Source organism: Nyctereutes procyonoides, unplaced genomic scaffold (genome assembly GCF_905146905.1).
Source record: "Nyctereutes procyonoides isolate TBG_1078 unplaced genomic scaffold, NYPRO_anot_genome, whole genome shotgun sequence".
NCBI classification, from domain to species: Eukaryota; Metazoa; Chordata; class Mammalia; order Carnivora; family Canidae; genus Nyctereutes; species Nyctereutes procyonoides.
The window spans coordinates 1,368,785-1,440,873 of record NW_026575036.1 but is presented as its reverse complement, the minus strand read 5'-3'; the positions used below and the strand labels follow the sequence as shown (position 1 = coordinate 1,440,873).

Below are 72,089 nucleotides of genomic sequence, written 5' to 3'. Positions count from 1 at the left end.
TGAGGCACTTCCACAGTGAATAATAAATCCAGATGGCCTCAAACGGAATTACTCCCAACTTTTAAATGTCCTAATACTATACTATCCCAGAGTAGGAAGCAGGAAAATTTCCAATTCATTTTATAAAGCAAGTATAATAGTATTTCAAAATCTGAATGCTTAGAGAAAAGAAGAAAAGAAAAGAAAAAAAGAAGAAGAGAAAAAATAAATTAAGGACAAATCTCACCTATAAATAATGAAAACAAAATCTTAAAATACTAGCAAAGAGAATTCAATAATATATTCTTAAAAATAGTACCAGTTGGGTAACATCAGCAAGATGGTAGAATGGGAGTTTTCCACTGTCATCCCCTGACAGAATACTGATTTGACAACCACCCAAAGACAAGAATACTTTTTCAGGAGTCTGGGAGTCAAGCAGTGAAGTTCCAGAACATCAGTGGAACAGGAAAACCCAAAAATAGATGCATTGAAGAAGGCAAGAACAGTTTTACTTTATCTGTGTCATTCATCTCCCAAAGGCAGCACAAGAGAGTTCCCCTCAGCCAATGATTTCTCCCACGTAGATAAGTGAGAACTCAGTGAGGGAGAGCCTATCTTTTCCAGCCAGGCAGGATGCTACCCAAGAAACTGCTTCCTTCTTTCTCATCCTACCTAAAACTGGCATGACCAGGTGATTGAGAGAGCCTGGGAACAAGGAAGATATGTTCTGGGAGCAGGGACTTTGGTTCTAAATAACCAGGGCTCAGAATTCATCAAAGGGCCATAGATTCTACTAATTACTGTGTAGATTCCATCAGGAAATCCATCCATGAGCTTCATGGGACACGTCACCATGGACACCTGACTGGCCATGGACAACCCCAATGCTCTGCATGCCTTATTGTGCCAGATTCCAGTGTGGCAGTTTCCCCATATGTGCCCCCACAGAAGATGAGCATGCTTCTTTGCAGATGGCTCATGAGCATATGCAGAAAGCCAGCCCAACTCTCCAGGATTGGGAGGAGGCACACAAATTTGAGCGTTTCTGGATATCACTTGAAAGAAAACAAACAAAAGGCCCTCAACACTTAGCCTGTCTTTGAGAGATAAAGAAAAGGCACGTCATATAAGAATTCCCTTCCTCCAATGCAAACATATCTGTTTATTTCTTTCTTTGGTATATATATGTATATATATATATATATATATATATATATATATATATATACACACACACACACACACACACACACACACACATATAGTATGAAGAGAGGTAAAGAAGATACTTTATTTTGGGGAAATGTGACTCATGTAGACTTAATCTATATGAATAGGGTAATAAAATAGAGGCTATATTTCCCTTTCTAAATCTGAGGGCTGATGGTAGTTTTAATGATGGTGGGAAAAATGACAAGGTGACAGTTTAAAAGGTGAGAAGTTCAATTTGTGCCAGATTTAGCTTTGATGGGTGGCAGTATATGCATATGCCCATGTCACTCAGTCAGGAGCAGATATAAAACTGGAGCACAGCTGAGAAATTATGCTTTGGGATAAAGATTTGGAAACCATCTTCCTACTTCATACATATGAAGTATAAGAGCAAATAAGTAGAGAAGTAACAGAGCACAGATTTCAATCCTGGGCCTCAGTGGAATAAACAATTAACTAGAAGAAAAGATCAAAATATAAAAATAGCACCTCAAATGCCTCAACTTGAAAAGGTGTCCATGAGAGAGGAGAGTTGGATGTTATCAAAAGCAACTTACAGATTCAGAAAGTTTTGGATCACTAGAATTTGCAGAGAAGTTTGAAGATTTTTTGCTAAGTGGTACATGAAGGGCTTTACTTCATTTCATTCCTGTATACGTTTAGGTAGGAAATCCTGTCTATTTCTTCCAAAAGTTCTCTCAGAAAGGCTTAAGTCAAAGTGAAGTTGATTCTGACTGTTCTTTTGGACTTAGACTGTGACATGCTCATGTAAGTAAACAACATAGCCTTCACAAGAAAGGTGCTAAAAACATTTGATGATTGATTAAATTTAATTCAGCATCTATTTAACAACTGCATTTCTTCTTGGCACTACAAAAGACAAGAAGATAAATAAATCGTGGTTCTTGCTCTCTACTGGCTCACAGTCTAGTTGCAAGAAAAATATCTAACAATAAGCAAATTTGTATAGGTCATTTGGATATTAACTTCTGGATATATTATGGGCAAAAGAATACATCAAATAAATTGAGGAGATTCCTGGAATTAATGGGAAGCTGAAGAACCAGACTAGAGCACTGACAGCCACCAAGGCCAGAGAGAAGACTAAGATGCAAGAACCATCACAGAGTAGTGATAGCAAGGTCTGGTGAAGCTGTACCCTCTTAGGTAAAATGACCATTTTCTCTCCAGGGAAGAAGCATAGTATTGGCCTATGATAGATCAAGTGCCTTTAGAAAGAAGAGTGAAATGAAAAAGTCATCATTTTAATAATTGAATTAATCATTCCAATAGAATAAACCATTAGGAAGGGTCAATGGATATTGGGCGGCAAAATAACAAGTCCTCAGGTAATTAGAATCATAATGAATGTACAAACAAAATGCCAGGAGAAAGCCTAGAAGAAAGCACCTGTTCCACAGAAGAAGGATTCAATAAATATTGAAAGAAAGATCCAGTTGGTTGAGGTTAACCAGCCATCCAATGGCCATTACATTGTTGACACAATGGGCACAAGAATCTAAGATGACAGAATGAAGACTATATAGTCATGGGTCCAGAATGGACTCACTCACTAAAGTTGATCTAGCCATTGCTCCCAATGACAAATATCCAAATAGCCAGCCACAGAGATCTAAAGTGATGACAAGAGATGAATGCTGGGTCCGATATGTCACCATCCCTCAGGGAGATTAAAAAAGCCACTTAGTATCAAATTGATTACATCAGACTCTTCTACTCTAGAAGGTGCTGTTATTCATCTTGAACAAAATGGATATACATTCCATGTATGGGTTCGCCTTACTTTTCATGCTAGGACGTATAGAGTGTGTGATCCATCAGCATGAAATTCCTTCTAACGTTTTTCCAGACAAAGAAACCACTTTACAGAAAAGGAATCATGTCAGTGAGTATATCACCATGGACATGACCATGGAACATGTATATACTATACCATCCAGAATCTGTTGGTTTGATAGGGTGATGGAAGAATTGTTTGAAGGCAGAAGTGAGATAACAATTAGGAGATGACTCTTCACATGGATAGGACAATATTTTTCCCATGCAGAATGCATTCTAAATATGCAACACTTACAATATGCTATGCCTTCAATAAATAGAATATATGGACCTAAAAGCCATGAACTAGAAGTAAGAGAGTCCCCACTTGGGAAATTTGTGCTTCTCATTCTTGAAAATCTGGGCTTCATAAGTATAGTGGTCTAGTTCCCCAAAGGGAAATGCTTTCACCAGGGAACAAAACAAGAGTTTCATTAAGCTTTAAGCTAAGACTATAACCTGATCAGACACAGAATCTTCCTGTCAAGACACCTGCAGAGAAGGAAAGGAGTAGCCAGACTGTTAGAAGCATTGGACCTTGATCAGTAAGTGATAAGGCTACTTTTAAACAATGGGGGCATATGTTTGGTACTCAGTTGACCCATTGTTATTCCTTTGCCCAATTTTATTAATAAATGGACATGTGTAACAGCCCTGAGTATAGGGATCAGAGATTCAGACTCCTCAAGACTGAAGTCTGGATCATCTCCAGTCAAGTAATCTAGACCAAAAAAGATGGTATCCATGAGTCAGGGAAATAGGTAATAGAAGTTGGTAGAGGAAGGAGACAAGGAGTATCAATTGCAGTCTTGAGAACAATTATAGAAGTGGGCCAGTAAGTCATCCCGCTAATCTTTCTCAGGCAAATTTCTCCCAGAGAGACCTATCAGAATCCTGGAGAAAGTGTTCCTAGAACTTATCATGAAAAGCAAATGGATCTGAGAAATTCAATGAGTGACCTGTAATAGATGTTGAGACACTCATTCTCTCAATTGCTGGGAGCCTCAGCTAATATTTAAAAGTTCTCAGATGAATCCTCTGGAAACTGACAGAAAAGAGCAATGTCACCCAAGGTTACCTCCCTTTCCTATGGACAGCTCAAATCCCATAGGTCTTTGATGAATAGAAAATAAAGGTCCAACTTTGAAGAACCATTCCAGTTCCAGAGTTTTCTTTAGGATCCTGTGAAGCTTTGTTGTGATGGCATCACAATTGAACTCCTCCCTCTGTCATTCTTCTTCTGTTTTACTCCATCACAGGTGTTGTTCCTGAGAGCATTCCTCAATAAACATCCAACATGGAAGCCTCAGAGTCAAAATTTATTTTCCAGGAAATTCAAGTAAGACAGTTTTCTATTTAGATTAAAAAATAGGTAGTAAATTAAATTCTGGAGAAGTTCATTATGAGACTCCTTCTAATGACAAATGATGCAATATTTCCTTAGATTATGAATATCCTCAAGGTTGCAGAATTAAGATACAATTTACTCCTTAAATCAAAAGACCTAAATCTGCAGTTAGGGTATTTGGCCCCATATGGTAGTAGGCATCTTGATGAGGTGGTCTACAGTATCAAAATACTCCTGAGTGTGATTATTTAAAAAGATCAATTATTTAAAAAGATCAATCTCATGAAAGAAATGAGAAAAAATATTATTTTGCATGATTCTTAAAGCCAATATACAAAGACAAATTTTAAGGGAAAAATTTAGAGCAGAAATAAATTATTAGAATAAATATTTCTCTCTAAATCACACTTAATCCTTACACTGGACTCAAAGTGCTTTCAGCATTAATATACTTTGGTTTTTCACCAAAATCCCTCTAGACAGCCTTCATCAGCTGCCAATATGTCTCCATCACAGACCCAAGTAGTCTGTTCACTCTGATTAGACTGTTGGAGCTAATTTAAAGTATGGCCTTTGTTATGTCTATAGCAGTCTAATCAGTTAGGAAGATTCTCTGACACCCTGGCATCCAACCCATCTCCATGTCATTGAAGCAGAAAGACAAAGATTATGGCCATCAAAGTATATCTTCAGGCAGAGATATAACTCTCCAAAGCCAGTGCTTAGTTAAAATTGTCATGTCTTAAAATCACTACAAAGATATTCAGATTTTTTAAAGAAATTCCAGGAGGATTAGAAGTGTCTCAGTTGTTTTATCTTGGCTAGGTCTCATTTCCCTAACTAGAAGGTAAGCTACTTGAGGGAATAGATAATATTCTTCTGAATATTCCCTATAGTATCTTATAGATAGAATGATTTTATATAAATTTATGAAACAAGGTAATTTATTAGGAAAGTTCCCTGTTAAATCTGATTTTTTTTTCTGATGCTGTCTCACCAGAGTACTCACTTTAAATTAAACACAATATTAGATCCTTTATGTATGTCTCATCTTATTTATTTCCCACAAGCTAAGGAATGAAACATAATTATAATTATTCCCATTGAAACAACCAAAGCACAAAAAGGTGAAATAATTTGTCTATATAGAAAGATAGATAGATAGATAGATAGATAGATAGATAGATAGATAGATAGATCACTTGGTAGCAAAAGTGGTATTTAAACAAAGGGCCTCTGCCTCCAAAGTCCAGAATTTTATTTTCCTACTTCTCAATGGAAGCAGGACTTTCAGAAGATTCTCTGAGTATTAGGGTGTGCTCCTGGGTACATATAACACAAGGAAGGGAACTGAGTTCTTTCTGTCTCTGGCAGCACATGTGGAAAGTGATTTTGATCAGAGAATAACAAGGATTATAAACCTAGCCCTTCTGCTGATATATTTGCTTATTCAACAAAAATATAAATGTTAGCCCTTCTTGATTTTCATCTTCCCTACTTCACCTTTAGGTGATTTTTCCCCCTCTCATTTGAAGCTTGCTCTAAGCCTTGGAGGTGGAATGGTATGCTGCAAAGAACATGAACCTTGGAATTAAACTAGCCTTGTTCCATTTCTGACTTTTCCATTAACTAACTGTCCTTGGACATAGTATTAAAATATTCAAATTCAGTTCTTAGTAAAATTAAGACAATAATGCCTACCACATAAAGTTGTTTTGATGATTAAAGGACATGACAGACATAAAGCTAAGGACCCACAGAGGATACTCAATAATTGTGAATTCCTTTTGTCCTGTTTTGATTGCTTTATTTTCTTGATGAAGGGATACATGTGCAATCAGCCACCAAGTCTTAAAAGTCTTTCCCTACAGCAAAGAGCAAGGAAGAGTTGCTCAAGCTGGAAATTGAAGATTTCCTATCTTATATATGTAGAATTGCTTTAATTGAGTAATTAAGAAAGGACCTCAATTACATTTAAATACTTGTCTTGATACTTTAAGTACTTGCTTTAGTGATTTTGTATTTTAAAACCAATACCTTTGATGTTTTAGGACTTTTGCTTGGGGATTTTTTTTTTAGGTTTAGAATTTGATCCCTATTGTACAGATGTTAAGGTCCATTACCTCAGATACTGTAGGTTTGCTTTTAATAGTTCCAAAATACCTAGGTCTTTATTAACCTATCATGAGTTAGAGGTACTGATTCATTTATGTCACTGCCAAGCATTCTCTGTTTTGGCATTGGTCAGACTTTTAAACTTTAGAAGCACCATGGCCTCACAGAAAGAGCACTAAACCGGGAGTCATGACAACCTGGATTATCACATTGGCTCTGCTACTCTCCATCAGCAACACCTGGGACAAGGAGCTCTCTGAGCTTTCCCAGTATGGGCATCATTTCTCATCCATTCTTATGCTCAGAGTCCAGCAGAGCACCTAGAAGAAGGTAAAAGACTACAAAAAAAAAGTCTTTGTTGAATCAAGAAATATTTTAATCAATTAGACAATCAATCAGTATAGGAATTGTAAGCTAAAGAACCTGGTGCATTTTCAGCTGGCTACCTTGTGGTCATACTTTTGATTGGATGTATTGTGGCAGATGAGATGAGGAATAGTAATTCTACAAATTTCTGAATTCAGTTTTTGACAAAGGACTTTCAAGTTTTCAACAAGTTCTCTTTAGTCTGTAGCAATTCTTTCAACATCTACATCTTCATCTATATTGTTTATTTTCTTGTGAAAGAAATTTCTCCTAGTTTCCAATCTTAAACAATAGCACTTCAATCTAGTCCAATAGCTAGACATTTTTGTCTTTCTTCTCTAGGCTGTATTTGACACTTACTCATTTACAACTTTTGAAACCTATCTTCATTTTCATCATCAAAATGACAAGTTTAGAACATTTATAAACAATACTTTTAAGCAGGAACATATAACAGTTTTTAAAATAAAGATGTAAATTGACTTCATAATCAATGAAATTTATAACTATAAAGCTATTTCTTTCCCATATGCTTTCATTTTATATCTTGTTTCCAAATTAAAAATTAAAACTCTGGAATTAAAATGAGTAGACCCAGCTGACCCAATGTTATAGACAACTATTTAGTTATTATATTCAAATACACATGAAGGTACTACAAATTATGTTTTTTTGTTAAAATATAGAAAATGCAAAAAATCTTAAAGTTATTTTTACACTATAGTTACAACCATCTATAAAAGACACTTCATAGAATTTTGTTTGTGAGTTTTATATTACTGATATTGAAGATAAGCAAGTCATTCCTGCCATTGAGAATTTGGGCTTCCCCTCACTTTTGTGATTAGGCCAAGCAAATATGGTGAATAAATAAGATGATGTCCTCAAACCTGTATAATTCACAATGTGTCCTTCCTTGCTGTGGAAGTTAATTAACTGGCGTTGTGAAATAAACAATATGAACTCTAAATGTTATTGAGAAAAATTCTTGTATTGGTATTCAAACTAGAAAATGGAAAGAAATATGTGAGGGATAGAATATCTAAAACCTTAATGTGTGGGAAGAATAGCAGAATATGCTGCCCCAAAATATGCTGCTTTGGTATAATGATTATTTTGATCTGTAGGCCCTTGGAAATTAGTAAATGCAGATAAGCTTTCTCTGAATTCCCTTATCTGCCTAAAGATAGATCCTCCAAAAAGAACTCAATTGTCATAAGTTCCCTCCCTGAGTTTCATCAATGAGAGAAAATTGACTCTTCTCACAGAAGATAAGAATTAGACATGACACCCACACTTTGTCGCAAACTATCATATCTCCCAAATGGTCTTCTAAGGACCCATTCACCTTTCTTAAAAATCATTAACTCCCCCTCCCCCAAGAGTACATCTACATTCTGTGTCTCCTTTCTATATTAAGATGGTATTTAACCCTGAATTCTAATCAAGTATAGGGAGTTATCCATTTCCCCTGGGTATCTCCCACATGAACATGTGTTCATAAACTTCAGTTTTTCTTTTGTTAATATGTCTTTTATTATAAAGATGTCATCCAAGAACTCAGAAATGCATAAGGAAAAATTTTTCCTCCCTTACATGTAATTCCAGGAAATATATACATCAACTACAAAATGCAAAATTGGCTCTTAATGTTCAGTTCCTTCTAAATGTTTTCACCTATCATAAATGCTAAAACATGTAATAATTTTCAGAAAAAAATAATTTTTGAGGTAATATGGAAGAAGACATGAATCTTTCACTTTTTGTCAATAGCTTGAACTGAATAAATGACTTACCAATTGATGTGAGCCCCTGACGTGTAGAGTCCACATTTTTAGTCTAAAAAAAAATCACAAATCTGTGTACATAAAACTAAAAGATAGTAGCTAGAATAATTGACACCCCAAAGGATAAAGAGAGTATGAAAGCTTAGGAAGTCTAATTGTGTTTTTGGATACCAATATTACTTCTCTTGGTAGAACTAGCAACCCCCTTTCTTCTTGCAGCATATTCTCAAGTTAACCAGCATTTTTTTTTTTTTGGACCAGAAAAGTGCTAGATCTGGTAATTTTCAGAGACTTTGAAATCTAGATAGGGAGAAGAGAAGAAAGGAATATAACAGCAAACAATATAGGACAGAATAATGTGTGTGATTGACATTTGAATGTTAACATAACATTTGAATCATAGTTAGCAATTACAAAGAACTCTCACCATTCCATTTAATAAAGGTATATCCTTAAATGTTCAATTGCATACTATAGGCTTTATGGATGCAAAGGTATGGAGAGAAAAAAGATTAGTATGAGTAGTATTAGTTTAGGAAACCTTCATTCAGAGTACGTTTTTAAGTGGGCCTTGGAATAAAGATGAGAAGATAGTGTTGACCTGGAATGTTTGCAGACCCTGAAATAGCTTAACACTGGAAGAAACATCTTGCAAAACGTTTATTTAGGCACTAATTTCCAGTGTCTGCAATTGGAAGGACTTTTGATTGTACCCCCAATTGGTTTATTTGGTGTACAAAACATCTTTGAAATGAAATACATGATATATAAATGTTACTCCGAGTATTAAGCTTGGATCTCAATAGAATATCAGAATCACTTTGGGAACTTTAAAAAAAAAAAAAAGCACAGGCAACTCTTCAGACCTACTGAAACAAAATCTACAAACAGATGAAGAACTTTTGTTTTTTTACAAGCTCCAGGTAATGCTGGTGGCTGATAAGATTTGATAATTATTATATTTGAGGTTAAATTATATTATTTTACAATTTGCCAAGAAGGTTTTCTAAGAAATGACAACAGACAATGAAATACTGGACAGCAATCCTAATAGGACTTGCTGAACATGGTATCAGCACCCTCACAATTCAACTCACCGTGGTTCTCTCCTCTTTATAAGGCTCCATGCACTCTTTGTAGGCCTTCAGGAGTGTCCAAGATGAATGCAAATTCCAACTTTATTTGATAAGAAGATGGAGATCAAAATGTTTGGAACTGTGTTTGAGAGGGCCATTGAAAAAGTGGTATTTGGTTCTAGGAAGGAGAACATAAATGTATTGACTAGTAGTGTAATGAATAGAACTGACTCTACTTCAATATTACAATTTTACTCAAAACAAAGTACTAGTTTACAACTAGGTCGAACTTATAACTCATTCAAAATTTATGTTGAAATTTGTGGTTCTCCCTCTCCACTTCTCTACCATCTTTATGACACCAAGGCTATCACTTGTGATGTTAATAACTTTGCATCTTGGCATTCTTTAATATTTGAAATGTTGTTATAATAGACCAACTTCCATGTATCCTGGAAGTGAGAGTGAAGAGTATTTGGTTAGAAAGAGAATTCCAGATGCACACAAAAAAATTACACAATATAAGGTAGGAAATACCTTATATTGTTCATATAAGACCATATAGTCACCACTTTTACTAAGCATATACCATACATTTAGCTACTGACCCTACACTTTCAGAAAACATAAGTTCACTATGATTTTTAAAGAAATACTGTACAGAGTAAGCCTTAATATTATGCTTACAAGAAGGGAATAATATGTACATACATTCATTCATTCATTTGGCATTTGCTAAGAGTCTTCTATGTGCCAGGAATTATATGCTAGAGATGCCAAGATTGAATGACACTATTAATTGCATAGTCTAGAAGTGGAAATAAATGTAAACAAATATTGGCGACATACTATGACAGGTGCTAGAACAACAAGATATAGTGGTTTACCCAAAAGGAAGGGATAATCAACACTTCTTTGAGAATGTGTGGGAAGAATTGAGAGTGGGTGAGACATTTAAGATGTATCTACAAAGATAAGTAGATTCTGCTTATATTATCTGGGAAGAGGACAAAAAGGGATTCTAGCATAATGGGCATATCATAAGTCTTTCTCATCCAGATACCAAGACTAGGAGATTTCTCTCTCATTAAATGCTTTACAACTACTTACTTGCTGTTTTCAGTGTTCATAAAATTCCCAAGCCACTAAAAATTGGATGATCTGTTCATAATGAGGCTGCTTTGAATGACAGCAAAATCTTGAGTAATGAACAGATGTCTTTTCTGCTGAAGAATCCATAGACAACATACAGGCACTTGTGAATGCAAGACTCTCTCCTACCAGTTACATGAGCAGCAGCTAACAAAGTTCCTCAGCACAAGTGACACATGGTGGTCACGAAAATGGCAACAAAGCATCACAGGTATCAATTTAGCTCTTTCACAACAAATTGAGCTTGAAAAACCATAGTGATAGTGGTTTTCTTGATGCTAATAAGTTGGCTTCATCCACTCTCTTCCTTCCTTTCTTGTTAGGTGACACTCATTGACTAAAATTAATCATCCCCAAATTAATGACTACTACCACCACCAAGGCTAGAAAGACAGAAGAGTTTGCAACTCTATTTTTAGCTTATTATCATGGCATATACTCTATGCTCTACTTCCTTAAGAGTCTTATTCTTGAATTTTGAGAAACTTTTCTACTTTTCATAAAAATCAGAGTCTTCTAAATATTGCTTAGAAGATTAGAAGACTCTAGAAGTAGTGTCAGGGTTTTGTTTTTTTTTTTTTCTCTAAATGCTTGTTATTTACAGTTCTAACTCTCTTCAAGTAATGAATGCCTCTGACCACTTCCAACTGGAAGAGATTAAGACAAAATTAATATTTCTATATATCTCACTACATTTGTCAGTGTACATTGATAAAAATGAAACCTGATAGATATAGAGCAGTTACTTTATCAATTATATTTCATAAGCTTAAGACAACCCTCCAAGGTAGATATTATCATGTTTTACATGATAGATGTAGTTGTTAAGATTTAGGTTGTACCCATGGTCATAGTTAGTGAATTGAATTCCATATTAAGTTTTCTGACTTCAAGTCTAATGCACTTCAAATTTGATCTGTTAAAAGAAATAACTAGGAATAGTCTAGCTCCAATTCCACATTGCGCATGCATAACTCCTTAATGCAAAAACTCAAACATATCACAGGCCAAATCATAAGAATAGCTAGCATTTATTAATCATAAGAATAGCTAACATATAAATAGTTTATTATTTAGCAGACACTATGCTATGTACTTTATATGGGTTGTTATGTTTATTTTAATTGTTATTTTTATAAAAACCTTATGAGATTATCATTAATTCCATTCAACATCTATGTCAAGTAGGGCTTATAGAACTTATGTAACTTTCTAAAGACCACAGAGCTAAAGGTGCTGGAGCCTGGAGCACCAGCATGACTCAGTTGGTTAAGCATCTGGCCCTTGATTTTAGCACAGGTCATGATCAGCACAGGTCATGATCACAGGGTTGTGAGATCAAGCCACACACTGAGCTCCGTGATAAGCAGGGAATCTGCCTGAGATTCTTTCTTTTGCTCCTTTTCCCTCTGCCCTTCTTCCTACTAATACTCTCTAATAAATAAACAAAATATGTTAAAAAATAAATACAATAATCAAAGTTTTAAAATGAACATATGGAATTTAGAGTGGATGATATGGATTTTAGGGTAGATTAGACTCAACTAAAAAATAGAATTTGTGAATTAGAGAAAGATCAAAAGCAATTATCCAGAATGTGACACAAATTTACAAGAAAATTAGAAAATATGAAAAACAGAGTTATAAAATATGGAACAGAGAGTGAGATGATCTAACATAGTAAATCAGTTTCAGAAGTAGTGAGAAAAGAGAATACAAAAAATAATTGAGGATATATTAGCTAAGAATTTTCCAGGACTAATGGAATATATCACAACACAAGTAAAAGAATCTCAATAAATTCAAAGTAGAATAAAATATTCATAGTAAAACTGCCAAATGCCCAAATAAAAGAGAACATAGTAAAAGTAGTCAGAGGCAAAGATTAACTTTAAAGGAGGAGCATTTAGACTGATGGCTTTCATCTCAACAATACTAAAGGAAGTGAAAAATAAGTAAAATGATAGTTGGAATGTGCTTTTAGAAAAACATTTATCACACTGTAATTCTATACTCATCAAAATATCTTTCAAGAATAAAGGTGGAATAAAGACATTTTTCAAAAAATAAAACTGTCACCAACATATCCAGGACTAAGAACAGGTCTATAGCATGTACCTCAAACCAGAGGAAAGTAAGTAATCCTAGTTCCTAGTTGGAAGTTGGAAGATACACAAAGAAATTAGGAGCCAATAAAGTGGCATATGAAAATGTAAAGCTAGAAGACTGTTGACTGACTACAATGGTAATAATATCTCTAGACTTTAGGGGTACCTGGGTGGCTCAGTGAGTTAAGCATTTGACTCTTGATTTTGACTCAGGTCATGATCTCAGTTCTGCATTGGGCTCTGTATTCAGTGGAGAGTCTGCTTGAGATTCTCTCCTCTCTTTGCCCCTCCACCCACACTCTCTCTCTCTGTAAAATAAATATATCTTTTAAAGAAGATCTCTAGGGACACTTGCATGGCTCAGTCAGCTAAGTATCTGCCTTCAGCTCAGGCCATGATCCCAGGGTCCTGGGACCCAGCCCCATGTCAGGCTCCATCCTCAGCATAGAGCCTGCTTCTCCCTCTGCACCTGACCTCACTCATGTTCTCTCTTTCTCTCAAATAAATAAAATCTTCAAAAAAAAAATCTCTAAAGTTAAAAAAAAAGAGTAAAAAAAAAGAGGACAATAGTATAAGGAAAGAAATAAATCAAGCAAAAGTTTCTATAGTCCCTAAATAATCCCAGAGAAGGTTAAAAGTATTAGCTAAATTTGGACTTTGAGCAGTTAAGGATACCTGTAGTAATTTAAGAATAATATTAAAAGATATAAACAGAATGTATAGCTTCTAAACTCATAGTGAGAAGGGAATAAATGATCAATAATACAAAAAGAAAAATAGAAGATTAGGTGTAAATACAAATATATCAGCAGTTACATGGGCTAAAAAGGAACTAAATGCACTTATAAAAAGATGAAGACTGTCAGGTTAAATTTCTAAAAAGGAATCTAATATATGCTGTCAATTAGAAAAATATCTAACATAATTCAGACAAGTTGAAAGTAAAAGATGGAAAAAATGTACCGCATAAACATTAGCTAAAAGGAAGCTAGTTATTACATAATTTTATATTAATTATCATGCAAAATAGACTTTAAGGCTGGAAGAGTTTCTTGAGAGAAAGAGGGTCATATGACAAGGGCAGAAGTTACAGTTCAAATATATATGTATTTGCATGCATAATTTTGCATCTGCCTAAAACATAATCTCAAAATGCATGATACAAAAACTGAATTATAAGGAGAAATGAATATCTCTGCAATTATAGTAGATTTCAAGTTTTCTTATAATTGATATTAAAAAGTCAGACAAAAATTTTACAGCATAATTAAATTTTGACACATGGAATATCATATCCATCTATTGCAAAATAAGGCTTTTTCAAACACACAGGGGGCATTTACAAAATTGACCATATGATAGGCCATAAAAAAAGTTTTAAGCAAATTTTAAATGACTGAAATCATACATGGCATATCTTCTTGCCTCAGAGTACTTAAGTCAGAAACTAGGAACAACAAAACAAGCAAAAAAAGAGGGAATAAACTCACACATTTAGTATTTAATATAATTTCTGGGTCAAAGAAGTTGGAAAGAAAATTTAGAACATTTTAACTGAATTATAAAAATCCTAAATATCGAATGTGTAGGGTGCAGTTAAAGTTGTACTTTTAGGAAACTTGTAGTCTTAAATATTTATATTAAAAAGTTGAAAATAAAATAATTAAAAATAGATAAATAAAAAGTTTAAAAGGTATGGGGTGCTGGGGTGGTTGGTGCAGTTGGTTAAGCATCTGACTGGGTTTTGGCTCAGGCCATGATCTCAGGGTCATGAGATGGAGCCCCAAGTCAGGCTGCACACTCAGTGTGAAGTTGGCTTGAGTTTCTCTGTTCCACTGCCACTCATCTAAAATAAATAAGTAAATAAATAAATCTTTTTTAAAAATAAGCTGAAAGGACAAAAATCATTGAGTCAAATATCTATCTAAAAAAAATAGAATAATTTTTAAATATATAAAAAAGGAGAAAATAAGTCCAGAGTAGAAGAAAGGAAATAATGTAATTAAAAACAGAAATTAATACGACAAAAAACACAACCACAAAAAAATTAAATAAAACAGAAAACACATATAAAATGGAGAGGATCAACAATAGAGAAAGTTGGAAAAAAAATAGAGAAAGTTGGTACCTTAAAAAACCAAATAAACAAACAACAGCAACAAACACAACACACAAATATCTGGTTAAACTAACCAAGAAAAGCTTAGAAGTCACAAAAAATAGAAAATCCAAAAGAATCTATCATATTTAGAGATTCAAGTAAGTTTACTAGACACAAAATGATGTATAAAACTCCACTGCACTTCTGTATCCCAGCAACAAACAGGAAAAAAAAATAGAAAAAGGTACAATTTAAATAGCATCAACAATATTAAGGGGCACCTAGGTGGCTCAGTGGTTGAGCATCTGCCTTTGCCTCAGGTTATGATCCCGGGGTCCTGCGATCAAGTCTCGCATCTGGTTCTCTCTGCCTATGTCTCTGCCTCTCTGTGTGTGTCTCTCAAGAACAAATAAATAAAATCTTAAAACAATATTAAGAAATTAGTTATAAATGTAATCAAGGATGCCCAAAATCCTATAAAGAAATTAAAATACTTGTGAGAGATGTCATAGTGCATATAAATAGATGGAGAGATATTTATGATCATGAATTAGAAGATTCAATATGTACAGATGTCAAATCTTCCAACAGGTCTTCAAATGATTTATAGATTTCATGTAATCTTACCCCAAATTTTAAGGTAATGTGTGTGTGTGGTGGGGGCATTGTACAGCTATTTTAATTAAAACCCTGTGCTATTGATAATGGAGTAGCAATAGACAATGGAATCAAATATAGAGACGTCAGAAAATGACATGTACATATGAAAACTGCATATATGATGATACAAAAAAATCCAGAAAAATTTATATATGTGTATGTATATATAGTTTTACCTATATATGTGTTTGCATATATAAAAACACCAACTGCAAGAAAAAGAAAAGGCAAGTCTTTTTCAAAGAGAACTCTACAGCAGATGAGTACAAGAGGGTATTCAGAAAGTGGAAAGAGATTTAGGGAAAGACATTTGATTTGCAGGTGATAAGAGGGAGATTTTGAAATGGAGAGGAGACAGAGAATTGTGTTCTCAATTTTTTTCTAGTCAAAATACTTATTTTTTAAATGGGTTAAATGGAAATATAAATATTATGAACCTGCCTTAAGTTTCTAATGTATTTTACTTTAACTGTCCAAAATTTATATAAAATAATTCATGACCCAATTTCTTTTTCAATGTATACTCTAGAATCTCAGATTTATTTGCATATCTGAAATAAATTCTCTCCTTGACTGTGAGTATTACAGATTTGAAAAGAGAGAACTGCAGCGGTCATATCAACCAGGCCCTCAGTTCTAAACACAAATGCATGGGAAGAAAAGAGAGAGGAGACGTTTATTTCATTTAAGTGGGAAATGATGGAATTCTCAATGAATGGTGATGAGAAAATTGTATTTCCTACCTCATACTATATTCTTTTACAATGTTGTACAATCACCACCTTTATTAAATTCTAAAACATTTCACCAGCCCCAAAGAAAACCTCATACTTAATAAGCAGTCATTCTCCATTTGCTCCCCACCTCATCCCCTGGAAACCACCTATCTGCTTGCTATCTCTATGGATTTACTTTTTCTGGTTATTTCATTTTCATGGAATTATGTAGTATGTGACTTTTTGTGCCTGGCTGCTTTGATCTTTTAAGGAACTGCCAAAGTTTTTTCTGAACTGGCTACACCATTGTACATTTCGAACAGTATGTGTGAGGGTTCCAACTTTTCCGCAACTTGTTATCATTATTGTTTTAATCACAGTCTTCCTGGTGGATGTGAAGTGATATCTCATTATGGATTTAATTTGTACTTCCCTAAAGACTAATGGTGTTGAGCATCTTTTCATGCGCTTGGCCATTTGTTTATATCTTTGAGGAAATGGTTCTTCAGATTCTTCATCCATTTTTAAATTGGGTTGTCTTTATGTATGTTGGGTTCTAGATCCTTATCAGTTATATGATTCACAAGTGTTTTCTCCCAATCTGTAGGTTGTCTTTTCACAAGTTTTTAATTCTGATGAAGTTCAGTTTACCTTTTTTTCTTTTGTTGCTTGCATTTTTTGGTGTTACACCCAAGAATCCACTGTCAAAACCAAAGTCATAAAGATTCACCCCTATGTTTTCTCCTTTAGTTTTATCATTTTTGGACTTGCATGTAGCTCGCTCTTTAGATACAGATTTATTAAATTTATTCTGTGGATGACTTGATGTGCTTTATCAATCTGATTCTCTTTTAAGTATTATCTTCTGTTTAACTACTATATTTAGTTTTATTTTAAATGTTAATTCCAGTACAGTAAATATACAATGTTATATTAGTTAAGTTCCAGTTTCAGGATTCAACAATTCTATACAATATTCAGTGCTCATCACAATAAGTGTACTCTCTTTCTTTCTTTCTTTCTTTCTTTCTTTCTTTCTTTCTTTCTTTTTTATTATAAATTAATTTTTATTGGTGTTCAATTTACCAACATACAGAATAACACCCAGTGCTCATCCCGTCAAGTGTCCCCCTCCGTGCCCGTCACCCATTCACCCCCACCCCCCGCCCTCCTCCCCTTTCTTTCGAGAAGGCACGCATGCATGCAAGCAGGGAGGAGGACAGAGGGAAAGGGAGAGAGAATCCTATGCAGGCTTCAAACCCAGCATGGAGCCCCACACAGGGCTCTAACTCATGATCCTGAGATCATGACCTAAGTTAATGAGTGTATTCTTAATCTCCTTCACCTATTTCATGTCCCCCCTCCCACATCCCCTCTGGTAACCAACTGTTCTATATAATTAAGAGTCTGGTTTTTTTGTTTCTTTTCTTTTCTTTTCTTTTCTTTTCTTTTCTTTTCTTTTCTTTTCCTTTCTTTTTTTGTTCATTTGTTTTGTTTCTTAAATTCCACATGAGTGAGATCATGTCATATCTGTCTTCCTTTACTATTTCACTTAACATTTTACCCTCTAGATCATCTATGTTGTTGTGAATGGCAAGATTTCATTCCTTTTTATACCTGAGTAATATTCCATATATATATCCCATATATATATATATATATATATATATATATATATATATATTCTCTCTCTCGATCTCTCATATCCATATATATATATGAGAGATCGAGAGAGAATATCTAAATATATTCTATTATATGTATTCTATAATGGAATATATATCATATATATAAAACCTCTTCTTTATCCATTCATCTATCAATGGACACTGGGTCTGCTTCCATAATTTGTTTATTGTAAATAATGCTACTACAAACATAAAGGTGAATATATCCCTTTGAATTAGTTGCATTTTGTATTTGGGGGTAAATACCAAGTAGTGTGATTATTGGATCGTAGGGTAGTTCTATTGTTTAACTTTTTGAGGAACCTCCACACTGATTTCCATAATGACTACACCACATTGCATTCCCAGCAACAGTACAAGAGGGTTCCCCTTTCTCCACATCCTTGCCAACACCTGTTGTTCCTTGTGTTTTTTATTTTAGCTATTCTGATAGATGTGAGGTGATATCTCATTGTGGTTTTAATTTGCATTTCTCTGATGATGAGTTATGTTGAGCACATTTTCGTATGTTTGTTGGCCATCTAGATGTCTTCTTGGGAGAAATGTCTGTTCATGTCTTCTGCTCATTTTTAACTGGATTATTCTTTTTTTGGGTCTTGTGGTTTATATAAGTTTTTAAAATATATTTTGGATGCTTATCCTTTATCAGATAAGTCATTTGCAAATACCTTCTCCCATTCAATAGGCTGATTTTTTATTTTGTTGATTAATTCCTTTGCTGGTAGAACCTTTTTAATTTTGATGTAGTCTCAATAGTTTATTTCGGCTTTTGTTTCCTTTCCCCAGGAGACATATCTGGAAAAACGTTGTTATGGCTGGTATCAGAGAAATTCCTGCTTGTGCTCTCTTCTAGAATTTTTATGGTTCCAAGTCTCACATTTAGAGTTTAACCCACTTTGAGTTTATTTTGTATTTGGTGTAAGAAAATGGTCCCCTTTCTTTTTCTTTCTTTCCTTCTTTTTGCATATAGCTGTCCAGTTTTCCCAACACCATTTGCTAAAGGGATTGTCTTTATCCCATTGTATATTCTTGCCTCCTTTGTTGAAGATTAATTGACCATGTAATCATGAGTTTTTTTCTGGACTCTCCATTCTGTTCCATTGATCTATGTCATTTTTGTGGCAGTACTGTACCGTTTTGATTACTACAGCTTTGTAGTATATCTTGATGTCTCGAACTGTGATACCTCCAGTTTTGTTCTTTTTCAAGAATGTCTTGTATTTTCAAATGTTACTCCCCAGTTAATTATGGTCTGTAAAAAGACAAAACTATAAATATTTTAGAAATACAAGTATTTTTATAAACTTATCATTAATTTTATTCAGAAAGCACCAAAACCAAAAGAGAAAAGATGTTTAAGTTCCATTGCATTTAAAGTTTTCATTTGTCAAAAGACATCTCAAAGAGAATTTTTAAAAATATGCTTTTATTTGAAATTGTGAGAAAACATTTGCTGTACATAAAATTGATATGGGCTACTTTTCAGAAAATATAAAGAAGCTCTATGAACCAATAAAGAAAAAAGGGGGGATCCCTGGGTGGCGCAGCGGTTTGGCGCCTGCCTTTGGCCCAGGGCGCGATCCTGGAGACCCGGGATCGAATCCCACATCGGGCTCCCGGTGCATGGAGCCTGCTTCTCCCTCTGCCTGTGTCTCTGCCTCTCTCTCTCTCTCTCTGTGACTATCGTAAATAAATAAATAAAAAACCTTTAAAAAAAAAAAAAAAAGAAAAAAGGGTAAATTAATAGAAAAATGGCCAAAAGATCTGAATGAGCACTTCCAAAGAGACAAAATTTCCAAGAGCCAAAAAATGTATGAAAAGATGCTTACCACAAGACAAATAAGCTAACTAAAACCACAATGAGATACCATTAACCTTTCACAAATTTGAGAAATATTAAAAAGTCTACCAGTACCTAGTATTGATAAAGAGGTAGAGCAAAAGGAGGTCTATCATATACTCTTGGTGGAAGTGTTTTATAATGCCATCACTTTGGAAAACAATTTGTAATTACCAAATAAAATTAGAGTGGTATATATTCTATAGCCCAACAATTTGTCTTCTAGGTATATCCCCCAGAGAATATCTTGTCTGTAATCACAGGAACACATGAGTTTGGATGTTCACAGCCACAATATTTATAATAGCAAAAGTAAGGAAGCAACCTAAAGGTTTATAAACTGGATAAGTATGGTCTATTAATACAGTGGATTACTAAACAAAATTGATGATAAAAGAACCATACCATTAGGTAGGATTGGGTTTGAGTTGAGTATTAAATGATACAATATCCTAGTGACTTAAATGCATTACTAATATTTAAATGTAGCAGATATTTTGGGGCCACTGATCAAGGGATGGAAAAACATGAGGGTATGGGTAACAGAAGTATAACAGGCTGAGCTTCAGTTAGCATAATCTCTGACATATTAGCCTCCATTTTTCCCTCAAACCCATGTCTCTCAAATCTAGGTGATTGCCACAGGTTTGTAAACTTTTTTATAACAACCATTAACCCTGTTGCCTGCTGTTCCTCCAGGCATTAGATTTGATGAAACTATGCTCCAAATCTGTAGTTTTCACCTATGCTCCCATCGTAATATCTCAGACTTACTGCTCTTGTGTGGATGATCTCTCACTGTCAGTTTTCCTTGCCCTGGCAGGAAAAGAAAGCAGTTATTCTTCCTATGCTCTCCTCCCATAGTTCACAGTTTGGGGGCTGAGGAGGAAACTGCAGGAAGCTAGTTCTGCCTCCCTGTGTACATGACCAGGTAGGTTTCTCTTTATTTCCCAAATTTCTGAGGACAAACTCTCCTACTACTACCTCTTTTTGCTGACTTATTGTGAAGCTAATGAACCCTTAAGCATTAATATCCCCTTATTTGCACAGGTTTTTTCAAAAGATCTGGAAAAAGCCCCAGCAATGTGTTCACATTGTAGAACTGGTGTATTTAAACAGGAATGAGTTAAGACCACTATCTATTTCCACTCTAACACACCCTTCAGAAAACTTCAACTCATGTTGAGTGACACTACAACAGCTCAGAGCATTTTTGATCCTTGGTTAAGGGGAAGTTGAACTGGGAATACATTAATAATATTTGAGTTGGATATAAACCAGTATCAGTTTATATCTCTATCTATCCATCCACCTAACCATATAGATATAATTATATAATAGATGTAAATAATTATATAATAGGTACAGCTATACAAAGATAAAGGTAGAGATGGGAGAGAGAGAACCAGATATTATTAGTAGTCATTTCTGGGCATGATGAAGTTATTGCTAAGCATTTATCTGTAGTAATGGCTTGCAGGAATATTAGCATTGGCCACTGTGCTGGCTCATCTGGTAAGAACAAAAGTGAAGGGTTAGAATGTATATTATGATTTGAACATATATTATTGTGTTAACCACCCAAATTACATAAATACAGGGAGAGAATTTAGGCTGAAATGCATGGAACCAGAGGCTAGTCCGTAGAAATATTTCAATAGCTCATGTATGAAGAAATTTGATAGAAATGTTCCTAAATTTGTCAACAATCCTGAAAGTTTGCATGATATTACTGATAATGTATTATAAAACTAAACTTTTTCTTTTTTTATAATTTTTATTTATTTATGATAGTCACACACAGAGAGAGAGAGAGAGGCAGAGACACAGGCAGAGGGAGAAGCAGGCTCCATGCACTGGGAACCTGACGTGGGATTTGATCCCGGGTCTCCAGGATGGCGCCTTGGGCCAAAGGCAGGCGCCAAACCGCTGCGCCACCCAGGGATCCCACTAAACTTTTTCTAAGTGTATCAATGTATTTTAAAAATTTTGGGTCAGGGATCCCTGGGTGGCGCAGCAGTTTAGCGCCTGCCTTTGGCCCAGGGCGCGATCCTGGAGACCCGGGATCGAATCCCACGTCAGGCTCCCGGTGCATGGAGCCTGCTTCTCCCTCTGCCTATGTCTCTGCCTCTCTCTCTCATTCTGTGTGACTATCATAAATAAATAAATAAAAATTAAAAAAAGAAATGTTTAAAAAAAAAATTTGGGTCAAACAGTGTAGGGAGGGAAAAAGTTTCCCTCCAACCTCTTGAGATCCCTGGTGGGGTCTGAAATTTAAATCAACAAAGACAGATTAACAGGAGGAAAATACAAAAATGTATTTAATGTGTTACCTAACACAGGGGCCTTCATTAGGAAATGAAAACTTCGATAGTTAGATTGGAATATTTTTTATGCTAGGTTTGATGAAGTGTGGGTAGCTGTGTAGAAATGTGGTAGGTTAAGGAGTATGGGCTAAGTGTAGTATACTGATGAAACTTAGCAAGGTGGTTTGTGAGATTCTTCTTGGCATCATCCCTTTGTCTTCAGAGATAAGGAGGCTTCTTTCCTCCAGGTGTAGGGAGGGCATCTGAGGGTTTTATGACTTGTTTCAGGTGAGAAGGGCTGGGAAGGTCAGAGTGACATTCCTGTGTATTCAAATTCCTTCACCTTAAAAACCCCATATCAAGGTGCCATATTTTGAGGAGAGCTCATCCTAAACTCCATCTCATGCTAGAAGTTATAGGAAAGAATTATCCTTCTATTATGGCTATAGAAAATCATATTATACAATCATTGTCATTTGGAGAAGTACTCAAAGAAGACACCATAAAAATGCATAGAGGGAACCTGGGTGGCTCAGTCAGTTAAGTGTCTGCCTTTGGCTCGGTTCATGATCTCAGGTTCCTGGGATGGAGTCCCATGGTGGGCTCCTTGCTCAGCAGGGAGCCTGCTTCTTTCTCCCTCTCCCTCTGCCTGTTACTCCTTCTGCATGTGCTCCCTCTCTCTCTGTCAAATTAATAAATAAAATCTTTAAAAAAGAAAATATGTAGAAAAAAATTATATAGATATGTCTCACAATTAAAAATACTGTCACTTTTCTGTATTTTGAGGTACCTAGTAGCTCTTTAAAATGAATATTTTGTTCTGTTTTTATTGTCTCACCTCAATAAGTATTTATTTTTATACTTCATTTTATATTTTTAAATTTGCTTTTCTTCTGAGGTACCCACAAACTGCATAAGGTTCAGGATCCCTAAAACCTAGATGTACCCCTGCCTGTGTTACATTTTCTGAGGGAGATGCTGTAGAAGTCGGCCCTCAGTAGAGTCATCATCCTGGGAGGATGTATTCAGGGCCGCTCCTTTGGAGCCCTTGCCACATAAAAGTGAACATATAAAAAGGATGTAGAATTTTGATCTCTGATTGATTGAGCTGTGTATATTGTCCTTCACCTTCTTTTCTCACATGAGCATTTTTTGCCTCTTCCTTTTCTACTTGTGCAGCTTCCTCCCACTCTTGGTAAGCACCTACCCCTGGTAGCACCTGACCCAGAGCTTCTTGGCACTCACGACCCTACTACCACTCCGAGACATCCAATGCCTAACTTCCAGCCACTGCTAGAAGATTTTACCACAAAAACTCCAGCACTCTCATGGAACATGGTTTTATACTTCAAATGTCAAAGAAACGGCTAATGAATCCCTTCTTCCAAGTTTCCCTTTGACTGGAATCCTGCCTCCCTGCTGGCCACTGCCATCAGGAACTCCTGTCATATTGCTGTCCTGACCAAAGCAAGAAAGTTCAGAGAAACCTCATTCCTCCAGTGGCTCTTCTGAGAAAGAGAGGGGAAAGCTTCTATCAAAATTTGGACTTGGGATTTCCAAGAATTTGTAACAGAGAAATCAATGTTCTTTGTAGCTGGACTTGACCTAACCTATGAAATCATAAAGAAGAAAAAAAAAACCATTGCTTTATTATTTTATTTCAATTACTGCTGGCTTAAATGATTTTCTGTGAACCCACAGGAAACTTAATCACCATCCTCAACTTTTTTTTAAAGGCAAATTGTGCTTTTGCATTACAAATAACCGGCTTAATAAATGATTGTTAGGACGCAAACTGTTGGTGCATTGAGTAAACAAACTATTTCTTTCCAGTTTGTAAAGCTAGAACTCTCTTCTGCTATTTCTGTAATTGGAGCCAGTTGCTGGGTAAGCCACCACACTATCTATCACCTAGGTGTCACTGTGGCTAATTATTAAAATGAATCCAAGTACACGGTATTTATCCCTATGCCACCTTTATTTCTTTTCTAAAGTGCAGAGTGAACCTTTATGAGATGCACTTAATTTCTGCAAGAAGGTGCAGAAGCTGTAAGAACTCTCATTCCCTCTCCATTGCTATGCTTCCGGGGATCACTCATTGTGTCTGTTTAAAGTAGCCATAATTTGAGATTCATGCAGGAGATCAGTGGATAGTCCAACCTGACATAGAGCAAAAGCCCCGAAAGGATAGAGACCATAACCCTCTGCAATTGCGTGAGTCTCCATTCAAGTTTTCCAAAGCTGCCTTGGGCACCCCCACTTCTTCCTGGCCCATTGGTTTTCTTTAATTTTCTGGAGTAAGGAGGGCTCTAAGCATAACACTTAAAAATCGTGTTGTGTTTGTTTTTTTAATTCAAGGATGTAGAACTAAGCCTGATGGTAATACCTAGGACAGTGCCACTGAAACTGTGGTCCTCAGATCATGGCTGGTCTACAAACTGTTGCCAATCAATCCCAACAGAAATACAGAATTGAGAGTTTGCATTAGAAACTTTTATAATCAGTTGACACTGCTGCACGATGGCCCAACCAAGCACATAATCGGTGAACTTGTTTTTTGAAACAGGGAACACCCAGTTTGGATGTTATCAAACTCGCCTGGTAGTTGCATATAATGAGAGCTGCAAGCTGGTCAGGCACTGCGAGACCATGTATTGGTCTACAAGAGATGGGAAGTACAAAAACATATTTTAAGGAGCTAGTTCTTCACGATAGCTTCAAAGTTTTGGTTTGGGCTATTGAGAGTGAGCCGAGAGGCAGGGAAGTTAAATGCAAGTTGGCACGACTCCAGAGACTTCTATAGAGAGTCCTGATTTCTACACAAGCTCAGAGTACTTTTCGCCTTGTACTTGAAATCAGTCGTAGGGTAAGGTGTGTTGGAGGCCTGCTTGGATAATATTCCACTCTGAACTGCCTCTTCAGAGACAACAGAGCACTCTCCTTCCATGCAGCAGAACAGAAATAACTTGCATGCTTACTGCACTGATGTCCAAAAGAAAAGCCACACAGGGACATCTAGTGGCAATGGGAAATCACCAAAATGCTCTAGAGGAGTCCAAGAATTTCCAAACCACGAGCTGTTTGGGCACATTAGGTTCATTTATTGAACTTTACCTCCCACCCTAGCAGAAGAACAACTGCATTTGAAGGCAAACAGGTCAGAAGGATTTGCAGCCCCCGAAATGGAGCCCGTGAATCTTTTACCACTTGCTAGACCACACCTTAATGAGTCACTGTGTAGCCAAATGAAGCAGAGTGAGGACAACAGATATATTCTTCAGGCCAGTGCACTGAGGAGGGTATATGGATGGGAGACCCTCATTTTGTGGGCAATTACTTCCATACTCCCTTTCTAGTTGTCTGTAAAACAGACATGACCCTTGAGAGGTGGAAAAGACGCAAAGCTTCAAAATAAAGTGAATACATTAAAAACAGTCCTCTAAACTTGCTGATCTATAAATTAGCATCAGCAGAACTCTTAATGAGGGTTACTCGTGCTTCACAGCAAGATGACAAAGCCAAATCAAAGCCAGCCACCCAGATTGATAAAACAAAGCCCTCAGAAGAGTCAGGCTGCTCCTGGCCTTTGATGGTAGGACTGAAGCAGAAATGAGTATGGTTGCATCAGAAATTCATTGTCAAAAGCTGACTCTTTCACAGGCAGACAGATGTGCAAATAAATTAGATTAGGTCTAAATTAGCTGATAAAAATCAGAGTGGATTTTATTATGAGAAAAATATTGAAAGTCTGTAACCACTGATTTTTGCCTCCTCTGCGCGTAGCAAGGTCAAATTTTCTGTACTACAACTCACGCACCCTGGTACAGCTTTTATAATAGTATCTAATTGATATAATCTCAAAGTCCTCCCTTCGACCCGCCTATGCCCAACCTCTAATGACAAGAAGACTCTTAAATTTGCCCATTCATGCTCACCAACCCTCCTCTTGAGTACAATCATCCATTGTAGGCAAACTCTTACTGCAGTTCAAACTAGTTATTTGAGCAATTTCTCTTTTCAAGGTTCTCCTCTTTCCCCAATGAAATTTGGGCACACGAAGAAGTTCATACTGGGGAGGTGGTCTCCAGTGTCTGAGAGCAGTAGTGTTTTCTTCTGCTCTCCTACCTCTGACTGTCCTGTCTAAATCCACTCTGACTGGTCCACACTGGTGGAATTCCTGGTCTGTGCTCTCAGCACATTTAGTGGCTGGTAATATCCCCCATTCCCACCCAACTTCTGTCCCTTCCCAGTCTCCACCTCTACTATCCATCTGCTCCTGCAGCCTCTGCTATGGCCCTCACTAGAATCCACCCTCATTGCAGGACCTCTGTGATAGGACCACCTGTTCTCAGCTATCCCACCCAGAACACATCAGAACCTCAGGAAACAGTCTATGAAGATGAACCAGGTGAGGCTCCAGGGTCTTATATCTGGACCTCTCCCTTAAAAATCACATGACACTGATATTACTACCCTCATATTGCCACTGAACCCCTGTGAGATGCACTCCTCCCAGAGTTCATGATGAGAAGCAGGGCCTGGGGGTCTGGGGGGTGTCAGTTAGTTGAGCACTGGACTCTTGATTTCAGCTCAGGTTATGATCTTAGGGTTATGAGACTGAGCCCGATCTCTGGCTGTGATCTCAGTGGGGAGTCTGCTTGGGATTCTCTCTCTCTCCCTCTGCCCTTCCTCTTATTCATGCTCTCTCTCTCTCTCTCTCTCTCTCCTCTCAAATAAATAAAATATTTTAGAGAGAGAGAGAGAGAGAAGCAGGGCATATTAGTTTCTTAGGACTCCTGTGATACACAATTAGTGTTTCACAAGTTGAAACAACAGAAGTTTATTCTCTCCCAGTTCTTGAGACCAGAAGTCTGAAATCAAGTTGTCAGCAGGGTTGGTTCTCTCTGAGGACTCTGAGGGAGAATCTGTTCTATGACTCTACTCACTTCCAATCGCTGCCAACAACCCTTGACATTCCTTGGCATGAAGTTGTCTAATTCCAGTCTGCCTCCCTCTTCCCATTACCTTCTTCTCATTGTGTAGACTCTGCCTCTGTTCCTTCTTCCTTTCTCTTACAAGGATTTGGTATTGGATTTAGGACCCATCTTGATTCAGAATAATCTCAAGTCAAGATCTTTAATTTAATTACATCTACAAAGATCCTTGGTTCACATAAGACCACATTTAAAGGTTCTAAGGGTTAGGACTTGTACACATCTTGTTGGAGGGGGGCACTATTAAACCAATTACATGGCACATAGTTCTCACTGGAGCCATATATTCTCACAAAAGCCAAGGGTGTGTAGGTCCCCACAGGGTATCCCAGTAGCATATCATTCCTAGATGCATTCTCTCTGAACCACATTCTTTTTGTATCAAAAGCGTTTTTGCTTCCTGTTCCTCTTCAAAGAAGAATTCTCTGGTGTCATATTTTCTTTTTTTTTTTTCCTCCTTCTGGGCCCCTTAGTTCTAGAAAGTACTTACTTTCCCCTTTTCTGGGTTGGTAAAGTCTTAGGGGTAATAAAGTCTCAGGGCATGCACTAATGGCAAAAACTGTGTGGTTAAAGAGAGATTAAAGTGTTTTGTTAACATATTTTAAAAATATTGTCTCTATTATATATGCAAAGATGCACAGAATCCGTTACACTAAGATATTGGCCCCACATGGCAACATCTCAACAAAAACTTTAAAGGAGAAATCCAGTAATGGAAAATAATATAAAATTTCACTATGGATAAAAATGCTAATCATGAGCACCCACTAATCCTAAATTTGTGTATAATCTTCTCTAGAGTACAAAATATTTTTTCGTTCAGTTGCTCACTTATTTTTTCAATTTTAATTCCAATATAGTTAACATGCAGTGTTATATTAGTTTCAGGTATACAATATAGTGATTCAACAATTCTGTATATTACTCAGTGCTCATAAGAGTACAAAATATTTTTAAAGTATTGTTCAACAGATAGCATATAATTTATTTAGACTTTGACAAAGCTATAGTTCTAGGTCTTGGAAGAATTTGTTTACCTCTACCCTCTATGTTTTAATGTTTTATTCTAAAACATTTCAAAATGTAAATAAAAGTAGAGAGAACAGTAATTCTCCATGAACATATCAGTCAGCTTCAACAGTTCAAAACTCAAGACCAATGTCACTTTCTTTACACTGACCCCTTCTCCTTCTCTATTCCATCCCTGAAGACGAAATTGTCTTGGACATCACATCATCTGTAAAATACTTCAGAGAGATTTCTAAAAGATGGAGACTTTTTTTTGCATATTCGATATCATTACCACACCTGAATTTCACTTTGTTTTTGAATTAGAATCCAAATGACATCCATACATGGGGAGATGATAAATCTCTTAGATTTCTTTTATCTATAGGTTCTCTCTGTGTGTCTTTGTTTTTTTTATTTCATATACTGTCTTTCTTCAAGTTTTTGTTGAAAAAAATGAGTTGTTGGTTCTCTAAAGTTTTCCTTAGTCTGAATTTTTAATTGCATACTCATGGTGACTTGTGTCCTTTGTATTTCCTATAAATCTGTATTCAAAATTAGAGACTGTAGAGACTCATGCTGGCTTTTTTTGGGGGTCTGTTTCATATGTGGTATTGTACACTGCCCTCAGGGATAAATTATCCCTGGTTGTCTTCTTTTTGTGATGTTAGTAGCCATTAATACTTGTTGTTTAGATCCATTAATTCATAAGGTATTGAAAAGATAGATTATTTCTTTAATTATTAACTAGTTTGCTTCTATAAATACATATTTCCCTCTCAACAGCAACTGATTATGCTGAAGTACAGTTTGTAAACTCTTGGTTCTTTATTTTTAAGTTTTCAAAAATAATAAGGCCCCTAACAGCCTTCAAAGAAGATAATACATATGGTCTGCTTAGTATATCGTATATACAATAGGTATATATGTACACATACGTATGTGTATATATTTGTAAGTATTTCATCAACTCATGGATTTAAATACCTTTGATGTCTTACAATTGATTGTAATTATTGTTCTTACTGGTACTCAAATCACCCTGGCTTTGACATGGTAGTCTATTCATTTAGCCCCATAGGAGGCCTTTTGAGATGACACCAGTAGTCTTGAATAGCATCCTTATTTTCTAATGTGAAACCCAGTTCATCTTACATTTCCGGCAGGGGTCTGTTAGTTCTTTTCAGTTAACATAGATGGAAAAGGGGATCCCTGGGTGGCTCAGCAGTTTAGCGCCTGCCTTTGGCAAGGGCGCGATCCTGGAGTCCCTGGATCGAGTCCCACGTCGGGTTCCTGGCATGGAGCCTGCTTCTCCCTCTGCCTGTGTCTCCGCCTCTCTCTCTCTCTCTCTATGTCTATCATAAATAAATAAAACATAGATAGAAAAAAGGTTATATCTGTTTTGTTTTGGATGAAACACATCATAAATTCATACTAATACCTCCAACTCAAAATCCAGAGTACTGGCTTTTTCATAACTGAATTCATAGCTATATCTCCTTTCTGCCATGCCCCCAAATCTTGATTTTCAAAGACACCAATTACTCATTGGCTTTATTTCACACTGGGTCTCATACAAAAAAGTCTCAGAATATTAACACTACCACCAATTATACCATTATGGAAACAAGATTTTTTATGTGTTTTTTATGTTCTTTGGTCCCACTAAGGATGTATGGTCAATCTGCTATGCTATAAAGTCATTTGGGATAGTTCCTCTGTGCCTCAACAGGATATGCTTTGAGGTTTCTTTTTTTTCTTTTTTTTTCTTTTTTTTTTTTTTTTGAGAGGAGGAAGAGAGAAAGAGAGTGAGCATAAGCAGGGGCAGAGCCAAGCAGAAAATCTGATGCAGGGCTCAATTCCAGGACCCTGGGATCATGACCTGAGCCGAAGACTGATGCTTAACCAACTGAGCCATGCAGGAGACCCTAGGTTTCTTTTTCCTTTGACTTTCTATGTTTAGGAAATGCTCTTTGTGATTAATTTTATTATTGTGGAAAATATTTATATTTCCAAAGTCATATCTTCAAAAAAAAAACTTTTTAAAGAAAAAAAGAATAGTTTCTATTCTTCTCCTTTCTACTCTGCCCTCTTCTTCCCCTACTGTCAACTATTTTTTTCTGAACCTTATGGTTTGTCTTTCTATTAATTCTTAAAATAAAAGCACACATGCATGCATGTGCACCTGAGTGTGTGCCCCCCCTACACACACACATTTTTTTGTGCATCCTGGAGATTATTCCATAGTTAACACAGAAATTTTCCCATTCTTTTTCATAGCTGCATAATAATCCATGTGTATCATAGATTATTCAGCTATTCCCTATTGGCTAATATTTGGATTAATTGCAGTATTTTGCCATTATAAATGGTACTTTAGTGAATACAGCCTTGTTCACAAGTACTTTCATATTTTTGGCTGCATATATTTGGGATGGATTCCTAAAAATGGGTATCTATGTAATTTTCCCAGTTCACATTTTGAAATGTATTTTAAAACTCTAACTTAGAATTCTAAATATAACAGTTACTGTTTTAAATTTTGGTAAAAGGTTTGGGGTGATTTTTTTAATTTGTGAATTTAAAATTGATTTGTGTGACAGAACAATGAGAAGTTGTGATTTTTCTAGTGGAACAATATACTATTTCTCCATAAAATAGTAATAAATTTAAGTCATCAAAGAAACTAGGTGCCATTTTAAAAGCAATAACCATGACTATATTACATGTATGCAATATAAAATCACCACCATGAGCATAAATGTCCCAGGAAAAAACAAAAATGTTAAATTAGATCTCATCAGCTGTTTCTGAATCTTCCATTTACTTTCATTTGGCCACAGTTTATTCTGCTCTATGTTAATGTAAACTACTAGAAGTGATCAAACATTAATGGTTTTAACTACTGTTTCTGACAAGTGAGTGATTAAATAGTGTTACACTGGAAGTGTCATGATTTCTGTATATATAATCCAAGGAAAAGGAAACTTTTCTAGTGAAAAAGCCTTTAAAATTTCATCGTCCCTTATGGTAACATCAAGAGTACAATCTCAGGGAGGAAAATTCAGCTACCAGGGAGTATACATCTAAGTTCAGAACATGCTGATAAGAAGGTATGTTTTCACAGAGCTCAATTAACAGTATCTTGATCCTTTAACAATTCAGCAAATGCTTAAAAGATGACCAAATATTCCAGCACACTCCATACCATGTAGGACATAATAATTTGGAACAAAAATAGATCATTTGGATCAAATATAAGAGGATCAGGGATCCCTGGGTGGCTCAGTAGTTTAGCGCCAGCCTTTGGCCCAGGGTGTGATCCTGGAGTCCTGGGATCGAGTCCCACATTGGGCTCCCTGCAGGGAACCTGCTTCTCCCTCTGCCTATGTCTCTGCCTCTCTCTCTCTCTCTCTCTCTCTCTCTCTCTCTCTCTCTCTCGCTGTGTGTGTGTGTGTCTCACAAATAAATAAATTTAAAGAAATCTTTATATATATATATATATATATATATATATATATATATATATATGGACCAATGTTGAAATAAAGTTTCCTTAGTCATTTTGACTAAATTCTGGCACCAATTATTTAGTCAAAAAGAACTAGAGAAATTTCTGTACCCATTTATATCTTTTTGGTTCGGTTGTATAGATCAGAGGCTAACAAACTTTTTCTATAAAAACATTTAGACTTCATGAACTAAAAGGCAAATTCAACTGTTAACATAGGTACTTTCATAACAAGAGAGAAAACAAATTTCCACAGTCTTTGTAGGAAATTCAAAAGATTACAATAATAATGGAGCACAATTTTGTTTTTGTAATTCTTCTACTAGTGAGAAGAATGGAATTTTATTCAAAGGTACCATTTTGCTTAATTGGGGTTCAAGGTTAGTGTGCCCAAACATCAAATTTAGTGCAAATGTTCATTAGAAAACAACAACAACAAAAAATTAGCTTATGGGCCCAATAATAACAAGTAACAGGTCAGATGTGGCCCATAGGCCATAGCGGACTAGACTCTGGCATAGATGATTCCCATTTTAGCACAGGTTCACTAAGTTCAACAAATCCTTTTGCTTTCCTTTTGCCTTTTTTACAAGCCCTAAATTAAAGGATCCCTATTGGAACACAAACTCTGCAAGGCAAATATCTTCATTTGTCTACCTATTGATATATACCAGGTACCTAGAACAGTGCCTGGCACATAGGAGGCCCTCAGTGAATATTTCTTTCATGAAGCAATGAATAAAACATTCTCTGCTTTTTTACATATAGATACTTGGACTAGAGGAACCTCACTAAGTCTTAGAATCAACATGCTGGGAGCCAAGAATTAAAAAGACCAAGGAATCCTATTTCACTTACTTCTGGGCATTCTATTTGTTCGCCCCACAAATACTCACTGCTACCAGTAACTGGTCTAGTGAAATGACAGCATGGTTCATGTCTGAAGAAATTTTATAGAAGGAAACCTTAAAAGGGGGGTAATGATGCATTTTTTTTCTTGAAAATTAAAAAAATGATCATTTGATTTGGGTGGCATCACACTGGCTATTCAGAAAAAATTAAATTTTACTTAATTAAAATTAAAGATTAATCTTCTAAGACATTAAGCCACAAAATGCTATTTAACTCACAAACTTATCTTTGACCTCATTAATAGAGGCTATACGCTTTCTACTCTAATTATTCCCACATCCTGCTCTTCATATCCACTGGAAAAAAAGGAATCCAAAACCTGACTCTGGAACAAACAGAACTTCTAGAGTCAGAGAATATCTCAAATGTTTTTCTAATTCAATCTCTTTCTTTTAAATGTGAAATACTGGGGAGAGCAAGAGTAGGTGATATGCAAGTGTGTCTTATGCAAGCTGGTGGCAAAACTATTGTTGGAACCAATACTTGGTTCTCAAGTCTAATTATATTGTTACGAAATATGAGTTATAAAGAAAAAGTAAATTACATCCTAGGAGTTATCAAGTTTATAGATTTAGCAGCTCAGACAAGAATTTAGCACAGCTCTTGTTTTCATGATGAATACAATGCTTTGAAAGATAATATTCAACCATTCCAGCAAATACTAAAACAAAAATTTTACATTTGGGCCAGTAATATTGTCTGTTCTATATTCAATACACCAATAGTTGGAAATTGATTAATTTTGATGAAACACTTGGTTGGGAGCAGGGTGCAGATGATAATTCAAGGGAACAGACTGGGCACAGTTTGGGAACCAACTTGATTATGGAGGCAATAAGGCTATCCAAATATTTGTTCCTTGTCCCATCTGTCTCCCTATGCAGCACATTGCAAATGAGAGGGAGAAGGCCAAGTTCACATACCCAGTATCGCATATTTTATTTAGTTATAACCATTGCTATCATACTGAGTATATAACAGATTACCACTAATCTGATAAAATTGTGACACATTAGGATGAATGCTGTTTTAGTGTTATAGAGTTTATAAGATGCTCTACATGTGTTCCAACTGAACCTCATCAAACGTCATGAGCAGATGTGGTAGATTGATCGCATAAATAGCCTAAATTCTTTATCTCTCCATGCATCCATGCCCCTTCACCGTGTGACTTTGCAATTCTCACTAATGAGGTTGAGTCTGTTTCCTAGAACTTGAATTGTGCAATTCTCACTGTAATTCACATAGTGTGTTTTTTGGCCAATAACATGTTAACTGATGTGATGCATACAGAATCTTGCATGCATCTTCTATTGCTCTTTGCCGTGGCCACAGTTAATACACCAGGCTAGCCTCTGGAGCGAGAGTCAGCAAACTTTTTCTGTAAAAGACCAGAGCGTAATTTTTTTTGGTTTTGTGGGCCAGGTGATCTCTATTGCCAATTCTTCAACTACTCAACTCTGCCACTGTGACACAAAAGTAGCCACAGAAAATATGAAAATCAATGAGCACAACTGTATTCCGATAAAATGTTATAAAACCAGCCCATGGGCTGGATTTGGCTGAAGAGCCATGGTTTGCTGACCCCTGTATTAGAGGATGAGCCACATGGAATAGAGATGAGTTGCCCCAGTAATCCTAGTGGAGATCATTTGGAATTAGCCAAGCTGCAGCCAATTCCCAGATACATAAGACAACCAGACACACATCCAGCAGCACTGCCTGGCCAATGTGTAGCTTACGGCAGACACATGAGCAAACCCAGCCAACATGAGCTCAACCCTGCGGAATCATTCGCAAAGCCACTGAGTCATGGGTGATTTGTTACACAGAATTATTGTGGCAGAGGATTATTCATACAGTAGGTGAAGTATTAATTTGGCCATTTTAGAATTAAAGATGGGGCTTAAGGAGGTTAAATACCGTGGTCATTATCTCAGGCAGCCAGAAAGTGTCAGAGCCAAGACTCAGATATAGGTGTTTTCAAATCCAGTGTTGTATTCACTATACAATCCTTTACTTTTCTTTCTCTGTTTGTTTACATGGAGATAAATATATTGATATGTACAATTTAAGCTAAAAAATAAGAACTTCAGGCAGCTTCTAACTCTTCACTGTTTCCCCTTTTAGCTTTGAGTTATTAAAAATCATGTCACTCTGGCTTAAAGTTTGGATTATATTCCTTAGACTGCTAATGTGCATCTCTTCGTGGTGTATCATAGTCTATATTGTCCTGGTTCATATTTTCCAAAACCCCAGTAAAAGGAAATAACTTAAATGGCCTACTCTTGCACATAGCTCCTATTTCTCCATTTTACTGCTCCCATTTTATGCAGGGCTGTCAGGCCTTTCTGAATTAAATGTGACTTAGGGCCTGCGCGTGCTGACTGAGGGGGCTCATAGGTTCTATTGCTCATCCGCGATCTTGTACTTGAGCTGTCAAGTGTGAGAGATTGGTGCCAAATTCAACCCAACACAGCCCCTTCCCAGAAGTCTGCCTTTGACAACTCCTCCTTGTCAAATCCAACAGTTTACATAGGATATATAGTGAATAAAGTACTCTGGAAGATACGAATGTAGAGGTGCTGCTTCTGCTGATAGCAGGAACACCTATCAGCTTCCCACAGGGCTGACATTTCAGGCTGGCAGGGGGGAGATGATCATGGGATTTTTGTGCCGCTGTTTCTAAATGGATTGTAGAGACACCCAAGGCAAACTCCCTCACGTCTCACCATCTGCCTCCAAGAAGAGTCAGTGTGATGCAACTATGCAACTCAAAAAAAAAAAAAAAAAAAAAAAACTTTTTTTTTTTTTTTTGTATTTATAAAGTAGACTCTTCAGGTGAATGGCTTATACAACACATGCAGGAATCCCAAGGCTTGAGTCTCTCTGACTTAAAGTTTAATGCTTTAGGCACCAGAAACTCCATGCCCTTCTCCACACTGCCCAGGGAAATATCTGACCACAGAATCATTGAATGTGAGAGCAGGAGGGTAGCTGTTAGCAGTGTGTGGGTGCTTCTGGAGGTTCCCCTAATTACTAGGAACCAAAAGTTGTACAATTCCTTTTTGATGGTTAATCTCCTAGGACCATAGCACAGCTATAACTCATTAGCTTCCAGGTCATTAAGACACAAGAAGTAGGGGATCTCTGGGTGGCTCAGCGGTTTAGCGCCTGCCTTCGGCCCAGGGCGTGATCCTGGAGTCCCAGGATCGACTCTCACGTCAGGCTCCCTGCATGAAGCCTCCCTCTGTATGTGTCTCTGCCTCTCTCTCTCTCTCTCTCTCTCTCTCTCTCTCTCTCTGTGTGTGTGTCTCTCATAAATAAATAAATAAAATATTTTTAAAAAAAGATACAAGAAGTAGACTCTCAGTCAGAAGAGAGATCAGATAGCTAAGAAAATGGGGAAAAAATAATATACAAAGATACATGTTGAGTGTGTCTGCCTAAGCATCCACATTGGTTAGAGGTTTGCATCATCAGATGTGGTCTTGCTAGTGCCACCTCCAAGGCTGTTCCAAGTGTGGAAATGAGTGTGGCATGCTGTAGCCAATGGACTATGAGTATTTTTAATCCCATTTATGAGATCATCTCTATTTTGAAGTGGAGGTATCAGATTATTTCAGTCTTATGCCATCAAACATCTGATTCATTGAACTGTCTTTGGTCTAACCCGTGCCCACCAAGTATACATTTTTGCCACACAAGCCCAACCTGCAGCGTGGAGAGCCCTGGGTCCTAGAGTAACTTTAGTACCTTTGGCAGGGCTCTCTCAGAGAACATCAACAGAAGCTTTCTGATCATGATTTCAGCTTCCAAGTCACCTTGACCATGGAGGCAGAATGGATTAACCCCTGGGATTCAGACCACCACCAGACTATGGGACAGTTACAAGACCAAGTTTTGATGAATTCCCTACCATTCCAATTCAACTTTATTTATATTTTGGATCTTATGACTCTATCCCTCAGGACCTTATGGCACTTATACCCTGAAAGAGTAAATCTGTATGCCTTCAAAACAGAGGGACTTACTCATTTGGCATTGACTAGATAAGTTTTCTTAATCTTTTTTTAAAGTACTAAGGCCTTTGATACACATTGACCTCTCATATCCCACCACCACGTTTCAACATGCACAAGCCAAATAAGTATTTCTTGTAAAAAGATGTCCCCACCTGTTCAGAAGACTCTATGGAATATCATGTGATAAAGCAGTAGGGCTTGTGTCCTAAATAATATAGACTCCACATATATACACATCTGTGTGTATAAACGCTAGATGTAGAGATTTCAACAAAACTTGGCCCATCATCCAGCCTCATCTGAGAGTCACTGCACCTCCCAACAAAATTCCCTGCACTGCCCTAGATACTGTACCTATTAGAATTACAGGTAAGTGTCTTCTGATTTCTACAGAAGGATCTCAACTTACTTATGAGAGTTGGTTTAGGGTAAGTGAGGAGAGAGCAAGGCACGTGTGAAGGGAGATGGCACAGTATGAAGAAGTACCATGCTACCTCATCATTAAGTATCCATAATGGTTAGTACTGGTGATGGTGTTGGTACTCATCATGGGTGTGTGTAGGTGAAGTGTTTATGAATTCGATGTGTGTGGGTGTGAATGTTTTCCTGCTTGTCTGTGTGCATGAATGAGAACCCACACGCAAGAATAAATAAACCATAATCTTTGCTTTCAGAGTTCTAAGTAAGTATCAGGAACATGAAAATATCCATCATTAATTAATGTAATAATTGATGTAATGTGACATTAAATAATGTTAATGTAAACTATGCACTCTTCTCTGTGCTGTCCGATCACAGGTTAAAGTTGCTCACTGAACAGACTTTGCTTCCGAAAATACAAGTTGGGAAAAAATTAAACCAAATAACACTATTCTTTAAATTCTTTATTTCATATGCCCAATTCAGTGATATTACAATATGTTTATCATACATGCAATCACCCTTTTTATAGATTTAAAATATTAAATGTTGAAAGAATATTATGAATTATAATCAGAATTTACAACAAGGCACTTAAAGAGTCAAAAGACTTTAAGAATTACATTAAATTCCAAGCACAAATATAAAACAATAAAGGACATTGGTGATGTTGATATTCAGACTGTTGGCCCCATCTTAATTTCTCTGCTCCCCTCCCACTTAGAATCTAACAAACTATTCATTATAAATTGAAATTATAGAATTCTTAGAAAGTAACTGGATGACAAGTTATATGATTCTCTTTACAAATACAATCTGCTTTTCAGCAACCTGTAAGCCATTGAAAAAGTAACTCCATATCCTATAAAGAAAGCCAAAGCACGATTTGGCTGGGGAAGGGGTGTTAAATACGCGATTGTGTGGTAGATCCGTGCTCCAACAAAGAGTCTGAAGTGCAGGAGGGCTGTAGAAAGATCTGGACCACTCAAGGAATACAGAAGGCCAATGCCAAGAAATGGCACAATATTTTCAAGGTCATTCAGGTGAGCTCTGTGGGAAAAGATGATTAGCAAAACACTGACTTCAAAATCAGTAGAAATAGGTTCATTTTCCCTTTCTTCTAAAACTAATGTTAGTTGATCTTAAAATGCAGATTTATTTCACTTTTTTTCAAATTGTCTTCCTTCTTCAACCACTTAGCTTTTATTTTAAATATCTCATTATTTTTGTTTCTATCTTTAGTGTATTTCAACATATAACAAAGAAGGCACTTTGCACGCTCAGGCATATCAAAACTGCTGCATCTATTGTCATAAAACTACTTCAGTTTTTAGATATGAAATACTTGCTCTTCCGAGATTCATACAATAGCAATTCAAGATTCTTCTTAAAACACTTCTTTCCAAAAGAAGAAAATCCTTTTGGTTATAATCTTTCGTAAGGCTCCTCCATCACTTCTGCCAATCTACAAAATCATTACTCAGCCAATCCTTGCTCATCCACCCAAACTACTAGGTTGTCAACAATTAATTTACCATTTCAATACTAAGAATCTTATGCCCTCAACTTCCAAACAACAGAATACATAAGTAGCCTTTCAAATATGGGGAAAATCTTAGCCAATGTATCCTCAAATTATAAAAAGAATTACTGAAGTGAAGAAGCAAAGTACAAAGAATACACAAAAATGATAGACAATATAGAAAGATATGTTTCTTAAATTCTATCTTTATATACCATAGCTAGAAGAAGACAAAAATCATGGTTTAACTACAAGTTTTCCTCTGATTTATGGCACCCTGCGTTTCTCTGACTAGGAATGAGAATAGAAGGTGCATTTATTATTGGCTTGATTTTTTTGAAGTGCTTAATTTTAAAATCTAATGTCCCTGTTTAAGTTTCCAGAACTAAAATTGTTTTAGAATCTAGACTAGGAGTTGAGATTTTTGATAGAGCTTTATCAGCTACTGATAGGCGTTTCAAAATGAAAAAAAAATTGTCTTATGTCACTCTTTTTTCTTTTACCAAAAAAATTATTACATATCCCCTGCTCAGCAATCACCATCATCTCCCACCTCTTTTCCTTTCTCCTGTTTCCCATAGCTTGCCTGACAAAGAGGGTGACAACATGAAGGTTGAAGAAGATGATAATAACCTAGATAAGTAATAGTTTTGAAAACTTTAAATAAAGAATGACCTGTTCCTGGGGCACCTGGGTGGCTCAGTGGTTGAGCGTCTGCCTTCAGCTCAGGTCATGAGCCCAGGGTCCTGGGATCGAGTTCCGTATTGGGCTCCTGGCAGAGAGCCTACTTCTCCCTCTGCCTATGTCTCTGCCTCTCTCCCTGTGTCTCTCATGAATAAATAATTTTTTAAAAAAGGCCTGTTCCTAAATAAAAGCAAAGACAGAATGGTATGAGTGTTCCTGTCCCTTCTCTTTCATGGAACAGGCTACTGATAGCAAGGCGGATGAGAAGGGGCAGGAATACTATTTCCTATTTAGGAAGGATCCACTTCAATTATATGAAGGCTATTTGGTTTGGTCCTTTGAATTCTCCTGCCGTGCCACAGATATAGCTTCACCTCCAATGTTGGCCATGTTAGTTTTCTCCCCCACAGCTTTCTGAAAGGTAAGACATTCTAAAGTTGGGGAAGAAGTTTTAAAAGGGAGACTCCATGGAAAACAATGTCTACTTCTAAGCCTTCTAAAACTTCTAAGTTGGGGAAGGAGTTTTAAAAGGGAGACCCCATGGAATACAATGTCTACTTAAGCAATTGGCAAATAGAATACAGTTTTAAAACAGAGAAGAAAGTCTAGGACAATAAGCGGTAATGGGTTTCACTGGGGGTAGAGGGAAGGAAGGTCAGAGAAGGGCTTCTTTGGACAGTATTAGTCCCTCCATTTTTTTCTGGCCTCCCTATATCTTATTTCCCTTCTTCAATTTGCCTTTCCTGTCTTCAGCCTTCCAAATGTTCTTACAGATAACACTGCTCATTGTCCTAGAAATTGTCTGTTTTCAACAGACGCTCACACTCAATGCTAACTCATGCCATTTTACATGCTGCTCTTTTTAGACCCTGGCCCAGGCATACACATACCGAGCTCTACCAGTGAGCACTTGCTATGTAGTTCAGTATCACCTTTCCATTGGAATCCTTTCTCTGATTGAACAACACAGCTTACCTTATAGGGGCAGCTTTTTTCATCTTCCTGTCCTTTCTAGATGGCTACCAAAATCTATCAGTAGGTAGATGTCTTCATGACCACTTTCTATCTGGTCTGTCCCCTTCCCTCCATCATGACCCCTGTTCCCATTTTCTTTTCTCCTTTGGACAGATGCCCCTAGGTATAGCCTTGCTCTATGGCTGACCTTCACACAGTCTTACTCTGTGCTCATGATGCTCCAGTCACACCTTCTTCCCTCAGATCAGAACCACTTGGATTTCAGCATCACCCATCTGACCTGGACCTTATCTCAACCAAAGCTCTTCACACTCAGAATATAGCAGTGTGCTCAAATTCCCACAAAGAAATTATCCCAAATTGACATGATCACTCTTCTCTTCCTCTTCCCAAATCCTAATATCCTTCAGGCTCTTCCTCCATCCAATATTCCTGAATCCTTTAGGAACTTATACCTTGTACCCCACAACTTAACATCTAATAAGAGGCTGCTTTATATCATTCTCTAATTACTACATGTGTGTTGGCCTTATTTTCATGGTAAAAATTATAAATCCCTCCAGAGCAGGAATCCAGTCTTAAAGCTCTTTTATCATATCCTAATATCCTAACAGAAGTGACATCAATGAACACACAACAATCTCTCAATGAATGTTTTATTCATGCACTGGGTCCAGAAGGGAAGCCATCTAGTTCAACTCCTAGCCTAAGCTTCAGTCCCTTGAAAGAATCCCCAGTAAGCATCACCTAAATTCCATCACTCAGTGAAAAGGTATTTTCTACCTCAGAAGGTAGTATGTTCTACACATCTCTCCTTTCCCTGTATACCAAACCGAAGCCTTCGTTCTTTCCCTTTTGAAAAGTTCCCTGTATTTTTCCAGCTGCCCTAATTACCTTACAATTTTCTTTCATCTAGTTGTAACAAATGTATATATGATCTCAAATTCTTTCTAGAACCTCGTGAGATAGGATTAAATAGATACATACGTAAAATGTTTTCTAATCATCACTGGTTTCATCTGCCCAAAGCACTGAGTCGCTGACCTATAAGTCACTTATCTTGACATTTCCACAAATATTCCTTTGTTTTTAATTATTTTTCCCACATGTTTATGTATTAATTTTCTCATGATTGCATATCTTCATTCATGGCCCCATTTCATCCCTGCCATTGGCATATACTAATAGAAATAGCTTCACATGTGGAAGTAGTGTAAAAAAAATCCAGGTTAAAAATGAGATGGGGGAGATTCTGGAAACACTTTATCTGTAAAGTTTCACCGAAAGTAAACTGTTCTTAGAAAGTTTTTGATGGGGTCCATAAGGTCTCAAACAATACAACTGGAAACTGGACAACCCTCTTTCTCGGAGACTTTCTTCTGTTGCCACACTGAAAAGCCAGCATCTGATCACCAGGGGGCGCTATGCACACAGTCGCTGCACCTCTTCAAGGACACTGATTCCTTTCAGAACCAAGGTCATTTGTTCACAACCTGACTAGAAGATCAGGTTCAATAATGGTTTGCTCCTCTAGAAGTACAGTCTTATGGGTATGGCAAGGAGGGGGAGGCTGGAAGGGGAGAATGAGGAAGAATCTAAAATCTCAAAATAAAATCTATTTTGTTAAGCTTTCACACATGACGCTTGGATCTTCCCTCCAAACCCACTAGTGCTAACGAGTGTCTAATTATTATCACTCTCAAGTCCTGGGCAACGTTATCAGCATAAGGTCATGATTAGCATCATGTATGTGATTACCCGCTCTAGAAGGGATCTACAAAAAGGTAAACACAAAGTTTTAAACTGCTTAATGTCTCTTTGGTGGTTTTGGTAATTCCACAAAGCTGTACTCACCCTTTTCTACTGTTTAATCTCTTTCATAATAACACAATTTTCTGATACTGTTTGAAATTTTCGCATTAATTCTTTGTCCTGAAACTATTTTATTTTAAATCCACGTTCTTGTTGGTCCATTTTTAAGACTAGCTGATTTACTCAGTAGGACTGCTAACTTAACAAATATATAACTAAGAGAAGCAGAAGTTAACATTTTATTCAAACTACCTAGCACAGACTTTACTCTTAGAAGAAAAACATTCCGTTTAATAAATGACTTGGTCAGTGGAATTCATGTAACTGGAGGCACAAAAAGAAAAAAAAATAAAGGAAAAATATGGAACTTATAGAATGCCATCAAAAAGATGAATATCTTTATTTCAGAGGTCCCAGAAGTAGAAGAGAGTGAAAAGGGGGCAGAAAGCTAAACCCAAAAATAATGGCTAAAAACTTCCCAATCCAGAGAAAGAAATAGACATCCAGATGTAGGAACCTCAGATGTACCAAAAAATATGAATCCACACAGACACACCGAGGCATATTATAATTAAATTACCAAAAGTTAAAGAGAGGGAAAATTTTAAAAGCAGCAGGAGAAAAGTAGCTTGTCTTATGCAAAGGAACCCCATAAGACTACCAGCATACTTTTAATCAGAAACTACAGGCAGAAGGGAGTGGGATGGGACTCTTTTTAAGAGTCTTAAAAATATATCTTCATGGCTCTTTAATTGTTTATCTCTTTTTTCCTCAGTTTCCCTCTTTGCCATTAACTTGTCTTCTATGTCACTCACTCGTTCTTCCACCTCGTTAACCCTCGTCGTTAGGACTTCTAGTTTGGATTGCATCTCATTCAGTTGATTTTTAATTTCTGCCTGATTGGATCTAATTAATAAAATAATAAATACCAAATATTTCACAAAGAATTCTCTACCTGGGGGGTGGGGCAAGATGGCAGGGGAGTAGGGTCCCCAAGTCACCTGTCCCCACCAACTTACCTAGATAACTTTCAAATCATCCTGAAAACCTACAAATTCGACCTGAGATTTAAGGGAACACAGCTGGAATGCTACAGAGAGAAGAGTTTGCACATCTAACAAGTACATCTAACAAGTACAACTCGTTTTTAGCCACTCTGCACTGAGCAAAATGACTAGAAAGAAGAACTCACCACAAAAGAAAGAATCAGGAACAGTACTCTCTGCCACAGAGTTACAGAATTTGGATTACAATTCAATGTCAGAAAGCCAATTCAGAAGCACAATTATAAAGCTACTGGTGGCTCTGGAAAAAAAGCATAAAGGATTCAAGAGACTTCATGACTGCAGAATTTAGATCTAATCAGGCCGAAATTAAAAATCAATTAAATGAGATGCAATCCAAACTAGGAGTCCTAATGACGAGGATTAATGAGGTAGAAGAAAGAGTGAGTGACATAGAAGACAAGTGGATGGCAAGGAAGGAAGAGAAAATATAATTTAACAATTATAAGACCATGAGGAAAGGTTAAGGGAAATAAATGGCAGCCTCAGAAGGAAAAATCTATGTTTAATTGGGGTTCCAGACAACACCGAGAGGGACAGAGGACCAGAAAGCATATGTGAACAAATCATAGCTGAGAATTTCCCTAAATTGGGAAAGGAAACAGGAGATAGAGGGGTCCCCCCCAAAATCAAAAAAACCGTTCAACACCTCAACATTTAATAGTGAAACTTGCAAATTCCAAAGATAAAGAGAAAATCCTTAAAGCAGCAAGAGACAAGAGATCCCTAACTTATATGGGGAGAAGTGTTAGGTTAACAGGAGACCTCTCCACAGAGACCTGGCAGGCCAGAAAGGGCTGGCAGGATATATTCAGGGTCCTAAATGAGAAGAACATGCAGCCAAGAATACTTTATCCAGCAAGGCTCTCATTCAGAATAGAAGGAGAGATAAAGAGCTTCCAAGATAGGCAGAAATTGAAAGAATATGTGACCACCAAAACACCTCTGCAAGAAATATTAAGGGGGGTTCTATAAAAGAAAGGAAGGCCAAAGAAATAATCCACAAAACCAGGGACTGAATAGGTATTATGATGACACTAAATTCATATCTTTCAATAGTAACTCAGAACGTGAATGGGCTAAATGATCCCATCAAAAGACAAGGTTTCAGACAGGATAAAAAAGCAAGACCTATCTATTTGCTGCCTACGAGAGACTCATTTGAGACCTAATGACACCTAAAGTCTGAAAATGAAAGGTTGGAGAACCATTTACCATTCACATGGTCCTCAAAAGAAAGCTGGGGTACCCATCCTCGTATCAGATAAATTAAAGTTTATCCAAAAGACTATAGTCAGAGATGAAGAGGGGCATTATATCATACTCAAAGGATATATCCAACAAGAGGACCTAACAATCATGAATATTGATGCCCCTAATGTGGGAGCTGCCAAATATATCAATCAATTAATAACCAAAGTAAAAACATACTTAGATAATAATACACTAATACTGGGAGACTTCAACATGGCGCTTTCTGCAAATGACAGATCTTCTAAGCACAACATCTCCAAAGAAACAAGAGCTTTAAATGATACACTGGACCAGATGGATTTCACAGATATTTACAGAACTTTAATCCAAACGCAACTGAATACACATTCTTCTCAAGTGCACATGGAACTTTCTCCAGAATAGACCACATACTGGATCACAAATCAGGTCTCAACTGATACCAAAAGACTGGGATTGTCCCCTGTATATTTTCAGACCATAATGCTTTGAAACTTGAACTCAGTCACAAGAAGAAATTTGGAAGAAACTCAAACATGTGGAGGTTAAAACCATCCTGCTAAAAGATGAAAGGGTCAACCAGGAAATTAGAGAAGAATTAAGGATCCCTGGGTGGCTCAGCGGTTTAGTGCCTGCCTTCAGTACATGGTGTGATCCTGGGGTCCTAGGATAGAGTCCCTCATTGGGCTCCCTGCATGGGGCCTGCTTCTCCCTCTGCCTGTGTGTGTCTCTGCCTCTTTCTCTCTCTTTCTTTCTCTCTCTCTCTGTGTCTCTCATGAACAAATAAATAAAATATTTAAAAAAAAAAGAGTTAAAAAGATTCATAGAAACTAATGAGAATAAAGATACAACCATTCAAAATCTTTGGGATACAGCAAAAGCAGTCCTAAGAGGGAAATACATTGCCATACAAGCATCCCTCAAAAAATTGGAAAAAACTCAAATGCACTCACTGTGTGCCTATCATAAATAATAAAATAAGTAAAATAAAATAAAAAATTAAAAAAAAAACAGACACATAGATCAATGGAACAGAATAGAGAACCCAGAAATGGGCCCTCAACTCTATAATCAACTAATATTCGACAAAGCAGGAAAGACTATCCACTGCAAAAAGGACAGTCTTTTCAATAAATGGTGCTGGGAAAATTGGACAGCCATGTGCACAAGAATGAAACTAGACCATTCTCTTACACCACAGACGAACATACACTCATAATGGATGAAAGATCTAAATGTAAGACAAGAATCCATCAAAATCCTAGAGAAGAATACAGGCAACACCTTTTTTGAACTTGGCCACAGCAACTTCTTGCAGGATACATCTATGAAGGCAAGGGAAACTAAAGCAAAAATGAACTACGGGGACTTAATCAAGATAAAAAGCTTCTGCACAGCAAAAGAAATAGTCAACAAAACTAAAAGACAACCTACAGAATTGGAGAAGATATTTGCAAAAGATATATCAGATAAAGTATCTAAGATTTATAAAGAACTTATTAAACTCAACAGCAAAGAAACAAACAATCCAACCATGAAATGGGCAAAAGACATGAACAGAAATTTCACCAAAGAAGACATAGACATGGCCAACAAGCACATGAGAAAATGCTCCGCATCACTGGCCATCAGGGAAATACAAATCAAAACCACAATGAGATGCCACCTCACACCAGTGAGAATGGGGAAAATTAACAAGACAGGAAACAACAAATGTTGGAGAGGATGTGGAGAAAAGGGAACCCTCTTACACTGTTGGTGGGAATGTGAACTGGTGCAGCCACTCTGGAAAACTGTGTGGAGGTTCCTCAAAGAGTTAAAAATAGACCTGCCCTATGACCCAGCAATTGCACTGCTGGGGATTTACCCCAAAGATACAGATGCAGTGAAAAGCCGAGACACCTGCTCCCCCAATGTTTCTAGCAGCAATGCCACAATAGACAAACTGTGGAAGGAGCCTTGGTGTCCATCGAAGGATGAATGGATAAAGAAGATGTGATTTATGTATACAATGGAATATTACTCAGCCATTAGAAATGACAAATACCCACCATTTGCTTCGACGTGGATGGAACTGGAGGGTATTATGCTGAGTGAAGTAAGTCAATCGGAGAAGGACAAACATTATATGGTCTCATTCATTTGGGGAATATAAAAAATAGTGAAAGGTCATAAAAGGGATAGGAGAGAAAATGAGTGGGAAATATCAGTGAGAGTGACAGAACATAGGAGACTCCTAACTAAAAAAAAATAAAAATAAAAAATAAAAAATAATAATAAAAAAGAGACTCCTAACTCTGGGAAACGAACAAGGGGTAGTGGAAGGGGAGGTGGGCGGGGGAATGGGGTGACTGGGTGACATGCACTGATGGGGGCACTTGCCGGGATGAGCACTGGGTGTTATGCTATATGTTGGCAAATCGAACTCCAATTAAAAAATATACAAAAAAAAAAAAAAAGAATTCTCTACCTGATAAAGTTGTCCTTCAGAATTGAAGGAGAGACAAAGAATTCTCTAAACAAAAGCGGAAAGTGTTCATCACCACTACAGCAGCTAGAAATGTTAAAGGATTTTCTTTAAGTTGAAACAGAAGGACATTATTTTGTAAGAAGATAACAAACACTACGTTTAATTGGGGTTCCCGAGGGCGCCGAAAGGGCCAGAGGACCAGAATATATATTTGAACAAATCCTAGCTGAAAACTTTCCCAATCTGGGAAGGGAAACAGGCATTCAGATCCAGGAAATAGAGAGATCCCCCCCTAAAATCAATAAAAACCGTTCAACACCTCGACATTTAATAGTGAAGCTTGCAAATTCCAAAGATAAAGAGAAGATCCTTAAAGCAGCAAGAGACAAGAAGTCCCTGACTTTCATGGGGAGGAATATTAGGGTAACAGCAGACCTCTCCACAGAGACCTGGCAGGCCAGAAAGGGCTGGCAGGATATATTCAGGGTCCTAAATGAGAAGAACATGCAACCAAGAATACTTTATCCAGCAAGGCTCTCATTCAAAATGGAAGGAGAGATAAAGAGCTTCCAAGACAGGCAGGAACTGAAAGAATATGTGACCTCCAAACCAGCTCTGCAAGAAATTTTAAGGGGGACTCTTAAAACTCCCCTTTAAGAAGAAGTTCAGTGGAACAATCCACAAAAACAAGGACTAAATAGATATCATGATGACACTAAACTCATTATCTGTCAATAGTAACTCTGAACGTGAATGGGCTTAATGACCCCATCAAAAGGCGCAGGGTTTCAGACTGGATAAAAAAGCAGGACCCATCTATTTGCTGTCTACAAGAGACTCATTTTAGACAGAAGGACACCTACAACCTGAAAATAAAAGGTTGGAGAACCATTTACCATTCAAATGGTTCTCAAAATATACCCTAAAAACTATAGAACACTTCTGAAAGAAATTGAGGAAGACACAAAGAGATGGAAAAATATTCCATGCTCATGGATTGGCAGAATTAATATTGTGAAAATGTCAATGTTACCCAGGGCAATTTACACGTATAATGCAATCCCTATCAAAATACCATGGACTTTCTTCAGAGACTTAGAACAAATTATTTTAAGATTTGTGTGGAATCAGAAAAGACCCCAAACAGCCAGGGGAATTTTAAAAAAGAAAACCATATCTGGGGGCATCACAATGCCAGATTTCAGGTTGTACTACAAAGCTGTGTTCATCAAGACAGTGTGGTACTGGCACAAAAACAGACACATAGATCAATGGAACAGAACAGAGAACCCAGAAGTGGACCCTGAACTTTATGGTCAACTAATATACGATAAAGGAGGAAAGACGATCCACTGGAAGAAAGACAGTCTCTTCAATAAATGGTGCTGGGAAAATTGGACATCCACATGCAGAAGAATGAAACTGGACCACTCTCTTGCACCATACACAAAGATAAACTCAAAATAGATGAAAGCTCTAAATGTGAGACAAGATTCCATCAAAATCCCAGAGGAGAACTCAGGCAACACCCTTTTTGAACTTGGCCACAGTAACCGGAGAAGGACAAACAGTGTATGTTCTCATTCATTTGGGGAATATGAATAATAGTGAAAGGGAATATAAGGGAAGGGAGAAGAAATGTGTGAGAAATATCAGAAAGGGAGACAGAACATAAAGACTTCTAACTCTGGGAAATGAACTAGGGGTGGTGGAGGGGGAGGAGGGCGGGGGGTGGGGGTGAATGGGTGACGGGCACTGAGGGGTACACTTGACGGGATGAGCACTGGGTGTTATTCTGTATGTTGGTAAATTGAACACCAATAAAAATTAATTTATAAAATTAAAAAAAAAGAAGATAACAAACAGAAGTATAAAACTCACCAGTAAAAGCAAATATAATTAAATTCAAAATACACAGTGGGTGTATAATGAAATGATGGTGGGTAAATTACATAAGTCTAGTATAAAAACTAAAAGACAAGTAGCAAAAATAACTATAATATACAATAGGAAAGGCTAGTCTCTTCAATAAACTGTGTTGAGAAAACTGAATTTCCACATGCAAAAGAATGAAGCCACACCCTATTTTATACTATTCACAAAAATTAATTCTAAAGGGATTAAAGACTTGAAATGTAAGACCTGAAACCATACAATTCCTGGAAGAAAACAGAGGGTAAGCTCCTTGACACTGGCTTCAGCAATGATTTTTCTGGATTTGACACCAAAATCAAAGACAACAAAACCAAAATAAACACATGAGTCTCTATCAAACCAAAAAGCTTCTGCTCAGCAAAGGAAACCATAATCAAAATGGAAAGACAATCTATGGAGGAAATATTTGCAAGCCACATGTCTGACAGGTGCTTAATACCCAAAATATACAAAGAACTTACACAGTTCTATAGCAATAACAATAATCCAGTTAATAAATATAAGCAAAGACCTGAATAGTTATTTTTATCCAAAGAAGACATCCAAAACCACTGATTTTTATTCACAAATCATCCAAAATCAGTGATTTTGATTAACTTCACCTCTCTTAGGATGGCTATTGTCAAAAGAACAAGAGATGATAAATGCTGGCAAAAATGTGGAAAAAAGGGAATTCTGTTGGTAGGAATGTAAACTTGTAAAAGCCACAATGGAAAACAGTTTGGAGGTTCCTCAAAAAATTAAAAATAGAACAACCGGATGATCCAGCAATCTCACTGCTGGGTATATATAAAAAAGAAAAAGAAAAGAAAGAAAAGAAAAGAAATCCAAATTCCAAAGAGATATCTGCACTCCCATGTTCACTGCAGCATCATTCACAATAGCCAAGATACAGAAACAACCTAAGTGCCCATCAATAGATGAATGGATAAAGAAAATGTGGTATATATGTGCAATGGGACATTATTCACTCTTAAAAAAGAAATAAATTCTATTACATCCAACAACACAGATGAACCTGAAGGGCAGTAGGCTCGGTAAAATAAAGCAGAGAAAGACAAATGTTATATGGTACCACTTATACGTGGAATCTAAAAGACTGGAAAAAAAGTTTTCAGCTCATAGAAACAGTAGAAAGGTGGTTGCCAGGGCTGGGGGGTTGGTAGGGTACAAAAGTTCATTTATGAGATAAGGTCTGAGGACCTAAAGCGTGACATGGTGACTATAGTTAATAACACTGTACTGTATAATTGAAATTTGCTAAGAGATTAGACCTTAAATGCTCTCACTAAAAAACAGAGGGGGTGGTAACTATGGAGGTCATGGATGTGTTAATAAACTCGATGCAGATAAACCTTTCACAACACATACGTGTTATTGAATCATGATGCTGTGCACTTTATATGTCTTACAATTTTATTTGTCAATTACAGTTCAGTAAAAGGTGAAAAAAAGTTTGTAATTTATATGACTTTATGGCAAAGATTAAGAAGTATACCTTTAGAACTAAGATTCAATTTGCTTTTCTAAAACAGTGTATTAATTATATTATTAGGAAGTGGTGTGGATAGTATCTTGGCTTATGGCTTTTCATTGCTCATTGAATTCTCAGTACATTAAACATAATACCTATAAAGGAGAGAGAAAAAGGAAGGCAAGACTTCCCACGTTCACATTTCGAGTTTTATGCAAATTATCTTCAACTTTTCAAACAAGCTGACAGTCTCACCTCTGGAGAAAGATGACAAAGCTGAAGAATCTACCATCCTCATTTTACTTCCTACCTTTAATACCTTTTGAAAAATCCCTACACAGTACAAAGTCATTAACCCCAACAAGGTAGGAAATTGGCAACAGGTGCAATTGCAGTGAGAGATGGAGACTTCTAGATTCCTAATTTTCTATCATTATTGTATGGACTAGTTAAGATAACTGACTTTTATCCCTTCTTATGACCCCCCAACATCCTCAGTGAACTCTGGGACCAAAATTCTTTGATCAAGTAAATAATTTTAGAGGACAGTGGGTTTACCTCCGTACACGTTCCACCCTATCATCTGTCCGAAGATACTTTTTGGCATTTTCTCCTTTGCCAAAGCTGGCACAGTCTTCTGGGTTGGCAAAAACCTATTCCAAACACCAAGAAAAAAAAGTTATTTCAAATACCAAATAACATGGGAGTATTCTATCTGATAAATTATTTGCATTTTAACAGGAGAAATACAGGTATTCAGGTTGGCCCTTATGAAAAGAAAATTTGGAGCTCAAACACCAGGAGGGGTCTATACTTTAAACCTGAGTTTTTAACAGTGCAAAAAAAACTTTTTTAAAGAAAAGCATAAATAAGAACATAAATAAAAACTAATGCATAAAAATAGTGAAAAAAAAGGAAAAGTGGAAAAGAGAGCTGAATTCCAATCCATCATCGACTGTTATTAAGGTGAACTGGAATCTTTTCCTAGTGATATCGATACAACTTCCCTTAAGAGTATTAATATTTCCACCTGATTGGTTTATATGAAGGTCCTTAATTTACTAACCACATATGTTAGGGAACAGACAAGAAGCATAAGAGCGAGGGGCAGGAAATGTATTTTGTACTTTGTTAGGATACGTGTATCTCTTTTCTTTTATTGAATTAATGAACACTTTGGGTTGAATAATATAGTGAAATATAAGAAGTAGAATTGCATTCCTAAAAATACCAAGTCCATGTTCTAGGGCATATGTTCATTTATTCCTTCCTGCAAATTATTATGCTGTTTGATATGATTTCCTCATCCCTTGAAACTTGAAAAATGCATTTAAAAATATTTAAGTGTGTTCCACTGTTTAATAATTTATAATAAAGAAAAACATGAACTACAAAATTAGCCTAATTTAAGCTTAGAAATTCATAAATATTATACTATTCTTCTTAATATGACATAAGCATTTATTTCATATAAAGATGTTAAGGAGAACTGATGGGAAGGGACTTAATAGAGTATCAGTTCTTGAAGCCAGCTTTGTCTGTCTTTATTCTAAATAAGTGTCTGGCATTTATGTTCAATAAATAGGTTTCAAATAAGTAAATAAATGTATTAAAGTGGAAAGTGCATGCGATTCAGGTTTAAAGCAATCTGAATTAGAATCTTAGCTTCATGCTTTATGGGTGTGTAACCTTGGGTAAGCTACCTGACCTCTCTGACTTCCAAGTTCTCATCTGTAAAATGGGGGGACCAATGCTCATTTCACATGATAATACTAAAAACTATGTAAAATGAGTCCATGATTTCACACATACAAAGAGCACCACGCAGCTCCTGGCACATACCACTGGCACTCCACAAATCTGAATTCCTTTCTCCCTTTCTTGTAAGATGGGGTACATTTCTGCTATGCTTAGTACTACTATGTTTCTGGAGGACATTGTAAACCTGGTGGTAAGCAGTCACTTCACAGCCTGCTGCTCTGACTCCTGGACCCATTAGAGACTCAGAAAGAGAGAGAAAGAGAGAGAGAGAAATAGGTGGTTTCCAGGAAGAAGTTGCTGACTAGGGATAGGGACCACACCAATGAAAATAGTTTAGCTTTGTCAAGGTAGTTTTGCTCTATCCTCCCTTACGGGTTACAAACCCTGTTTGAGTATATGTCATGCTTTCGAAATCTTTCTATCACTTTCCCCAACCATTAAGAAAAAATCATTCTTATAATGCTGGGCAGAAATAGCACCCACTTAAGAAGTCAGAACTACACATAATTCAAATGCCTTGCCCCATCATTAAAGGCTCTACTGATGATAATAATAATTCTGTCCCCAAAGGTATATCCTTGACCTGTAATAGAACGAAGACACTGGTGACCCATCTGGAAAATGACTATTTTCTAAACTCTAGTTGGCAAAATTAGCTTCAAAATCACAGAAAGTTTTCTTGAAAACTCTGATACTCTGAGAATCTCATATACTAAGCATACCTGATAACGGGTAAAAGCCACAATGAAAAAAAAAAACGTTTACTAGTTTCCAGGAAAAAGTACCTGTTCCATAAATATACCAGATGCATCTGTACCAAAAATGGCATAATTCATTTGCAACATTAAACACTGTGCCATTGGGCTTTACCCACTACCCCCCCCCAAAAAAAATGTTAATCAAGAAAATTGTTCTCCAAAATGCCAACCCTTCAAGGAAAATATTGCCTCCAAATGTCTTACCTTTCTTGTCAATCTAAAGAATGCAGTTGCAGTACTCATAAACATCATTTTTGAAAGAATAATTGTTGTGTAAGAAGCAAAGGCCATGAATACTTCATTTTCCATTAGCTCAGTGAGGTCAACCATTTTCTCAATTTTGGTCTGGAATCCTGAAAAGATTTTAGACAAGATAGGAAAAGTAGATGTGAATACCTAAAAAAACTTGATGGTCACTTGGTGTGCTTATATTGCAGCATTAACCACATTGTTCTTTTTTTATATATATATATAACCACATTGTTCTTAAAAAATATCCTGGGTTATTGCAGAAGAAATAATCTTTGCTAAAATTTCAAAATAAACAATATTGTGTTTTTCTAGTTCTATAACATTAAGCTTGAAGATATTAAACAAGCATGGAGTGAAAATGAAAACCATAGGGGAATGAGAAGCAAACACAAATGGGTACAATGCTATAAAGTGAGATGAAAATCTTATTTTTGCATCAAGATGAACCATAAGTTGGATGTAAAGGACCGGAGTTCATGGATTGATCTCTCCAGTAACATTAAATTACGTACATAGTAGCACCATTAATGTTTGATTAGAAATGCCGAAGTTCTGGGCCCCTGGGGGTGGTTCAGTTGGTTAAGCATTTTGGTTAAGCATTTGACTCTTAATTTCATCTCAGGTCATGATCTCAGGCTCATGAATCCTGAGTTGGATTCTGCACTCAGAGCAAAGCTGGCTTGTGATTCTCTCTCCCTCTTCTTCTGCCTCTCCCACTGGTTACACACACTCTCTCAAATAGTCTTAGAAAACTAAATAAATAAATCCCTAAGCTCTAATATATATCCTTCTTTAGAAACCCAATTTACAGTGTTTTCTCATTTCAAGAGTGTTTAAGATCCCAGGCTGCAAGATTTGAATTCCAATCCCACCATTTGGTTATCAACTTTGGTTGAGAGACTTGGCCTCTCTGAAACTAAATTTCTTCATTTATAAGATGAGAATAGAAATAGTCCTTAACTTACCAGTTTGTTGTCAGGATTTGTGAGATAACATGTGGGATATACTTATACTTAGCACAGAACCTGGCCCATGAAGAACCCTCGATAAGGTTTATTATACCTTTATGATCATCATTATCACCATGATTATAGTCATCATTAATACCAACACAAGTGAACCAGGAGAAGCAGGATACTGAAACAAAATGCCAGGCAAATGCAAGTAAGGAAGTAGCACTCATGGGACTTTCAAAGAAGGAATAAGCTAATGGAGATTAGCTTTATATAACTCTTCAGTTTATTTCACCTTCCACTGAATATAACTATCTGTCTGAATTTGGAAGTGTAAGTGAGAATGTACCCAGAAAGGAAGCTAAGGCAATCTGATACTGAAGTCAAAGTGGATAGGGATTTAGGGTAAAGCTTAAAATGTAAATTTCCCACCCTAACTGGTAGCCATTCTTTTTTAACATCCTCCTGTTCAATTATCAGCCCTGCTGTCTGTTTCTTCTCTCCCTTCCACATAAACACACATCTTTTCTCACATTCAAGCTTCCGTACTACTTAATCTGCTGGGCATGGAGTATGGTCTCTTGGACACATGTCCATTCCTGCCTTTAAAACTCAACTCCTATATACAACCTTATCAGGCTGACATCTACCAAATTCTGATCATTCTATCTTTAAAATCTTAAAAAAAAAATCTGTATCTCTTTCTTTACTCGGTTCAGGTCATACGGTTGTCTAAGTATTGCTGTTACTGTGATATATACAACCACACAGATACATATATGCTTAATTTTATGAGCCCACTATGTGTCCAACTATGCCATGTACTTTATGTGCATTACATAACCTTTGTAACTATACTAGTATAGTTCTCATAACTATATTCATTTCACGGGTGAAGAAAATGTGATTCAGAAATGTTGAGCAGCCAAGCTAGGACACAACCCATATCTCTGCCTTCCTAGCTTGTACACTAAGTACACTGCACTGTCTCCTTCAAGAAGAGACTGAAAACTGCTTAATTCTGATTCAACTAACTTTGAATGGCTGGTACACTCTTTGTCTGTTATCATGTCTCCTCTTCCAATTATGCTACAGTGTACCTGTACCTACAGGATAGGTACTATCATTCCCATTTTCCAGATAAAGAAACCAAAGCTTCCTAAGTAACCCCTATTTTATTTTATTTTATTTTATTTTTTAAAAAACATTTTATTTATTTATTTACTTATTTATTCATTCATTCATTAATTCATTCATGGCAGACACTGAGAGAGAAGCAGAGACACGGGCAGAGGGAGAAGCAGGCTCCCTGCAGGGAGCCCGATGCAGGAATCGATCCCAGGACCCCAGGATCACAACCTGAGCCAAAGGCAGATGCTTAACCACTGAGCCACGCAGATGCCCCAATAACCCCTATTTTTAAAGGCAGGCTGAATATGTACTTTGGATTTAAGCAAACAGAAACTATATGTGCCAGTTTAAAAAACAAAACCAAATGCATAGGAGACATTAATCCACCTCCAAAAGTCAGTAGTCTTGAAACACATAATGTGATATAAGCTCTCAGCGCAAGGTAATACTTTACCACCATTTAATGGATCTGCTCTTGTTCTGGTAGAGGGGGTGGGAGTGGGGAAGAAGTCATGATTAAAACCTCACTATCCTTCAAAGCTCCTGTAGAGTAATTAGCTTAACAAGGGATCCTTAAGTCCTATGCCTCTGGACAGAGATCTGAGGAAACACAGCAGGAATATTAATAGTAATAAAAAAAAAGTTACACAGAAGTTTATCAAGTCGGAACTGTGGTTATTTAGCAATAATTTTACAACTCAAATAGTTTCCGTAGGTCTCTGCAGATGTCTACAGAACGAAACAGATTTAGCAATGGAATAAAAGTCCAGAGGATGGGTTTTCTTTCTTCTTTTTTTAATGTTTATTTATTTATGATAGTCACACACAGAGAGAAAGAGGCAGAGACACAGGCAGAGGGAGAAGCAGGCTCCATGCACCGGGAGCCCGACGTGGGATTCGATCGCGGGTCTCCAGGATCGCGCCCTGGGCCAAAGGCAGGCGCCAAACCGCTGCGCCACCCAGGGATCCCAGAGGGTGGGTTTTCTTTTAGTGAAAACTAGCATTGAAAAAGAAGAGAAAAAGCAGAAGCCTTCCAGAACAGCTGGTGGGAAAAGAACACAAAGACGTCGGCAGCTGGAGAAAAAGGCAAAGCCAGGGTTTTTGTTTTTCATTAAATGTGAACAACACGTTGACAGTGCACCTCACACAAAGAGGTTTTCCAGCACCAAGAATGTGTCCTAACTCCTCCAGTCTGTGGTTCCGAGAGATGGGCCAGTGCTGAGCCTCTGCCTTCCCACCCGACAGGTCCCGGAACCGCTCCTTGGAGACCAGTACCTTCCACCTTCCACTCCAGCAGGCCTGCGGGCCAGGTGTGCAGCAGTGAAGGTAAGACACGAAGAAACAGAACTGATTCCAAGCATGGAATAGGACGGTGCTGGCCTAGACTTTTTTCCAAAGCTGATCTGTCAGTAAGTTGCCTTGAGCCTACATTGTGGCTGGGCACTGCAGTCAAGACAAAATTACTGGGGTGCCTGGGCGGCTCAGGTGGTGAATAAGCATCTGCTTTTGGCTCAGGTCATGATCTCGGGGTCCTAGGATCAAGCCTCACTTCTCCCTCTCCCTTTGCCCTTCCCCCTACCCCCACTCGTGCTCTCTCTCTCTCTCTCTCTCTCTCTCTCTCTCAAATTAGTGGATAAGCTTTTTGCTAGAGAAGGTCACCTGGAGGGTGGAAAGGAGTGTCATAGTACTAATAATTCAGAGGGTAAAATGTCAGGTGTTTTGGGTATTCCAGGAATGAGGTGTGAACAATCTAAGACAAGACAAAACAGGAAACTGAACTGTTGTCAAGACAAATTCTAAATGTACCGTGTGTCATTCCCTTTGCTGTCCATCACTGGTTGGCATAGCAGAGAACACCAGAGAGCTGGGCTCCATTCCCTGAGCTGGAGGTGACCGCCGTTGAAGGGACAAGGAGCAGCATGGGAACACACAGAGACGCAAGGACGAGGCTAGAGGCCGGGGACATTCGGCTCTGCTAGTTTACTGCCTGTGGTTTAACTTCTCTGGGACCTACTTACCTTCCTTGGATAATGAGGTTTTAATAATACCTCCAACGCGCAGGATTCTTGTGAGTCAAATGAGTAAAGTGTACAGAGCTTAGAACTAAGTGCTGTGTAACTATCCAGGAAATAAGTTCCTGCTTTGGTACTGTCCTAGGCACCGAGGAGATAATTTTAGAAATTTCAAACAGCTTTCCCATGATTTCACTTGATCTAGAAAACTCTAAGGTAGTCAGAGCCAGGAGTATTTGTCTCTGCCTCTAATCTATAAGGAAACGGAGGCCTGAAGAGGTACAGGGAGTAATGCGACCCAAATTCACTGTGGATGGACCAAGACTAGAACCCAGTTTTCTCAAGTGTTTAATTCATGAGCGCCCACTATCAAGGTTAAGAATTCTAGACCGCTCTGGTTTTCTGGGGGCGCCTTTTTCTGTTCTATCTTGTATTCCTATCTCGCCCTCCTATCTAAACACAATGCCTACCCCTACTGTATCTATTACAGTTGAGTCTTTATCTCTCAACCATGGAATACTCCTCTTTACAGGCTCTTGGCCAAAGAGGGCAAAGTTCTCTTCTTATTTATGGTGGCCTTGCAACATCAATATTGTGAAACACACAAAAATCTGGTCACACATCCCCTGAGCCATGACTCTGCAATTTTATGACTTCCCAAACAAACATAACACTACCTTAAGATAAAGAAAAAAGATAATTTAACGGCCTTGTTGCTGTTTATCAATTCTAGGATTTTCTGAACGGGGCAAGGTGACTGCAGACCTGGCCTCCTATGCTTCAGAGCTCAGGTGCTGGGGGGAACATGCTGGGGGCGCTGGGAAGATGTGGGGTAAGGCGGCTCTCAGGCGCTGTGCTGAGCTCCCTTCCCAGCCTCCGTGGTTAGTAAACTACACCCTAAAGCAAACCCTGAGAAAAACTGTACTTGTTTGCCACCAAGAGCAACATTCAAAATCGGACTGATTTGCCATTTTAAAAAATGACCAAAGTCCCCACATAGTCCTCTCCTTTTGGAAACAGAAAAGGACAACAGACCCTATCATTATCTTATCTCCCAGTATAGAAGGCCTTCAGGGTATGCAAAAGGTATGTGTAGCTTGGTATTCAAGGCAAGCTAAGGCCCTAAAGAACTCATCTTAAGTGGAAGAAAGGCTGTAAGCTAGAGGATCTGGGGATTTTCCATGTGACCATACAACAATGCTTGATTATAACCCACTTGGCACTCCCTTGGAGACAAAGCAGGCAGAGGGCAAGGGAGAAAACAAAAGGGTGCCCAGAATACTAAGAAGCCTTGGGACTATTTTGAAGGAAGCAATGAGATGGGGGATTTGCATGCACCCTTCTCTCCACTGCCCGAGGTCAGCCAACCAGAGCAGTAAAAGCTGAGTCCATACCTCCCATGGCTTCTTCTTCCAGACAGGGAGTGTGGGGGGGGAGGGGGGGGTTAGGTGGTTGGAAGGGGTTGGCTATAGTATCACAAAGTTTATGTTCTCTTGCGCTTTGTTATTGTTTATTATTATTATTATTATTTATTAATTTAACTTGCTGATGTGTTCCTCTTGCCTAACAAAGTGAACCATGAGGAGCAAACCCTTCCTAGACCTCAGTAGGTGCAAAGGCCAATTCGTCCAGAGCCGCTGCAACATTCCACACCCTTCGAAAGAACATAAGTTGCTTGAAACTGTAGCGACTTCATATATTCCTACAATTCGCACCCAGCGTGTTGGGCACACAGAGGCCCGAGCTGGCCTAGGGTAGGGGTGAATTCGGCTCCGCCTCTTCCAGGTTGTGATCTCACTTCTGCGGGACCCCAAAGTTGGGGTGACCTGAAAAGATCTCCTCTCGGAGGTTTCCTCCCTGGATTCTGACCTCGGGGACAACCTAACCTCCAAGGGTGCAGGAGCCCACCTGCCTTTCGGAGGCGGCGGACTGAGACGCCAGCGCGCAGCAGCTCGAGGGAGCAGAGAAGTTTCCCGCGGCCACAGAGCCCTGAAGCCCAGGCCCTTGCAGCCCCGCTCGCTCCTCCGCCCCCCGCGCCCCCGGGCCCCCCGCGCCCCCGCCCCCCAGCCCCGGCACGTACTGCGAATCCGAGCAGGAGCACGGCGGCGCACCTGTGCCAGCGGCGGGGCGCACGGCCACTGCGGTGACTTGCACGGCGCGGCCCCGGGACCTAGCACCGCACCCACGCCGGCTGGCTTGCTCTTACTCGCTCTCCAGCGCTTCCAGCCGGACTCCCAGCCCGGCCAAGCACCTCCCCCAATCGCCTGATTTTCTGTTCCAGAGTAATCCCCGCCCCCGGGTCTCCTTCCCTGACCCCCTGCGGCTCCTCCCGGGCTCTTTCCCCTTGCTTAAGTGGGGGCGGGGACCTGAGCGGTTCGCACGCGACTTCTGCCGCCTGGAGACTGGCAGAGCTTTTAGGTAGCTGGAAACCCATTTGCAAAGGTGCTAATGCTGAATTTTGAAAGCTTTAAAAGCTCCATAGAGGAGTTAAATCTCTGGGAGGGGGCGGGGGAGGGGCAGACTGATTAGAAATCATTCACAAAAGTGCTTCCCATTGAGCTTCACTTTCCCTGTACCCGTGGCAAGGCAAAGGCTGGCACGGACACGGTGCAACGTTTAGTCAAGATCGCCTCTTGACTTCCAGATCTCTAATCCCCAGCAATGTGCCTCCTCGCTCTGGCCCCTCGTGTGCAAGAGTCCAAAATGGAATTGGAGATTATATTGCATCAGTGCGTTACACAGTCAGCCTAGTATGGTTTTTACAGGGACATTTTAGGGGAGTGTTGTAGGAAGGCATGGTTATCCTGACATCAGTATCTAGAGCAGGGAATATTTCTAAGCTTCCGAGTCCCCACAAAAATATTTATGGACCTGGCTTCCATGGTTTTATCTAAAACTGTTTAAGGATTTATGTTTTCAATCTATGTTACTTCTCTCCTGGTAATACTTCTCACATATTTGCCACCTGCTGTATAGTATACTTCCTTCATCTTCCCTTCTTTTGTTTTGTCCTAATTGTACCTTCTTCGGGTTTTAAGGTGTGCCCTCAGGAGTAGCTGTCTAGGATTTGATAGACAAGTCCGTGTTCTACCAAAAAAGGAAGTGAGACTTAACAGTTTGCTCTAGGAAGCAGAATTAATCAGGAGCCGGAGAACAATTTCTACATAAGCCTATCAGTAGGAGTACTGGGAAATCCAACATCAGAAGATAGTAGTGCTTCATTTTCAGGTCTCTAGCTTTTGAAAATTATATTTATTTCCTTATCTTCTTAGTTAAGTACTCTGGAACCTGGCGGTAACACTAACTCGAATAGGACGGACTTTGAGATGTTTCTATTCTGAATTCTCACCACAAGACTTTAGTATTTTAACTTACTATGAGGGGATACAGCCCAAACCGTAACATTACCAAAAAGGTACAAAAAGCTATTATTAAATAATTTGATCTACAGAATTCCAGTGGAGCAGTTCTAAACGTGTTTTTGAAAAGAGCACCTGACTCATCTGATGCTCTAATTATAAGATGTATTCAAATTTCACTAATCAATGAATAAATCCTGAGTGCTTGCTATCAACAAACCATGCACAATTATTGCCTGTCTGTTATATATATGACACTGTCTTTAGTACAACATCAGCATGTGACAGTAATAAATTTAATTCAAAAGGCATTTATGAAGTGAATACAAGGCCCTCGGCTTGATACTAAAATCTGCATCTAAGATGAACAGCATCAAATAATTTTGCTCCAGGAGTTTATAATCTAGTAAACACAAAGGTCGGAAAAGTATGAAGGTCACCAAACTTGAGGATGAAAATATTTCAGTTGAGAAATGAGAATGATAACTGGGGTATGAACTAGGGCAGTAAAGAATTTACACCTTCTATTTGTTACAAACTCTTAGATGAGTACAGAAGAGAGAGAGTTTTTATCCAGCTTGTTCTACTTTGGGTAAAGGGAGGGGTTCAGGCTCTGAACCCTTCTCTTCACCATCATTTTAAGTATATAATAAAATCTTTCAGGAAAGTTCGACCCAAGATTCAGAACAAGTAATTCCCTATTAAATATTAAAACAGTTTTAAAAAGTCAGTGATTTGTGGTGGGAGAGCAAAGGTCATTCAGCAGAGTAGCTGCCACAACAAAGAAAAGAAGGATCAGATCAGAAAGGTCTAGAAGAATAAAGCATTTGCAGCCTAGCAGTTCTTACCTTTTAAGAAAAGCCACAAAGGAGAAATATCAGAAAGGACTGCCATTACCACAAGACAAGGCTTACTGTAAGTGGGAGGGGATCAGGTGCCCATCATTTCTTGTAAATATCTCAGATCTTCATTCTTTTTCTAAATACACAGAAAAAAATGCCTCTAAAACCTGAAACTAAGGGTGCATATCCTGTTGAAGATTTGAGTAAACATGGCTCAGAACCTTTAAGATTAAGAGAACCAAAACATGAAATAAAAATTAGCAACATTTTAAGCATACAAATTTTATTTTAGAATGACAATATGCTTTGTAAAATTATGATAGATTATGTCTCCCAACAATCTTATAACAGAGTCCCTACTTTTCCTATTTTGTATATATGCACTCTGAGATCCAAAGCAATTTGGAAGTTTTACCAGCTTCTGTAATAAAGTCTGAACACCTAAAACCTAGAGGAGGAAAAATTAGCCACAATGAGAGGAACAGGACTAAAAAATAATAAAACTCATAAAACTAATCAAGTGAATATGGCAAAGGTATAAAACAGGCAGGTAGGTCAAAAGACAGAATAGAGTCCAGAAATAGAATCACACTTAATTGGTCAATTGATTCCCAACAAGGTGCCAAAGCAATTCAATGGACGAAGGAGAGTTTTCAACAAATTGAGCTGGAGCAACTGGATAGCCATATAGGAAAAAAGTATACTTCAACTCTAATTCACACCATACATAAAAATTAATTCAACATGGACCATAGACCTAAAGACTAACACTGAAACTTCTAGAAGAAAATAGGAAAATATCTTGGGGGTAGGCAAAGATTTCTCAGACCAGGCACAAAAAGCATTATCTATAAGAGAAAAAAAATTTAAAAAGTGGACTTCATCAGAACTGAAATCTTCTAATCAAAAAATATTAAGTGAATGAATAGGCAAGCACAGACTGAAAACATTCTCAATACATTTATCTGACAAGGAATTTTGTATGCAAAATATATAAATAATAGCTTATAACAATAATTAAGAGACAAAAGTATACAATTAAAAACAGAAAAAATATGCAAAAGATTTGAATAGACACTCACAAAAGAAATTATGTGAATGTCTAAGAAGCAGATGTAAAGGTGCTCAGTGTCATTAGTATTCAGAGATATGCAAATCAAAACTGCAACAAGATACTTCTTCCCAAACATTAGAATGGCAAGAATTAAAATGACAGACACAATCAAATATTGATGAGGGTGTGAAGTAAATGGGATTCTTATACATTGACTGTGATAGTATAAAATGGAGCACCCACACTAGAAAAACTGGCTTGTAGTTTCTTATAAACATAGATCAAAAAAAAAAAACAAAACAAAACCATAGATCCAGGCTATCATCCAACATATCCACGCTGAGGTATCACTCAAGAGAAATGAGGACATATAGACACAAAGAGAATTATTTTAGGATTTTTTTGCAGCTTTATTTGTAATTGCCAAAGCCTGGTGAAAAACCTAAATGTTCATCAGTAGAGTAAGAGAAAACAAATTGTGGTAACATTCATACAGAAATACTAACTAGGTCTCAAGAAATAGAAAGTACGGATGCATGGTAACACAACTGAATTTTGATACTATATCAAGAAACAAGACACATTTCATTTATATGAAGTTCAAAGACAAAACTAATTGGTGACCACAGAAATGAGGAAAGAGGTTGTGGTGGGATTGGGTGCCAGTTGGCTGAAAAAGACCATAAGAAAACTTTCTGGAGTGGTATAAAAATTCAGAATATCAGTTACGTGAGAATACACATTCATCAAGACTCACTGTACACTTAAAATTGGTGCTATTTGCTTGATACAAATTCATTTGTTTTTGAAATATGAACTCTGAAAGGTCGTAAAGAGCTAAACCAAAAAAATTACATGTTCACCTCTATCGATTCCATCTTAATTTTGGGTTGAATGTATGGAAGGAAAATGTAAATATATTTCAGAAAAGACTGTAAAACCCTAGTTTATTACTCTGTTTCTTCCTCTTCCACAGAAACAGTAGATATTATTTGTTTTTCCCAGAAGAGGGATATTCTTAAGTGCAATTGCCAAGTGTTAAGAAGGACATCATCCTTTTCACTGAAGCAGTTAAATAGCAACACCTAATCTTGCCAAGATTCTCTGGGAAATGTTCCGGGCAACATGGAGACATAATTCTCCATTTGTAGGATTAATGTTTACTTTTCCAGCAGATACCACTACTCTCACTCATGAACCCTACTATCGGTCCATTCTGACACTCCAATTTAGTTCAATAATCTAAACTAATCTAATCATTCCTTTCAGTGTAGATGATATATCGGAGGCTTTAAAACACTGAATTCACAGAAGCAAACCTAAAAATATTATTTCAAGTTTAGAAAGTAAGCACTATGCACCATTTGCTAATATCTCCATAATCACATCATATAAGCTTACTGACAACAATTACCAGGACGTACTAATAAGAGTTACCATTACTTTCCATGTGCTGAGAGAAATCACTTGGCAAATCTTGTAGAACCTACTTTTTTTCTGCCAGACATGTTTAAAATTCTCCTTTTTCTCAGTTTTGATTTAGTAACTTTAGATCTCTGCATTATGTTGTGTTTTGCACAGAGCTATTGACTTCAGCTAAGGAACCGTGAACTATAATTATTTTGCATGACTAAGCTCTGGTACACCATTGTCAGACAGGCACTTTACAGTACCAGTAGTTTCAAAATTTAGAACAGAACTGTCAAACAAGCAAATGCCTACACCAAAGACTTCTATTTTCAAGCTACAGGCATGAGTTCTATGATGTGCAATAATAGAGTGAATCTTTGTGTTCTTGTGAAAGCTCCTGATTTGACAGTCCTGGAAAGAAAGCCTGTTTCTTTCTAGAACAGATATATCAGTGGTAGCAACAATACAAATTTCTAAGCAAGGCTGAGGTATATGGCATGAGTGCTGGAAATGGGAGATTCAGGCAGTGAGATTATTAAATGCTAAGGACTGTATTTATGGTGAGCAGAGAACAACTTACCCAAACTGAGAATATCTGATTTGGCCCATTACAGCTGGACATCTTCCTAACCATTCAATAATATTTTTATGGGGTTAACCAATTTATACGAACTAAAATTTTTATGCTAGAAATAATATAAATCTAATACAAATATTTCTCAACATTTTAAAATGCTCAACAATGGAGCATGTTACAGCAAACATTACTAGACAGGGACATACATTTTCTATAAGTTAAATGTTTTTTGTCCTTTCAACATAACCAGGTATGGCCCATCAGGAACACAAGCCAAACAATTTCTGTTTGAAAGTGACCTCTTACCCTTTACATTTTTACAACTCTTCTTTCCCAAGGGTCTTTTCTTCCACTGAGAATTTGATTCTTAAAACAACACTTGAGAACAAGCATTATCTTTTTTTGCATAGATTTAAAAGCTTAAGAACAGAGATTAAATGACCCTGAAGTGTCCATGACCATAAAAATGTAAAGAAGGATGGGGGGCTGCCCCAGTGGCTTAGTGGTTTAGTGCTGCCTTCAGCCCAGGGCGTGATCCTGGAGACCTGGAATCGAGTCCTACGTTGGGCTCCCTGCGTGGAGCCTGCTTCTCCCTCTGCCTGTGTCTCTGCCTTCTCTCTCTCTCTCTCTCTCTCTCTCTCTCTCTCTCTCTCTCTCTCCATGCCCCCGCCCCCCACCGGCTCTAATAAATAATTTTTTTAAAAAAGAAAAAAAAAAAAGAAAAGAAGGATGGGAATCATGACAAAGATGTCTCTCAGTTGCCTGTCTTTAAACACTTCCTTTTTATTGACATCACCAGGCCAGTGTTCAGGCTCTCCAAAATTAATTCATACTGGCATATTTATTATTGCTTTTTATAAATTAGAATTCTTATTTAAGTAAAAAGAGAAAGTTCTGCCTATCTATTGGCCAGATTACTCAGATCTACTTTACGAAGTCCTCCCTCTCCAGGTGGATTCTCCAATTTTAGCCTCTCTCCCCCCGAGTATATCCTACCGAGCTTGGGATGTCTGGACTTTCTGAAGCACAGTTCTGATCAAGCCACTCCTGATCACAGCAATTTAAGGTAGGATTTAAGAACAATGATCTCAACTGGGCTACCTTTCCAATCTCATCTGCAGGATATATCATATGACTGTAAAAGTAAAATGTTGGGAAATAGACTGGGTCTTCTAACCTCATTTGATAAACTTTGGGGGTGAAAATCTTGATGTAATACTAAGGCAAGTTGGACCTGCATCCAACGGAATATGTATGTGTAACTTGAACTTCTCTCTTTAAAAAGAGTATAAAGGATTTGTTGGAAATTGTTAAGCAGATATTTTGAAAATAAATCCAGTATACATATGTAAAATATGAAATTTGTATTAGGGAACATTTTTAGTTTACAATTTCTTGACACCCTCAAAAGTAGTTGGTAACTAAAAAAGAGAGAGTTTAAGTAACTCTGTATAAGATAGAAGAGATGAAAAAGAGGAGAGGGTTACTAGAGCAGAAACTCTACAAACCAAAGCCAGCAGGTCAGCAGGAGCCATAGGGCAAAGGGTTGAGAAAGAGATAGGATGGCTGGTGATGACAAAGAACTTCAAAGGAAGAATGGATGTGGCTAATGAGGATTTTCATCAGGATTTCAGACACAGTATGTGATGTAACCTTCCTCCTCTTTCTTTTCCCATATACTCTTCAGTAAAGTATCCAACTCTCTCTAAAGTCTTAAGGAGTTGATTTTCTATCTGGAACTCCTGAGAGATGCTGAGCTGGACTCCAACAAACAGAGAGGCCCCTTGAACACAGCCATGTTTTGGTAAACCACTAACATAAAATGAACACACAGCAGGCTCTGACCACAGTTTCAGTTCCTCCTTGGGAAGAAAATGACAATAATTGGATTCAATAACTCAATAATGGCAAAAAGTTTATCCAGAATAAATTTTTCTCCTGTACATTCTACTCTATTTTGTCCAGCAAAATCTATGCTGCATCTTACTTTAGAAACTTTACTGTGAAGTCTCAGTATTAACTTGGGCACCTGCTCATAGTGTAGTCCACTTATGTGGGAGTCTACGAATGACCTGTATCGAGAGGTTTTTCTTTTCAATATGGTCTTTAAGCACAGACAGTGATGCTCTTCGTGTCTGCCATCTCTTTGTAAGATCAGTGACCATCTCAGCTCTCATTCACAGGGGATACAAAAGGTAGAGATGGGGTTTAAACTCCCTATTATGTTAAAGAGAGTTGCTTCCTGCTTTACATGAGGTCTGTAAATAGATTGGTCTACATTTACAGTGACAGGACACTTCTGTCAACACCATGAGGCTTCATCCTTCATAATCAATGTCAGCAATGGCTTAGGAATGCCAAAATATTTTAATAGCTTGTGGGGCCAGTATACAAATTATTGAGGTCTTAACTGTACGTGAAATTCCAGGACAGGCAGAGAAATCAGAAGACTGGGTGGGGGAGAGTCTATATGTGTTGCTTACTCTGGGTTTGGTTAATTGATGACATATGTTCTACCTGTTTCCATTGGTGTACTTCTCCTCTGTTGTCTTATCTGACAATATCTTCTTTTCACCTCAGTTTATCTAAAATTTAAATTGCCTAACCTAACTTCTATTTTTCCTTAATTCTGAGGCTTTTCACAAATTAAAGGTGATTTTGTTGTCTATGAAACTTTTTAAAAGATTTTATTTATTTATTCATGAGAGACACACAGAGAGGCAGAGACAGAGGCAGAGGGAGAAGCAGCCTCCCTGAGGGGAACCCGATGAGATACTTGATCCTGGAACCCCAGGATCATGCCCTGAGCCAAAGATAGATGTGCCCCTCTACTGAACTTTCATGGAGATTTTATTTACCTCCTTTATGGTATGTTTATGTTATCTTATAATTTGATAACTTTTGTAATATTTTAACACTATCATTAGATTATTTTTGCTCACTTTAAATATGCAGCATAAAAACATAAATGGCCCTCAGTTCATTAAGAAACAATGTGTGTGTATGTGCATGCATGTATGCATACACACAGAAAGACTAGAAGGAAATAAAGTGGTGATAATTGTTTTTTCTGTCCTAAAGTCATCTGTATGATTTCCGTCTTCTTCCTTTTACATATCTCTATTTTTGAAAAATGTCCACCATTATATCTATTAATTTTTTAATGTAAAGTACAATAAATATATTTGATTAGAAATTTAAATATTTGATAACTTCCCTTGCCAAAGGTACTTCAGGCTTTTTTTTTTTTCACAAAATACTCTCAAATGATACCAATAAAATACAAACCACTTATCATCTAGGGTTATTTGCAAGAAAGATAAATAATCTTGGTTCTCATGTTCATATAATGAAAACAAACTCGAGTAGCATCAGTTCAAGTGGTTTTCAAACTATTTAAAGTATAATTCTGTTTTTAAATGAACTCTTAAACATAACCTTAATATTTAAAATAATTTACACCAAGGTACAGGTTTCTCAGATGGTCCTAAATCTCTAGTGACTAGGACAAATATGCATTTCCTAGGTTAGGAAACCCCTAAATCATTCTTGTGGAATCTTGGGGTTCATCTAGCTCAATCCTCTTATTTTACCAGAAAGCAAATTGAGGCAGAGAGGTTACAGTATCTATCAAGATAACACAGCTGGTAACTAGAACTTGCATTTTCTAAGTCTAAGGTTCTGGCTGTTATGTCATACCATCCTAATTCCTGACTGCAATTATTTTAGGACATGACATTTCCCTGATTCAATTCTGGATTGTGACGAACATCTCATTTGAATTCTTGAGTCCTTATCCTTTACTAGTCATCAATACCTAGAGTCCTGCTTTCATTCCAGACCTCAGAGAAACCTTCTCTGCCAAAAATGTCTGTTCCTCAATGGTGATTTTCTGATTTCCCAGGGCTTGTCTTTAGCGCCTCGCCTGTTATCTGACCAGATGCTCATTACTACATGGCTCCTCCTCTTTTGACAGTGAAGGCTTGTTTGAACCTTAAAGTACATCTTTTATGTCTACTCCACATTTGGCCTGACTTTGCAGTTGAAAGTATTCCAGATACCATGTGCCTTTCCTCAAACTTACCACTCCCTTGCTGAACAACACATTTAGATTTCTCCACTTTTCTGCTCTCTCTTTCTTGTCCAAGCCATAGGGAAAATGTGAGAGTACATTCTGTCTTGCTTTTCTAAAAATGATTGAAGTGGTGTATATATATATATTTTTTCTTTCATGCACACCAGTCCACAAAGTAATGGTATAAGACAACAAATGACTAATAAGCTTTTCTCTAAGATCAACACGAAGGTGTCCATTCTCATCACTCTTATGCAACATACTACCAGAAGTCCTAAAGCAGGCAAGAAAAAGAAGCAAAAGTTAACAGAATTGAAAAAGAAGTAAAATTGTTTTTGTTTGCAAACGACATGATTTTCTATAGAGAAAATCCTAAAGACTCAATCAAAAAGCCATTAGATCTAATTAATGAATTCAATGAAGTTTCAGTATACAAAAGTAACATATTAACATATAAAAATTGGTAGTATTTCTCTACACTAACAACAAGTTTTCTGAGAAAGAAAGAAAAATCAATACTATCTGTAATAGCACCAAAAAGAATAAAATACTTAGGAATAAATTTAACTAAGGAGGTGAATAAAATCTCTATGCTGAGAACTATAAGACATTGATAAAAGTAATTGAAGAAGATATGAATAAATGAAAAGGTATCCTGTGTTCATGTATTGGAAAAACTATCATTGTTAAAATGTCAATACTACCAAAAGACATCTAGAGATTCAATGCAATCCTTGTCAAGATTCCAATGCCATTTTTTTCAGAAATAGAGAAAAACACTCCTAAAATTTATATGGAACCACAAAAAACTCCAAAAGTAGTCCTGAGAAAGAAGGACAAAGCAGGAGGCTTCACAATTTCTGATTCGAGTACTGTAAAGCTACCGTCATCAAAACAGTGTGGTTCTGGCATAAGGACAGACTAATAGACCAATGAAATAGAACCAAGAGCCTAGAAATAAACTTAAGTATATCTGGTCAGCTAAGATTTGACAAGGAAGCCAAGAATACTCCATGCATGGAGAAAGGTAGTCTTTTAAATATATGATGTTGGGACATTTGGATATTCATACGTCCAAAAATGAAACTGAAACCCTATTACACTACTTATAAAAATTAACTCAAAATGGATTAAAGACTTCATGTAAGCCTTGAAACCATGAAACTCCTAGGAGAAAACATAGTAATAATCTCCTCACCATGGGCCTGGTAATGATTTTTTGGATGTGACACTGAAAACATAAGTAACAGAATAAAAAATAAATAAGTGGTATTACATCAAACTAAAAAGTTTTGCACATCAAAAGAAACCATCAACCAAGTAGTAAGACAACATACAGAATGAGAAAAAATATTTCTTTGCAAATCATGTATCTGATAAGAGATTAAGGAAAAACGATATAGAGCAAATCATATGACTCAATAACAAAAATAATAATAATAACAACAGAGAACCCAATTTAAAAATGGGCAAAGGAACTGAATAGGCATTGCTCCAAAGAAGATATATGAAAGGCCAGCAGAGACTTGAAAAATTACTCAATATTGTCATCAGGGAAATGTAAATTAAAATCACAACGAGATATTATCTCATGCCTATTAGAATGGCCATCTTCAAAAAGACAAGAGATAGGGGGCACCTGGGTGGCTCAATGGTTGAGCATCTGCCTTTAGGTCAGGACATGATCCCGGAGTCCTGGTATCGAGTCCTGCATCAGGCTCCCTGCATGGAGCCTGCTTCTCCCTCTGCCTATGTCTCTGCCTCTTTCTCTGTGTCTCTGATGGATAAATAAATAAAATCTTTTTTAAAAAAAGACAAGAGATAGCAAATGCTGATATGGATGTGGAGCAAAGGGAAGCCTTGTACACTGTTGGTGAGAATGTAAATTGGTACAGCCACTATGGAAAACAGGATGGAAGATCCTCAGAAAAAGAAAAAGAATACTACCTATGATCCAGCAATTTCACTTCTGGGAATATATCCAAAGGAAATGCAAACATTCACTCGAAAACAAACACTGTTTGGTCTCATATGTGAAATCTAAAAACAAACAACCAAACAAACAAAAACCAAACTCAGAGAAAAATAGATCAGACTTGTGGTTACCAGAAGCAGAGGGTGGAAGGAGGGGAAATTGGAAGAAGATGGTCAAAAGGTACAAATTTCCAGTTCTAAGACACTTGAGATGTAGTGTACAGCATGATGACTGTAGCTAACACAGCTGTATGATATATAGAAAAGTTAAGAATATAAAGCCCATGAGTTCTTGTCATGGGGAGAATTTTTTTCCCTTTCATTTTCTTTTTTCTTTCTTTTTCTTCTTGTTGTATATACAATGAGAAGATGGATAGTGTCTGAACGTATCATGGTAATTATTTCACAATATATGTAAATCAAACCATCATGCTGTATACTTTCAACTTATACAGTGATGTATGTCAATCATTTCTCAATAAAAATAGAAAAAAATTTTAAAGAAATAGATCGAGATTGACCTGGATTTAAAAAAAAAAAAGTAAAATGTTTGTAGAGGGGATTCTTGCAAAGATTATTTTTCACTGGAGTTTAAGATGAATTATTTTATATAGTATGTCAAGATAATTTCAGTCACAAATCCTTCCAGATTTCTGCCTTGGATCTAATTCATAGATGGTCATATCCTTCTCTGTATTTATTAGTCATTAAGTGAGCCTTAGGTGAAAGCCTGAGGTAAGGAAGAGTTCATCTGACAACAAAGGTCATCCAGGCTTTTGTCTGCACCTAGAAATATACGAAAATGTCTGCAATGTTATTCTGGATCTGTTAGTCAGCTGTCCTGGTCCTTTTATGAAACAAAGTGGTAATTGCCATGACTTGAGGTTGATGCCAAAAAGTTTGGGATCCTCCTCTACGTTCTCTCTATACATTTATTAGAAATTTTTATGTTCCAAGTATCAGAATACCCAACCCAAATTCAATTAAAAGTGATTTATTAACTCACATAATTGACATAAATGATTAGTCCACAGGTACATCTAGTTTCTTTAGAGCTTAGACCAAGTTTTACAAAATGCATTTGCAATCTCTCTTCATTACTCAGCTCTGCTTGCTTGGTGTCAGCTGCATTCCAGGCAACCTCTCCCCTCATGTTTGCCAGGTAGTCCTGTCTCCAGAAATGTATCAAGTCATAGAGGTAAGCTTTCCCAACCCTAATTGGTGTGAATTGGGTCATGCATCCATCTCTGAAATGAGGTAGATAAAATACAATGAATGACTCATGCTGCTGTGGTGGTTAATTTTACATGTCAATGTGGAAGGTGTTTTTGCATGAGATTAATATTTAACTCTGTGAACCCTGAATAAGCAGATTGTCCTACATAATGTGGGTGGGCCTCATGCCACCAGTTGGGACTTGAATAGAAGAAAAAGACCAGCCTCTGAGAGCAAGAAGAAATCCTCTGGTAGACTGCCCAAGGTTTTCATCTGCACCATCAGCTCTTCTTGGTCTCCAAGCTGCCAGCCCACACTAAAGATCATGACTTCCCAGCTTCCTTCATCATTCAAGCCAATTCCTTATAATAAATTTTTATC

At 37.3% G+C, this 72,089-nt stretch overlaps 1 protein-coding gene across 2 annotated transcripts; it reads right to left on the bottom strand.

Moving 5' to 3' along the window:
* Positions 1-37,615: 37,615 nt before the first annotated feature.
* On the bottom strand, positions 37,616-59,450 carry MGST1 (microsomal glutathione S-transferase 1). Of its 2 annotated transcripts, none has more exons than XM_055318899.1 (4): positions 59,314-59,450; positions 53,059-53,207; positions 50,894-50,988; positions 37,616-38,216 (listed from the first exon to the last, which is right to left on the bottom strand). In XM_055318899.1, exons 2-4 carry the CDS (start codon positions 53,182-53,184, stop codon positions 37,970-37,972), a joined length of 468 nt encoding a protein of 155 aa, XP_055174874.1. In that variant the 5' UTR covers positions 53,185-53,207; positions 59,314-59,450; the 3' UTR covers positions 37,616-37,969. The 2 variants fall into 2 exon arrangements, with proteins under 2 accessions (XP_055174874.1, XP_055174872.1); XM_055318897.1 differs by having other exon boundaries at positions 59,283-59,440.
* Positions 59,451-72,089: the final 12,639 nt, after the last annotated feature.

Excerpts from the sequence above, each read along its gene's own strand:
- MGST1 (XM_055318899.1), bottom strand. The coding sequence starts at position 53,184 with ATGGTTGACCTCACTGAGCTAATGGAAAATGAAGTATTCATGGCCTTT. Across the intron at positions 50,989-53,058 it reads TCTTTAGATTGACAAGAAAG|GTTTTTGCCAACCCAGAAGA; the intron begins GTAAGACATTTG and ends TGTTTGGAATAG. Across the intron at positions 38,217-50,893 it reads AGGGTGGAACGTGTACGGAG|AGCTCACCTGAATGACCTTG; the intron begins GTAAACCCACTG and ends CTTTTCCCACAG.